Below are 72,089 nucleotides of genomic sequence, written 5' to 3' on the forward strand. Positions count from 1 at the left end.
TTGTGACATTTATAGCATTGTACCGTGCTTTTATCAAACTGAGACCTACCACGTCCTCGGCCCCTTCCTCGCGTGTATGTGTTCCTGCCTCTCCCTTGTCCACGCCCAGCATTAGGCGTGACATGCTCAACCTTTAGCACTTGTTCATCAGTCACACGCTTGAGAAGTTTCTGCTCATGAACAAGTAAAGAGCTTTGAAGCTCATCAACTGATAGAGTATCTAGATCCTTCGATTCTTCGATGGAGCACACCACATATATAAATTATCCGTGAGTGTCCTAAGAATTTTCTCCACAATTTTGACATCAGTCATGTCTTCCCCATGATTCCACATCTCAATTTCTGTTACCATAACCCTTATGTGACGACCCGGAAATTTCTGACCAAATTTAAACTTAATCTTTATATGTTTCCGACACGATAAGCAAAGTCTGTAATATTGATTCTCAAATTTTTTGAACTAATGTTATATATTCAGTTAACCTTTGACTATTGACCGACGATTCACGAACATCTATTTGTATATATATATATATATATATATATATATATATATATATATATATATATATATATATATATATATATATATATATATATATATATATATATATATATACAATAAGTTGGAATATTAATTATTAAAATTAATTATAAATAACTTGCAATGTGTAATTAAAAACTGATTTATGTATATTAAATAAAGATATATACATATATATAATTTCAAGTTATTTAATAAACGATAGTAACATTCGTTTATTGATCCGATTGATATTTAGATAAGTTAACTAAAACTTTTAAAATGAACAAGTAAAACACTAATTTGTTACAGTATTTTCGAATTGCTACAGTACCCGAAAAACTACAGTGTTTTTGAAAACTACTATTTGCTACATTAAAAATCATTTTGCTACAGTAAAACACTATTTTAAAATGAAAATGTATGTATATTTTACAAATGTTATAATATATTATAGTAATTTAGATATAAAACATTTTGATATTATTAATTATATTTTAATTGATAACGAGATGTTGATTTAAGGAAGTAAATGACCAAAACACTCAAATGATTAAGTTATACTTCGGGTAATATAGTTTATCATTGATTAAGTCTAATTATTGATAAATGTACACGTCGCGAAACATAAAGTACAAGTTTTCTAAGTATACGAAAGGACGTTCGAAAAACCGGAACCGGGACATAAGTCGAACGTAAACGTACAAGACATCGGAACCAAAATTACAAGTTAACTAGGCACGAGAATATAATATAATATATAATTAATTAATATAAATTATATATATTATATATTTATTTAATCATGCCGACAAGCAAAACGTTAAACGATTGTGAGCTGTCAAAGGAACCCATGCGATCGCATGGGATTTACCCTTTCAAGCCATGCGATCGCATGGCAGGGCTGGTGAGTTCAGGTCCTATAAATTGATCGATTCTTGTTGCAGTTGATACATACAAACTCCTTCGATCTCTCTCTATAATAATAATAATAATAATAATAATAATAATAATAATAATAATAATAATAATAATAATAATAATAATTATTATTATTATTATTATTATTATTATTATTATTATTATTATTATTATTATTATTATTATTATTATTAAGATTAATATTATTATTAATCTTATTATTATTAGTAGTATTATTAATATTGTACATAAAATACTACGACGAGGTCATGAGCGAATTATCTCAAAACGGGTTTTTCGAGCGGGATAGAGCTAAGGAAAATATGGGTTATAGCTATGGATGTTATGGGTATGGTTCGAGGGTATTGCTCGTGAGTCAAACTAGTGTTTATCATCTCCGTTGCATCTACGTACTTTCTTGCAATATTGAATCACAATATTGATACGTGAGCATTCATATCTTACCTTTTATATATTAATAGTGTATCCATGTCTAGTGCCCGAGTATATATGTTTATGCATGCTTGTATGCTTTAATTTTGTCGTTAGATAGTTTATGATGAATCACGAATTTGATACATATGCTACTGATATAAAGTATATGATATGCATGTTTTTGGAAAGCTGGCGAAAATTTATTAACTTTTCATTTAGAAATCGCGTGATTTCGATATATGGTCAACTGAATTATGTTTGACGTTAATTGAAATTGTGTTTGAAACTTTAAATTAATATTTAAACAACTTGTCTATGAGATTGATAAATTGGATTTTTAGATATTAATAATCGAGTAAATGAAGATTGATAAATTGGATTTTTAGATATTAATAATCGAGTAAATGAATTTCTATATAAGGCACGTCTCGTTTTGTTGAACAATTGTCAAAGTTGACTGTCATAACATGTTTTAAAGCTTTATAAACACTATAATCTGATTTTACAAGTGGAAAGCTATGTGAAATAATAAAATATTTTTGATTGCCATGATAATTCAAATATAATATAGCTCCTGAAATAAATAATATTTTGAGTTTGATAAACTATACATTCGTTCAATTATCAAGACTGATACTATGTTAATATGATAAACATGTATATATTTAAAGATCATATTGGGTCAGGTTGACTTTTGAGATGATTTTTGTTAACTTTTGCATGTCGGTCTCGAGCATTATGATTGTTATACACTATGACCTGACCTAGTTTGTTAGACATGTATTGACCAACATATGTTCTCTAGGTTGAGATCTATGGTTATTTTGCATTCCGAGTTTCGGTCACATTTCGGTAAATGACCTTATGTGCTGCTAAGGTGAGTTTATAGATACCTTTTTAATTGCTTTTGCAATCTATATTTTTGGGCTGAGAATACATGCACTTTATTTTAAACGCAATGGACACAAGTATATACTAAATTCTACACTGAGTTTGAACCGAAAATTCGTTAGCTTTGGTAACTAGTAACTGCTGGTTGTAAGAACTGGTGGGCGCGAGTAGTTGTATATGGATCCATAGGGCTTGACATCCCCGTATGTTCCAGCTATAGAAACCCTAGCCTGAACTATAAAACAGACGTATGCTATTTGAGTTTAGTACACGTTAGATTGCTTGTATTGTACATGTTGGTTGCATGTATGTTAAAACAAGGGTACTTATAATAACGTTAAAGTTTAGTTACCAGGGTGCTCAATTTTGTAGAATATTTTGATAAACGTTTCTGGATGAAACAACTGAAATCTTGTGATCCACCTTTATATACAGATTATGCGCAACATTAAAACTATGAACTCACCAACCTTTGTGTTGACACTTTAAAGCATGTTTATTCTCAGGTTCCTAGAAGTCTTCCGCTGTTTGCTTATACATTATACAAGCTATGTGCATGGAGTCTGATAATGCTAAAAACGAACATATATTTCATAGCATTATCCCTCAAGAAAGACAAGCTTTTAGTTGCAATTGTTCTATTTACAATTGATATTCGTTTAAATAATAAAAGGTGAAGACAAAAGACAGATTCGACGAATTGAAGACGCAAACGACCAAAAAGCTCAAAAGTACAAAGTACAATCAAAGTGGTTCAAATTATTGATGAGAAACGTCTCAAACGTGTATATATATATATATATATATATATATATATATATATATATATATATATATATATATATATATATATATATATATATATATATATTATAATTTTAATTTTAATTTTAATTTTAATAATAAGGGTATGTTAGCGAATGTTGTAAGGGTGTAAGTCGAAATTTTGTCCGTGTAACGCTATACTATTATTAATCATTGTAAGTTATGTTCAACCTTTTTAAATTAATGTCTCGTAGCTAAGTTATTATTATGCTTATTTAAGCCGAAGTAATCGTGATGTTGGGCTAAATATTAAAATTGGGTAATTGGGCTTTGTACCATAATTGGGGTTTGGACAAAAGAACGACACTTGTGGAAATTAGAATATGGGCTATTAATGGGCTTTATATTTGTTTAATTAAATGATAGTTTGTTAATTTAATATAAAGATTTACAATTGGACGTACCTATAAATAACCATATATACTCGATCGGACACGATGGGCGGGATATTTATAAGTACTAATAATCGTTCATTTAACCGGACACGGGAATAGATTAATAGTCAATGGACTCATTAAAACAGGGGTGAATTATGTACAAGGACACTTGGCGTAATTGTTAACAAAGTATTAAAACCTTGGGTTACACGCAGTCGATATCCTGGTGTAATTATTAAACAAAGTATTAAGACCTTGTTACAGTTTAAGTCCCCAATTAGTTGGAATATTTGACTTCGGATATAAGGATAATTTGACGAGGACACTCGCACTTTACATTTATGACTGATGGACTGTTATGGACAAAAACCAGACGGACATATTAAATAATCCAGGACAAAGGACAATTAACCCATGGTAATAAACTAAAAATCAACACGTCAAACATCATGATTACGGAAGTTTAAATAAGCATAATTCTTTTATTTCATATTTAATTGCACTTTTAATTATCGCACTTTAATTTATTGTCATTTTATTATCGTATTTTTTAATTATTGCAATTTTATTTATCGTCATTTTATCGCACTTTTATTTATCGCAATTTCATTATCGTTATTTACTTTACGCTTTAAATTAAGTTATATTTATTTTTAATATTTTACATTAGGTTTTAACTGCGACTAAAGTTTTAAAATCGACAAACCGGTCATTAAACGGTAAAATCCCCCTTTTATAATAATAATACTACTTATATATATATTTATATTTTTACAAATATAGTTTTAAAGATATAGCGTTAAACTTGGCGAGTTCCCTGTGGACGAATCGGACTTACTAAAAACTACACTACTGTACGATTAGGTACACTGCCTATAAGTATTGTAGCAAGGTTTAGGTATATCCACTCTATAAATAAATAAATAACTTGTGTAAAAATGTATCGTATTTAATAGTATTTCCTAGCAAAAATTAATACTATTTCATATACCCCTCGCATAACATCAGAGTCATACATGCTTTATTCTAGAAAACTTTGCATTCGCAAAATCATCATCATGTATCTTATTTGACTGTATTGTCAACGGATGTATTGTTAAAAACTATTATATACGGTGATTGTCTATACACAGAAATCATCAGATGTCGAAAACCTTGAATTTATATATTCATTTATGGTGTGCCTTTTCAAAAGAATGCAATGTTTACAAAACGTATCATATAGAGGTTAAAACCTTAATATGAAATCAATGAATGATGTATTCTTCCAAATGGATTTGGACGGGTCATCACACCTTCCAAAATATGTTGTAACTGTCTCACCCGACTTCATCTCCAAGATCTTGAAATCTCTTCGTAGACGCTGCAATTGGGGCCTTTTGACACGAGCATTCCCTTGATACTTTGTCTTCATAGCATCTAAGATTTGCTTAGTAGTATTCTTCTGCGTAATCGTCTTCAAAATATGTTTGTCGATCGATCGAAAGAGATAGTTTCTGGCTTTCAAATCATGTAGCTTTGAAGTGTCCAACTTCACTCTTTTAGGTTCTGCTAGCTTCGTTCTATCACTGGCTTCTGCATATCCTTCTTCAATCACGTGTTATTACTCATTCGAACGGAGAAGATTCTCCATTAACAGGCACCAATGATCATAATCACCGTCAAATTTAGGCACACACGTCGTATGAAATTTTCCATGTTCTTCTGCCATTTTCGTTCGCTCCTTTTAATCTGGATCGCTCACAAGTTTGCTCTTAATACCACTTGAAGGAACTACAAGATGATATCTCAATGAAAGCAAACACACTCTCAGTTTTATTCACTGAACAAACGGCTATATATAGCCTGAACACATAAGGTGCAGATACACCATAAACTCCACGTTCAACGTGATCCTAAAACAAAGGAAACAAACCACTAGAATTGTATGACCCGTTCTAGTTGCTGACTACCCTAATAAACTCAAATGGTACTCAAAGGCCATAACAAACTTGAGCACACTTATTTAAAACAAACAGAAAATATAAGCCCATTCATATAGAGGCCGAGCCCATCAGTAACCGCGCAATGATAAATATACCCACACGTAATTTACCCTGCCCAATTTTCAAGCTATCGTTAAAATGTGCTTGTTGAATCTTATGCAGGGTAAAAAAACAACTATTGGAATAAAGTGTTAAGTCATTTTGATATTCATACAGTTAACCAGTTTTAATATGAAACATCGCACTTGTCATGTGGGTTTACTCTACACAAAATAAAGAACATTACATAGTCAAACTTGTTGCGTTGCATAATCTATATTATTCGCTGTTAACATGTTACTATAAAAGAGACATTTTAAATATTAAATAATGGGAAAAAAGGCATACATTTCAAGCATTTGCATTTCAACTATTATTTCACCATGTATGCGTTACAAGTATAACCTATGTTATAAATATTTTGTCAACCACGAAAACCAAAATCTTTACAAAATATTGAATGCTCTCTAACTTATGTAATCAAGAATTTTTGTGGCAACCCTCAATGACATTGATGTATTACTAGTATTATGTTGGGCAATAATTTCTCACTAATATTAAGATATGTTTTGTTTGTAGGTACGAAAAGGGTGCTCAGATTTGTGGCTTAAAGTTTGTTGAGAAATTGCAGCTTCACTAATTCCACCACTCAAAATATGAACAATTCACAACACGAGATTTAACGTGGAAACTCTAAACAGAAGTAAAACCACGTGCATCTAAAGAGAGAAAATACACTATATCACAAATTTGTAAAATGACACAGACACAATAGTTAAATATATCACAAATTATTACAATGACATAGATCGTTAATTAACAGTTCTCTCTTAAACCCAATACACCTTTACAAAGACTCGCTAACTCTTAAAGTGTATTGTTTGTAATCGGCAAGTTGAGAATGAAAGCATGACCATCTTTTATAATCAACTCCAACTTGGTCACCAAGTCTAACTTGGTCTCCAAGCACAACTCGGTCTCCAAGGATGACTTAATCTTAATGGAAAAAACACAGTCTCCAAGATACAACTTTCTCCTCATGTCCAAAATAGGATCTTCAAGACAACTTGGTCCCAAAGTACACAATTTAGGAATATGATATAACGACCAACAAATCTTCCCTTAATTCAAATTGTTTAAATCGTAATCATCGATGTAGATGCTTCCTCGACTACAACTCTAAGATCCTCATCTCCATGCCGCTAACATTATCTCCCAAGAGATAAAACTTGCACCTGCATCGAACATTGTCAGACCCGACAATGATTGTCATCACAGACAATCATAATTCTTAACAGAATTATCATACTTCATCATAAAGAGTATCACACTTAGAATATCACATTCTAAGAATTTCACCTCGGCACATGTTGTATAACCATCTGAACTGTTATGGTGCAACTTCCGTTTGGATTTCCCTTGAAGTTTCATCAGCTACAACATCAATTTCCACCACACAACATGCGCAAACCGCTAAACCATTGCCCATGTGCAATTGTGGAACCTCGAACAAACATCTATTTCCATGGAGGCGCGGAAACCATGAGGATGACATGACTTTTGAGGAATTCGTCATTCTCCGTAACAACTGCTACAGAGACATCGTTGGTACTTTGGAGCAATTTTCCGGATTAGCTCAACTAGGAAAATTAATCCTTACATGCCCAAGCCTCCCATACCCCCAACATACCAGATTCTTCCTGAATTTTCTCTTCTGCCTATCTGAACACAACAATACCGTACTGTCCGATGATGAGACCCCGTTACTTTAGAGACTTTTCTCCTCAGACATTCAAACTTTAAAGTTTTCTTTCATACATCAGAATAGGCTTCATGTATTCATAGGACGATGACAAAGATAATATCAGCCTCAACGCTTTATCTTCATCATCTACCTTTACTCCAATAGCCTTCAGTTCCAAAACGATGCCATTATGAATGCTCAGATGATCTAAAATTTTGAACCTCCATTCATACACAGAGTACAGAATTGTTTCTTAAGACACAATCGATTTGAGAAGCCATTGCCTTGGTACAACAGCTCAAACTTATCCCAAAGCTCCTTAGCCATTGACAACCCATACACATTAGCAAGTACGTTCTTTGCAAGACATAAACGAATCACAGTTGCCGCCCTCAAATCCATATCATTACATTCTTCCACATCGAACTTACTGGTTCCATTAGAATTAATGCCGGGCAGAAAAGGTGGGTTTACCTTTCAACGCCTTGTGTAAACCGGACTGAATCAATACATCCTTGACCTGAACTTGTCACAAGCCAAAATTAGTTATACCATCACATTTTTCTACATCGGACTTCATTGGAATGAACTTCGGCATCGTGCCCGTATTTAAGACAAGATACCTTGTACGATCAATAGAAATTGTTTCAAACTATCAGAGGAAACTACTGTCGATGTACGACACAATCGTGGAGTTGATCACAAATTTCTACTGACTAACTACAATCGATTTATGTTACAACCGTGATGTCGACCGTAAACCCAGCATAACTCTTCTGCTAGTTCTTCTTAGAGTTAGAACAACTTCTATAACGAGACCTCCATCAAACCTGACGCTCCGATACCAGTTGTTGAGAAATTACGACCTTACTAATTTCCACCAACCAACCCAATGATAAACAGTAAAGAAATAAGAACAATCCACAACACAATATCTAATGTGGAAACTCCAAAACAGGAGAAAAACCATGAGCCTCCAAAGAGAGAAAATATACTACATTACAAATTTGTACAGTGACATAGACCCGATAGGTAACTATATCACAAATTATTATGACAATTGACATAGACCGCTATCTAAAAATTATGTCTTAAACCCAATACACTCTAATAAAGACTCTCACTAAATCTTAAAGTGTATTGTCTATAACTGGCGAGTTGAGAAAGAAAGCATGACCATATTTTATTATCAACTTCAACTTGGTCACCAAGTTTAACTTGGTCACCGAGCACAACTCGGTCTTCAAGGTTGACTTGGTCTTCATGGACAAAACACAGTCTCCAATATACAACTTGGTCATCATGTCCAAAACACGGTCTTCAAGACAACTTGGTTCCTAGTCCACAATTTTGGAATATGAATTAACAACTAACAAAGTTGATGAGGTGACTTTTTTAACAGTTAAAAATATATTATAAACAACACAAGCCCCTAGTAAGGCACTAGGGAGAGGGCCCGAAAATTACAAAGGCTTAATAAGCCAAGTGCTCCAACTCGGATTACATTTGCTTCTACTAACAATCCAATTAAAAGAAAAAATCTTAACGGAGTCGAATAAAATATCTTTCTTCAAACGAGTCGGACCAAAAAGCACACTATTCCGGAATCTCCAAATAATCCATAAAGTTGCGCCAACAATTGACTATAGACGGATCTTTACAGTATTCGATTAATGGACAGAGGAGTACCATGTTGAATATTGAATTTGGATGGTGGAAGATATAGCAGTCACTAGCCGTTTTCATATTGAAGATACACTATTCCATGGAAGACTTTCTTATTTTCATACTTCACCAACCACATTTGTACTACTATAAATATGGCAGCACTCATGCATATTTACTCGTACCATATTCTTTCTTTCTTCCTTGTATACTAATAATTAAATAGGGAGTTTGTGAGATTTATCTACTAATTACAAGAGATATAAAGTTTAGTGATTATCCTTGTAATTGGAGAGAAGTGTAATTCCTATTATTCTTATTAGTGAAATGTTTCTTTCCTTGCCCGTGGTTTTTACCCTATTGGGATTTTCCACGTTAAATCTTGGTGTCCCTTTATTGTCGCTATTTTCAATTATTACTAGCGGTTTGCTATAATTCGGTGTTGCTTTTCATAACAAGTGGTATAAGAGCTAAGTTCTAATATCTAGTGTGTATTAATCTACTTATCGTATGCTTTGTGGTTGCCACAGGAGTGGATTGTCCATGTCATAACCCGACCTTAACCATAAGGACGAATACAATAACATATGATTTCATCGCGAGGTATTGACCTCTATATGCGACATTTTTCAAAAACTGCATTCGTTTTTACAATATAAACCATAGCTTTTATTACAAATACAAGGTTTAAACAACTTAATAATGATTATCGTTTAGCGATAATCTTAGACTTACAAACTTTACATGTGATAATAACAATACGACTTCCAACATATTTTACATTACAAATCCTCCGATATGCAGTTTTATTTTTGACACAAATATGCATACTCAAGATCTTGCTTAAATTCAACATGTTGCAGCGGAAGCTTTTAGTTATCACCTGAGAATAAACATGCTTAAAACGTCAACATAAAGTTGGTGAGATATAGGTTTAATGCCGGCAGCGTTATAAATATAGACCACAAGATTTCATATATAAACGTTCTAATAAAAATATTCTAAGTTGTTGAGCACTTGATAACCATACTTAACATTTAATCAACGTCGCATATTCCCTTTATTATGAAATCTTACTACACCGTACCAAGTGTAGTCACCGAAACGAAGTACTGTGCAATCGTTGAATACTGGTCGTCCAGTCCGGTTAGGGTTGTCAGGCCCGATAGATCTATCAACAGGATTCGCGTTTACAATACCTCATGTAAATAGTAGTTACCAAGTTACAGGGAAGTATGCCAGTGGTACAACTCAACGTAGAATATATATTTTTAATCACTTGTGTCCATAACGTAAATCATAAAATGCATGTATTCTCATCTCGAAATATTTAGAGTTTAAAAGTGGGACTATATACTCACTTTTGTCTTGAAGGTATTTAACTCGACTTGGTCTCCGATAGATATCACGAACCTAACCATATATATAATATATTAACATATTTTCTTTTTAAGTAATCGTTATATATATATATATACTTTTAATATTTTCTTAGTCCGTAGTTAGCAGTCCGATGTTAGTGGTCCACAATTAGTTGCTTAAATAAAATAAATAAAGACCCCATCGTATTCGTATTGATCAGAATTAATCTCGACCCATGGTACCATGTTGTCAAGTGACGTGTTGCGTACATAAAGTACCGTGTTGTCAAATGACGTGTTGCGTACAATCATGAGGTCTTATGATTAATCTTCTCGTGTTGTTTACGGGTGGTCCTGAAATATATAAAATCAAATCATAAGTAAATATATATTAAATATTATGTTAATTAGCCAAGATATGATTAATCCAATTTTGTCATAATATGATATATTACAGGTCTTGAAGTGTTTTTAAAAATCAAATTAGAAGGATCTATTTAGTTTGCGAACAAGTTTGAAATCACTCAAACTATGTTCTTGTTGTTAAAATTTTACAACACAAAATAAGATAGCTATATAAATATGAATCGAATAAGCTTATGAATAAGGTTACTACCTCAAGTTACTTGGACAAAGCTACTGGAAAAGGTAAGAAAAATCTTGGAATCAAAAGAGTGGTGGAGTGGGATTGAAAGATTGGAAGTAATCTCCTTGAAATCGAATGACTATATTGATACGTTCTTGAGTAGGTAAATGAAGAGAGATTAGGGAGTGAATTAACTTGAAAGAAAATTGGAAATGAAATTGTATGTGTGTGTGTGCAAAATAGCATGATTATGGGATGGATATATAGGAGATTTAGTTTGTTTTCTTGCACAAAAGTCACACATGAGGTTAAATGGCTGGTTCCCACATGTAACATCATGTCTAGTGGCTGATCATTGAAGTTTATTATTGGTATATACCAATAGTAAATACGTATAGAAGCTGGGTATGATACGGTTACATATACCCTAGATATACTTGTAGAAGTTTTGAGGAATCGGAACGAGAATTCAAATATGGACGGGTTTATAACTGTAAAAGAGGCTCAAAACTGGGCTTTTATTTTTGGGTCAAACCGGGCCAAAATAAAATTTTAAGACATTTTTAATAAAGCAATGTTAGCCCAAAAAAAAAATTTCCAAGCTGACCTGGCAGCTCGACCCCAGCCAGGGGCTCTGCCCCTTGGACCCCGCCAGGGGTTGCCACCCCTTGGACCCCGCTTATCGGGGGCGCTGCCCCCGAACCCCCGTCATAATCAAGATAAGTTCAAACAAGTGTGCACTCCACACTTCCCCAAACTTGTTCGATATTTATCAAGATTACTTTGGTTACAAATTAATCCCATTACACTTAAATCATATTGGTGACATAGATCACCAACACATTATAGATTGTAAGTATATATGTCAAAGAACGTTACATATAGTTATCGTTTTGAAAACTTAAGTTAGTGGTCTCAAAGTATACTTATAACTCATTGTTGTTAGTTCACAATGAAATGTTAAACCATCCTTAAATCATGTTAAATATGTATAGATATGTACATATACATAATCGTATAATTATCGTGTGTTATATAGTTCGTGATATCATCGGTCAAATTGGACGGTCAAACGTTGTGTGAAACTCTTTTCAAAAACATAAGTCTCAACAGTTTGGATTGCTTATCATGTTGGTAAGGTTTATTTTATGTAAATATTAATCTCATAAGTATAAAACGATCGGAAAAATCCTGGTCGTTAAAGTCCACATCAGAAAATAAGTAAGATTATTTTCACTCGCTAAAGTCCCTGGGTGTTATTTCAAGAAAAATAGTATTGTCGAAAAGAAGATTGTAATTATAGCAATGTCTACGAAATTTGAAATTGAAAAGTTCAACGGGAGTAACTTCTTGTTATGGAAACTAAAGATGAAAGCTATCATGAGAAAGGATAAGTGTTTGGCGGCCATCAGTGAACGTTCCGCCGAAGTCACCGATGAAAAATGGGAAGAGATGGACGGCCAGGCTATCGCAAATCTTCATCTGGCACTAGCAGATGGCGTTTTGTCTAGCATAGAAGAAAAGAAGATGGCGAAAGAGATTTAGGATCACCTCGTAAAATTGTACGAGATCAAATCACTCCACAACAAGATATTCCTTAAGAGGAAACTTTATGCGCTACGCATGAATGAATCTACTTCAGTTAATGAGCACATTAATTCTTTGAATACTCTATTTTCTCAACTCGCTTCATTAAGTTGCAATATAGAGCCAAAAGAACGTGCTGAACTTTTACTTCAGAGTCTACCTGACTCGTACGATCAACTCATTATTAACTTAACCAATAATGTTCTCTCGGAGTATCTAGTCTATGATGAAGTTGCGGCTGCTATTCTAGACGAATAAAATTGGCGCAATAATAAGGAGGACAGACAGGCCGATTCACGACAAGTTGAGGCCTTGGTAGTTTCAGGAGGTAGATCAACGGAACGTGGCCTAAGTGGGAGTCACAATCATGGTAAACTGAAGTCTAGAAAAAAGAAGACTTACACATGCTACAATTGTAGCAAGAAAGGTCACCTGAAGAAGGATTGTCGGAGTTTAGATAACTCAAATCCTTAAGGAAATATTGCAAGCACTTCAGAAGATGGGACTGCTTTGATTAGTGAAGCAGTGGTAGCAAATGAAGGCAGAAAGACATTTGTTGATGTCTGGTTATTTGACTCAGGGGCTACTTTTCACATGACCCCTAGAAGAGAATGGTTCAAACAATATGAACGTATCTCAGGAGGATATGTATACAGTTGCAGTGATCACAAACTAAAGATCATTGGAATTGGAGATATCATTATGAAGATGCACGATGGTACAGTTCGTACTATTCAAGGAGTACGACATGTGGAGGGTTTGAAGAAGAACTTATTATCTTTAGAAAAATTAGATGATCTTGGTTGTAAGATGGAGATACAAGACAAGATCATGAATGAAAGGCGTAGTTGTACTTATGAAAGGAGAAAAGGTGGGTGCTAATATATACATTCTGAAAGGCGAGACGGTGCGGGAAGCAGAAGTATCCGTTGGTTCGAATAGTTCAAGTGATAAAGTTGCTATAATATGGCATCAAAAGCTTAGGTACATGTCTGAACAAGGTATGAAGATTCTTGTTAAAAGAAATCTTATTCCTGGTCTTACAAAGGTATCGCTACCTTTCTGTGAGCATTGTGTAATCAGCAAGCAGCATCGCCTGAAGTTTAATACATCAAATTCTAGAAGTAAATTGGTTCTAGAATTGGTCCACTCTAATGTGTGGCAAGTACCAGTTCAATTTCTAGGAGGAGCAAAGTATTTCGTATCATTTATTGATGATTACACTAGGAGATGTTGGGTATACCCAATCAAGAGGAAGGCAGATGTGTTTGAAGTTTTCAAAGTTTACAAAGCGCGGGTTGAACTTGAATCTGGTAAAAAGATCAAGTGTTTGAGGACAGATAATGGAGGAGAATACACTGGTGATGAATTTGATTAGTTCTGCAAACAAGAAGGTATCAAAAGGCAGTTCACGACGGCATACACTCCTCAACAAAATGGAATGGCAGAGCGGATGAACATAACCTTGTTAGATAGAACAAGAGCGATGCTGGCAACTACAAGCTTGGGGAAATCATTCTGGGCAGAAGCAGTCAGTACTGCTTGTTACATAATAAATCAGTCACCATCAACTGCAATTGAGTTGAAATCGCCGATGGAGATGTGGACTGGAAAACCAGTTGATTATTCCGACCTTCATGTATTTGGAAGTCCTGTGTACGCAATGTATAATTCTCAAGAAACGACAAAGTTTGATCCAAAGTCCAGAAAGTGTTTGTTCTTGGGGTATGCTGATGGAGTTAAGGGGTATCGCTTGTGGGACCCCACTGCCCACAAAGTAGTCATCAGCAGAGATGTTGTCTTTACGGAAGACAAAGATCTTGAAGATTTTAGCACTTCAAAAGAAACTACACCGGTACAGGTTGGAAATGAATTTCATAAACATTCTTCTGAAGCAATACCAGAGCACGAGGACAATCAAGTAGTTGTTAATGAAGCTCCAACGACTCGTACTTCTAATCGGGAATGGAAACGTCCAGGGTGGCACTCGGATTATATTATGGAAAGTAATGTTGCATATTGTCTTCTAACAGAGGAAGGAGAACCAACAACTCTTCGTGAGGCACTGAATCATTCAGATGCATCTCAGTGGATGACAGCTATGCAGGAAGAAATTGAAGCTCTTCATAAAAATCAAACATGGGAACTTGTGCCATTGCCGAAAGGTAGAAAACCTATTGAAAATAAATGGGTGTATAAGATCAAGTGAAATGGAGATGATCAAGTGGAGCGGTATCGTGCAAGACTGGTGGTTAAAGGATATGCTCAGAAAGAAGGTAAAGACTTTAATGAAATATTTTCTCTTGTGGTTCGACTTACAACAATTCGAGTAGTTCTAGTGATGTGTGCTACATTTGATTTGCATCTAGAGCAGCTAGATGTGAAAACTGCATTTCTTCATGGAAATCTTGAAGAAGAAATTTATATGCTTCAACCAGAAGGTTTTGAACTACAAGGAAAAAAGAACTTGGTTTGCAGGTTAAAGAATTCTCTGTATGGTCTCAAACAGGTGCCGAGATGTTGGTACAAGAGATTTGATTCTTTCATAATGAGCTTTGAATATAACAGTCTTTATGTAGACCCTTGTGCATATTTCAAGTGGTGTGGGAACAATGATTTTATCATTTTGCTGTTATATGTAGACGACATGTTGGTTGCAGGCCCCAACAAAGATCGTATTAATAAGCTGAAGGCTCAATTGGCTAGAGAGTTTGAAATGAAAGACTTGGGTGCCGCAAACAAGATTCTAGGGATGCAAATTCACCGAGACAGAGATAATAGGAAGATTTGGCTTTCTCAAAAGAATTATTTGAAGAAATTCTTGCAGCTTTTCAATATGCAAGATAGTATGCCAATCTCAACCCCACTTCCTACTAATCTCAAGTTATCCTCCGTTATGTGTCCTAGCAGTGAATACGAGAGGAAGGCGATGTCTCGCATACCGTATGCATCAGCAGTGGGTAGTTTAATGTTCGCAATGATATGTACAAGACCAGACATTGCACATGCAGTGGGAGTAGTTAGTCGGTACATGGCGAATCCTGGTAAAGAGCATTGGAATGCGGTAAAGAGGATCCTCAGATACATTAAGGGTACCTCGGATGTTTCATTATGTTATGGGGAACCGGAATTTATTGTCAAAGGGTATGTTGATTCAATTATGCAGGTGATATGGATAAAAGTAAATCCACCTCCGCATATGTTTTTACACTTTGTGGTGGAACAGTAAGCTGGGTTTCAAAACTGTAGTAAGTTGTAGCGACGTCAACTACGGAAGCAGAATATGTTGCAGCTACTCATGCTACTAAAGAAGCAGTATGGTTGAAGATGTTGTTGGAGGAAATCGGGCACAAACAAGAGAAGATCACTTTGTTTTGTGACAACCAGAGTGCCTTGCATCTTGTAAGAAATCCGGCATTTCATTCAAAGACAAAGCATATACGAGTCCAATATCACTTCGTTCGTGAGAAAGTGGAAGAAGGAACCGTGGATGTGCAAAAAATTCATACTGACAACAATGTGGCTGATTTTCTAACAAAGTCAATCAACCGTGACAAGTTTATTTGGTGCCATTCCTCATGCGGCCTAGCAGAGACGTAAACAACATCATTGGCAAGGAAGGATTATCGTGTGAAGATTTTCAATCAAATCTTCAAGTGGGAGATAATTAGGAGATTTATCATTTACTAACTCTCTATTAGACTACTAGAAACACAAGAATAAGAAAGAATGTGTTGGGATGCATTTTGAAGCTTGCAAGATCATGTATTTATAGCAAAATGTAATGGCATCATGGTAAATATGCATGAGTGCTGCCATATTTATAGTACTACAAATGTGGTTGGTGAAGTATGAAAACAAGAAAGTCTTCCATGGAATAATGTATCTTCAATATGAAAACGGCTAGTGACTGTTATATCTTCCACCATCCAAATTCAATATTCAACATTGTACAATACATATGTGGTATTTGACCACATATACCCAACGTCCAATTTTAATATTCAACATACCAGTGTAGCCATACTGCCCACGAGCTGCAATTCGGAATGTCTATATCAACCCATCTTCGTATCTTGCTCCATAAGTCCAACGCTAACGGGCATTCGAAGAAAATGTGGTCAATCGATTCGATATGACAATCATATATAATACAACCAATATCCTCTATCTCAATACCTCGCTTGAAAATATTAAGCCGGATAGGTATAATCAGTAGTATTCAGTGACATTAGTATTCATTGGTTGCAATGGCGGAGCTAGTAGGGGTTTTGGGGTACCCAGCCACCCCTAATTATTATTATTGGTGTTTATTTGGGGTCTATTATTTTTTATTAAAAGAAAAATATAATTGTAGATCTAAAATAAGAAGTGGAGTTGGGTTGCCGGGAATGTAGTGTGGAGAAGATAACTTTATGTCATATTTTTCATTTTGGTCCCTTAACTAATATTTTAGACGTCTTTTTAACCCCTCAAGTTAATAATATGTCAAGTATATCTAATTTATAAGTATATTAATTCATGAAAAAGTCAATATATGATTATAGTTTGAAAATAATGAGTGAATGAGCCTCAAATACTATACTAATTTATCATTCTACAAAGGATACATTTAAGGTTTGAAAAGTTTAGTGTTTAAGTGAGTATTAGATTTTATATGTGTACAACTTCGAAGATTGATGTAGTCAATAAATTTTTCATACATTCAAAATTAATTCTTAAAACTCTTCTCTCTTTTACATTCATGAAACATTTTACATTGTTTAGATATAATTTTTATGTGTTTGATTCCTAATAAATTTACGCCCTCCTCAATCATAATTTCTAGCTTCGCCCCTGATTGGTTGGTTCACTTTCTCTGAAGTATAATCAGTAGGGTCAGCATGTTTAAAGAGGCTTTTGAATGTTAGATAATAAGTAGACCCAAGCCCACATATTGGACTTGGGCCTACTTATTATCTAACTGTTAGATAATAAGTAGACCCAAGCCCAATATGTGGACTTGGGTCTACTTATTATCTAACAATCAAGTAATTATTGTTATATGAAAAGTTAGAATCAATAATGGAGTTGAAATAATAAAAAATTGTTTTTAGCCAAATTGACCCATTTTGACCCATTACTCAAAATATCTGATCGGCCCAGTTGGCATCACTTACTTATGCCATGGCACTACAGACCATCAGAGTTCCTTAATAAGGCATTAATTCAGAGTTACATATTGCTATTTGACCTGTGTATATTTAAATTTTATAATTCCTTGTGCATACATAAATGAATAATGCAATTCTCATGAAGGCTGTTTTTATCTGTTACATAAATATTTATTTTTTGATCATCTTTCTAAAATCCTAACTAACCTGATGACCATGACTAAATGAGGAAAGTTGGGCTGTCGGTGGGTTAGGTAATGGGTTAAAGCTTGTTCGGTTGGCCAAAACTTGATTACTTTACTTTGATATCAAGTATGTTATAGGTAGATGCAACCTGGGCCAACTTTACACAGTATTTTAACTTGGCAATGGGCCTGTTACTGTGAAATCATTGATCATTGAATTATGGAAATGAAGTCACAATGAACCATTTTGGTTTTATTTTGCTATAGAACATAAATCAGAATTTGCTCAAAGAGTAGGGCCAACCTCGTCAGACGTAACTATATAGAACACGACCAATATCCATCGTAAGAATGTAAAAGTACATCGGATAAAAACCTTGAGATTCTAAAATCATTATGTCGATGATCCCCACAAAGAAGTAGCAAAAGCTGAATACTCAAGTACCATCAGATAGTGATAGTTCAAGTACCAACTACCTTTAACGGAAACTTCACTTCTACAAAAATGGAAACAAAGTGCTTGACATGACCAATGAACGTGCACGTACGTACCATTCACTAGTTTACTTCAACCTTATTGATTCAAAAAAAGAAAAGAAAAAAAAACCTGAAGGTCTTTATTCAAGAATATCTATAGTAGAGGTATAAGTGTTTACATCTTACCTCATTTACAAAATTTTAATTAGTTAAGTGTATATATCTAAATGCAGTTAAGCTAGCTAGCTAGCTTTTTCAAGATGATCTAAAGTTTGATGTCAGCATATATTAAAAGCTATATATAGCTGATAATTAATCTATATAAAAATAAAATTTCCATAGCCTCTCAGATTCACACCAACATTAAGAAACTTCTACATGACTCGCACCAACATTAAGAAAATTCTACATGATATTATAACATATAACATACATATAGATAAGGCTTGTTATTATATATGTCAAAGAAACGATACTAGTTGCGCAGATACTTATCATCCAAATCAAGCTTTATCATTCGCTGGAAAACCCAACCCTTGATTCTGTTACAAATATAAGGAAGGAAAGATCAGTAACATTTCCAAATATATTCATCATTTTAAAAATTAAAGCCTAAAAAATTGGTACCTTTTCAAGGTTATTAGTTTGGTGGTGGTTGTTCTCCAGCATCAGCCCAAAGTTAATATGAGGGAAATGTGCCCACTTTATACATATCAAAATTATATATAATCATATGCCAAAAGATAAGATAGATTAATGATCAACTTGATAAAGTGTAATAAATTTCTAAAATGGGATCAGGATGACTTACATTTTTAGCAGCAGTGCTAAAAGCTTCCTTATGAGTGATATTTGGATTATTAGCTTTGATCCTCTGAATTTCCTCTCTACATTTATATTCATATATATTATTTATCTTCAACATCAATTAGTTCCTTTATTTGATCACAGACAGAAAATGCAACTGTTTTGGCTCTGAAAACTTTACAGTTTCATTGAAGTATATAATCATCATTTATTCTAAGATTATCATCTTTGTACTGTAATATGCTTATATTGTAATATTATGAATGAATGCATTAATTTTCTTAATTATCTACATAAGAAGCTTATATTAAATATTGTTGTCCAAATGAAAAATAGCATAGATCAAGGGGAATAGGTATTGATGTTTACTTTATGAACCGATTATACAAAGATGGAACTCGTTGCCTCTTCTCTGGAGCTGAAAACAATTAAACAATAACATTGAAAGATAATTGCAAATAATTAAAATATTTTTAAAATATATACATATTATTAAAAGAATGAAAAGCAAGAAATAAACTAACGACGATTGTTGATTTCTTGCGCATTGGTAACTGAAGGAGGGTGTGGTCTCATGGTCATCGGCCCGTTGCAGTCTGGTAAAATTCCCAGATCAAGCCTATATTGATTTGGGGCAATATGGTTCAGTCGTTGCTGAAATCACAAGAGCACAACCAGTGATTATTTAAATCATTTGGCTCAAGTACTAATCATCAATCGTAATATCATGTACCATTATAAAATGATCACAAAGTAAGTATATTGGAGTAAAGAAAACACTAAATCAAGATGTATGCATCTTGAAAATGATTATTAAGTTGATTTTATGTAATAATTATGAGGCCAAAGTTGTGATTATGATGTACCCGCCTTCGTGGCCGAGTGGTACACCCTATTACCTTGAGTATTAGGAGGGTTGAGGTCGAGAGTTCGATTCCCGTCTCTTAAAAAGTCTCAATGGGAGGTTTTACCGATCCACATTCAGGATTTTGGCCTGATCCACATGCCCATATGGATTGATGGATCTGGTCCTGATATGATGTTTGGGTTTCCGTCCGAAAGCGCGTGTGTGCGTGAAAAATGATCGGGTGGGTGGTTTCTATCCCCGTCAATGATTCCAAACCTAGCTTTTAAAAAAGAAAGTTATTACCTGATGATGAGAAGAAGATGCATTAACATCATGAAAGGAAGAAGTTGAACCACCACCAGCAGCAGCAGCAGCAGAAGAGAGTGATTGATGAAAAGCAGCAGCCATGCCTACATTCACAGGCCACATATTTGTGCAGTTTCCACATCTAACTGTCACTGTATCAAACAAGCTGTTGCATGGTACACTCACCTGCACACCACACTCAAAATTACATTACATATATCATCATGAGATCACATATATTATGATCAAATACAATACAATAGCCATCATATGTTGTAGTTGATACTTAATACGGAGTAGTACTTAATATTGATTAAAAGAGAAAATTAGGTTTTCAACTTAACATTAATATTAATCATACACCACCATTCTAAGATATAATATCAAGAAGCTATATTTACAAAAATTTAGGAATTCATATATAGTTGATAGTCTAGTATATGAAGATCTGATCATATAACTACTCTTAAATATGAAATCATATGTTAGAAGAGTTTAGTTCAAAATAAATTTCTTAGTATATAGGCACAAAACCCTAGTTTCTTGGTTCCGCTCGATCGATAATACTTCTACACTCATGTATTTACAAGATCAATTTGTGGGATTTGGAAGAACCCTTTGTTTATAGTACATATATTAAATATAAAATTGTGAGGGGTGGATGAATTTAAAAACTTGATCTCCATGAAATATTACAATTGGTTGTCTTTTTACTTATTCTTCTAGTACATGCAACAAGTCCTTATATATATACTTCTTCTGTCTGCAGGAGCAATATAAAGATACATGAAACGCCTTAAGCAATGTCGCCTAAGACCTATTGACTACATTCATAACGTACAAGTAAATTAAATATCACAAACAATATTGGATACTTCTTCTCGCTAATTAATTAGGTGCCATATTGTTAATTAATCCATAGGTGTTAAGAAACAAAAACAGGCATACAAGTATAGATAGAGGAGGGAAAAGAGATCAGCGCGTACAGCAAGAACAATATTGCAAAAGTTGCAGTGGATGTAACAAAGTTTCTCAGAATTAGCTGCAGCTGCTGCTACATCTATGCAGGCTTTGCTGCTGTTGTTTGACATCACTCTGATCTTCTAATTAAGAACCAGAATTTAGAAATTTATGTGTATGCTTAGTTTCAGATTATTAGGGAAAGTATGATTCTGGTGTCACTTCTATTCTCTTTCTATATATATATATATATATATATATATATATATATATATATATATATATATATATATATATATTGTTAAAAGTTAATGTATTTCTAGATAATTCTAGAATTAATTAGTGAGTAAGATATTTATTAGTAGATATTTAAGAAGATAATAGCTAGAAGTTTGTAGATGTTTAGATAGTCAAAAATATCAAGAAAATGCTAGAAGCCTCCATTGAAGCCTATAAATAGGCTTGATGTCTTTCAAATTAGATGTACAAAAAACACAACAAAATTTCAAGAAATAAAAACCATTCCTTTCTAAACACTAACACTAAGTCTTCATATTCTATAAAACATCCCCTCACTTACAACAACAATTCAACTAATCAATAAACAATCCTAACTAAAACTAATCAATCACATTCAACTAAATCAAAACACTACAACTAATTCTAACAAGTGGTATCAAGAGCCATTTTGGGCATTCGTTCGAATACACCATGACTACCGTCGGTGCGTACAATATTCCCGTCCCCATCTTTGATGGTGATAACTATGATTTTTGGAGTATCCGAATGAAGACATATTTCCAAGCACAAAGCTTGTGGGATATTGTCGAAGTCGGGTTTACAACTCCAAAAGACGTCAAAACTCTGTCCGCAGAAGAACAAGAAAAATACAACAAAAATGTTGTAAGAAATGCTGCTGCTCTAGGCTATATTCAACAAGCCTTGACACCGTCTATCTTTCCAAGAATCATGGGAGCTACGACAGCCAAAGAGGCGTGGAAAATCCTTCAAGAAGAATTTCAAGGAAATGCCAAGGTGAGATCTGTCAAATTACTAACTCTACGACGAGATTTTGAAAATTTATATATGAAAGAGACTGAGACCGTAAAAGATTACTATTCAAGAATTAAAGAAATAGTAAATCAAATGAGAGCTTATGGCGATTCTATAACTGATAAAAGGATTGTTGAAAAAATACTTATCAGTATGACAGAAAAATACGATCATGTCATCACCGCTATTGAAGAGTCAAAAGACATCGAGACTCTGTCAGTAACGGAATTAATTGGCTCTCTTGAAGCATATGAGGCTAGACTGAGTCGGCGTAGTGAAAACTCACTAGAAAGTGCCTTTCAGTCTAAACTCAAAATAAGGTCTCAGAAATCTAATAATGAGGGGAAAAGAAATCTCGAAGAAAAGTCGAGAGGAGGAGAAAAACCCAGAACCGGGTTTGATCAGAGAAGAAAAAACTACCCTCCATGTGGTATTTGCAAAAGGACAAACCACTTGGAGAAAGATTGTTTACACAAAGGGAAACCACAATGCAATAACTGCAAAAGATTTGGGCATATAGAAAAAGATTGCCGTTTAAAACAAAATCATCGAGCTAACTTCACGGAAGAAAGTGAAGATATTCCGGAGAACAAAAATCAGCTATTCTATGACTGTCATGTCGCAAATAAACAAAGGGACGATACTTGGTTGATCGACAGTGGGTGCAGCAACCACATGACAGGAGATGAAAAGTTATTTGATAGTATCAACACCTCCGTAAAGTCTCGCGTCAAACTAGGGAATGGAGCGCTTGTTGATACTAAAGGCAAAGGTACTATTACTGTTCAAACTAATAACGTCACTCGATCTATCAATGACGTTCTTCTAGTACCAAGCCTAGCAAGTAACTTGCTAAGTGTTGGACAAATGATGGAGCACGGATACTCTTTACTCTTCGAAGACAAATCATGCGTTATTCGTGACAAGAAAAATAACTATAAATTAATAGCCGAAGTGCCAATGGAGAACCGCAACTTTCCGCTTCGATGGCAGTATATCAGAGACACGGCCATGAAAGTTCAAGTTGAAGAATCATGGCTATGGCATCGAAGATTTGGCCACTTTAACTTTCACGCACTAAAAATCCTCCAACAAAAGAATATGATGAGAGACTTGCCTAACATAGAAGAAATCACTGACACGTGTGAAAGCTGTATGATGGGCAAGCAACATCGAAAACCTTTTCCTCGTGACAAAGCTTGGAGAGCGAAAGGTATACTGGAGCTGGTGCACACCGACATTTGTGGACCAATGAGGACCCCGTCTCTTAACCAAAACAGGTACTTTATTCTCTTTATCGATGACTATTCTAGAATGACGTGGGTGTACTTCATGCGTGAAAAATCTGAAGTATTTACTATATTCAAGAAGTTCAAGAATTACGTAGAAAAGACTAGTGGCCATTATATAAAAACACTAAGAAGTGATAGAGGAAAAGAATACACCTCTACACAATTTAATAAATTCTGTGAAGATGAAGGTGTTAAACGCCAACTCACTGTTGGTTACGCCCCTGAACAAAATGGCGTCTCTGAACGCAAAAACAGAACTGTAATGGAAATGGTCAAAACAATGATACACGAAAAAGGCCTTCCAAACAGTTTCTGGGCCGAAGCTGTATACACAGCTGTATATATACTAAATCGATGTCCCACGAAAGCCGTCGAAAACAAGACTCCTATTGAGGCATGGAGTGGAAGGAAACCGTCGGCAAAACATTTACGAGTATTTGGATCTATCTGCTACATTCATATTCCAAAGGAGAAACGTCACAAACTCCAAGAAAAATCAGAGAAGGGAATATTCTTGGGCTATAGTACACAATCAAAAGGTTACCGAGTCTACAACTTGAAGACTAATAACATCGTGATTAGCCGAGACGTGGAGCTTGACGAAGACACTTCTTGGAACTGGGAGAAAGATAAAGTTGAAAAGCAAACATATTTGCCGAGGATATCTATAGAAACTCCAGCTCAACAACCACTACAAACGGAGGATCCTAGTCATGAAATTACTGGAGAAACGAGCCCTACTACGCCAACTTCTCCGTCGGCAACATTACCATTAACGCAAGACGAATCAAGTCCAGAGTCAACACCTGAAAGAGTTAAAAAGTTAGCAGAGGTGTACGAGACTTGCAACTTCACAACTATAGAACCTGAAAGCTATGAAGTTGCATCGAAAGATGAAAAGTGGGTGGCTGCTATGAATGAAGAAATAAGAATGATTGAGAAAAACAACACATGGGAGTTAGTTGATCCTCCAGAAAATAAAGAAATCATTGGAGTTAAATGGGTTTACAAAACAAAGCTCAACCCTGACGGTTCTATACAAAAACACAAAGCAAGGCTAGTAGCTAAAGGCTACTCACAACAACAAGGAGTCGACTACAACAAAACTTTTGCACAAGTAGCTCGACTAGACACTATAAGATCACTTGTGGCATTAGCAGCTCAACGAAGGTGGAAGATTCACCAACTAGATGTAAAATCAGCCTTTCTAAATGGATTTCTCGAAGAAGAAATATACGTCGAGCAACCACAAGGGTTCATTCAGAAAGGAAAAGAAGACCAAGTCCTGAAGCTAAAGAAAGCTCTATATGGACTTAAACAAGCACCACGTGCTTGGTATAGCCGCATTGACAGCTACTTCACAAGTACAGGATTCAGGAGGAGTCAAAGTGAGCCCACACTCTATATCAAAACCCAAGGTAACTCTGACACTCTCATTATTTCCTTGTATGTTGATGATCTTATATATACGGGAAACAATGAGAGAATGATACAAGAGTTTAAGGAAGACATGATGAAAACGTTCGAGATGAGCGACCTTGGTTTGATGCGCTATTTTCTTGGCATCGAAATCAGTCAAGAAAAGGAAGGCATCTTCATATGCCAAAGGAAATACACAGAAAATCTCCTGAAAAAGTTTAAACTATACGGTTGTAAAACTGTCGCGACGCCACTAGTTGCCAATGAGAAGATGAGACAAGAAGATGGATCGGAGAAAACAGACGCTTCAAGATTCAGAAGTCTCATCGGAAGTCTACTTTATCTGACAGCAACAAGACCAGATATTATGTACGCAACGAGTCTATTATCCAGGTACATGAAAAACCCTACTCAAATACATTACGGAGTTTCTAAAAGAATTTTAAGATACTTGCAAGGTACCATGGACTATGGAATATGGTACAATCCCACTATAGACTCGAAGCTTCATGGATACACTGATAGTGATTGGGCCGGATCAGTAGATGACATGAGAAGTACTTCAGGATACACATTCACACTAGGATCTGGTGTATTCTCATGGACATCAAAGAAACAAGAAACGGTGGCACAATCATCAGCTGAAGCCGAGTATGTCGCAGCCGCAAACTCGGCTAATCAAGCTAAATGGCTAAGAAGAATACTTGAAGACATGGGCGAAAAACAAGACGAAGCTACTCAAATATTCTGCGACAACAAGTCTGCAATTGCAATAGCAAAGAATCCTATGTTTCATGGTAGAACAAAACACATTGATATCAAATATCACTTCTTACGAGAAGTCACCGCTAAGAAAGAGATTGAATTAAAATACTGCAAAACTGAAGAGCAAATTGCAGACATATTCACCAAAGCACTTCTAAGACCAAAGTTCGAGTTCCTACGCAACATGCTCGGAGTAACATCGAAATACATTAAGGAGGAGTGTTAAAAGTTAATGTATTTCTAGATAATTCTAGAATTAATTAGTGAGTAAGATATTTATTAGTAGATATTTAAGAAGATAATAGCTAGAAGTTTGTAGATGTTTAGATAGTCAAAAATATCAAGAAAATGCTAGAAGCCTCCATTGAAGCCTATAAATAGGCTTGATGTCTTTCAAATTAGATGTACAAAAAACACAACAAAATTTCAAGAAATAAAAACCATTCCTTTCTAAACACTAACACTAAGTCTTCATATTCTATAAAACATCCCCTCACTTACAACAACAATTCAACTAATCAATAAACAATCCTAACTAAAACTAATCAATCACATTCAACTAAATCAAAACACTACAACTAATTCTAACATATATATATATATATATATATATATATATATATATATATATATATATATATATATATGATAATGAAACATATATTCATACACATATAACCACCGAGGAATTGCCTGAGTGGTACAACTCCCTATGTTGATCCCGGGCCCACGTCCTTGAAATTATAGGCGAGGGTTCGAATCCTGAAAGGGGGTGGGGGTTCTCAAGGGTTCTGTTGTGGTGAAAAAGGTGTATGTCATAAGCCACTTGGTTTAATCTAAAGCACACCAGGTACCTAATGCGGCGATGGGATGTGAAGAGTTTCCTCCTAACGTGTGTGTGGGTGGCATATGATCGCGTAGGTGGCTAAGTCCCCTCTGAATGATGCCGATACTGCCGTTCAGAAAAAAATATTAATACACATATAATAAATATGAATATATCAATATTTATTAATGTACTCCTCTTATTCTTTTGTACACATAATGTAAACCATATATCTAAGTTTTAAAATCAGGAATGTATATCATTTTTCTAGGGCAATTCCGTCCATTCACATATTTTTCCACGCTCGTTCTCATCCCCACCATGAGCTACACCATAGGCACCCCTCTAGTGGCGGGCAAGTATTGGTGGTGATCACAATAATAGTTACTAGTTCCGAATAGAATGCCTGTAGGTAAGTTGTGACAGAGTGTTTTTAGGTGAAGTACTGTGGGCAACTGGTGATGATGCGACACTGATGTTATAATTAGGAGTGCTTGATAAAACAAACTCATTTTAAGCTCTACTTGAAAGTGCACACACATTGAATGTATATCACGAAACTAATGTTCAACTAGTGTACAATTCATTCAATTGTATGTTAAACTTTAATATTTATTCCACATGAAGACAGTAGAAAAAACAAAAAAAAAAAGGTTGATATGGGTCGATCTGTCCTCATCGATTTTATGTTAGTCTAACAGACCCGAATTCTTATTGACCAACTACATGTAATCCACACAAACTATTTGAATTTACCACATTATCATTGGTTTCTACTATCTGTCTTCTTTGTAGTACTGTAAGGCTAAAGATGAGATTGTAGTGTACCAACTAGTAAATCATTGAAATAATAAATTCGACCAAGTGGTTTGCCACAGAGCTTGAGCCCACCGGGCTAAATTATGGTTAAATATGGCCAACTGTTGACCCTTTTTTTCCTTCAAACTTGATTGAAGCCTGGAGGAGGTGTCATGATCATGGTACTTAGCGTCCAGTGGCCAAACTTATTTACACCAGTAAGTGTAAAACCCTACCACCACCAATGACAGCCGGTGGTTGATGACTATGATCTTTGTAGCCGGTTACAATAAAAAAAAATTCAATATACTTGAGAATAGAAAACTTATAGAAAACTTAGGTACTTCTAGATATGATTTGAGAAGAATATTATAGGTACTCAATGGTTAAGAGAATTTTTTAACTCTGAATGGTTCAACACAGAATACTGAACTATTTACCATCATATGTCATTCAGAGGTCAGTGCTGAATGTTGAATGGTTCAGCATTCACTAAGTCATTCAATTAAGATGTAAACAAACACACCCTAAGACATAATGGTTAAGGCCGGAATCATATATTATACATAAAACTTTTTTTTTTTTTTTAAAGAAATTATACATAAAACTTGTACATGTGTAATCCATCTCTAATCTCTAGTACTTGGGTTTACCCTTATCGATCTTAAAACCAGGTAGAGTAGTTGTATTTGTATACTTCGTATATTACTACACCATAATGTTTCTTAATACATTCAAAAATTTCATTTTCGAAATTTGGGCTAACCTTTAAAGAAGGCCCAACGATGGAGACTTGACAATGACTAATGTAGAAACTCATCCATGTGATGGCATTCGATCACTAAAAAACCGATTATCTAAATTTTACGTTAATATGCCCTTTGAACGCGATCATTAATGGTGGATATCTTCAAAAAGCTTAATTGAGTACCTGATAACAATGTATCGGTTCGAAAGGACCACCTCATCTGCTCAGCGCAGCGTGCTCAGGTATTATTCAGCACGTACACTAATGGTATTAGGCTGAAGACTTGTGGTACTCAAATAAGATACAATTATTATTATTATACAAACAATTTGTTAGATGACTAGTTACATGTACAATTTACAACTATATATGATAATTAATGTCAATACGTATAGTGTCTATTAAGTTTCTAAATAAATTATCAATACCTGATAACAAAATGGAAAAAACTTGTTCTTAATGACGAGCATATGCCAATGCAAAATGTTACATGAAGATTGAAACTAATCAATTCTTCAATTCTTCTGCAAAATAAGAGGTAATTTTATATGGTTTATTGGTTTGTGGCTTTATGCAAATCATCAAATTTCTAAACATCTTAATCCTTAATTAAGCTTCTTGATTGTTATCATATGATGATTTGCAAGTAATAAAACATAAAACATTACTAGTATAATCCAATAACTAAGATTATATATAAGATTATATATATATATATATATATATATATATATATATATATATATATATATATATATATATATATATATATATATATATATATATATTGGTAACGATATAATAGATTTGATAAATAAATGTTGTTTACTTCAAAAAGATACTCCGTATTCTATTTAAATAAAGATAAAGATATATATTGATGCTTAAAAGAATAATATGTTTATGATAGTCGCATTCTTGAAAATGGTTTGAATTATATGACAAAAATGTTCGTTCGAATGTATAATTTACAAAGGGTAAAGGTGTAACCATTTGATTTCCAAGATTAAAGAAAATTAGGGGGAATAAGGTTTTGTTAGTGGACTGACCCACCTTTAATGGGCCAATACCCTGATGGGCTTTGACGAAAAGCTTAAATCTATTCTACAAAATATGTTCATTTTATATCGGGATTCACTAAAATGAACATTTTTCCTCCACTTTTTAACTCAGAACCCATAGAAAAAAAAAAGTTGACAATTTGCCCGCTAGGTGCCTGTTTGCGACCTTGCTTTCCGGTGGATGCAAGGACGCAAGGTGCCTCTTGCGACCTTGCTTCCCGGGGACGCAAGGACGCAAGGTGCCTTTTGCAACCTTGCTTCCCGGGGACGTAAGGAAACAAGGTGCATCTTGCTCCTGCCTGATACCATGAACAATGTTTTCCTTCAGACATTTCATCAAACACCTTACGTGCATCTTACATGATACGGTTTTTTGCGACATAACTTGAAAGGTGATTGATTTGATAATCAGGCAGGAGCAAGATAAGTCGCAAAAAATAGATATATTGATATACTTTAACTTAATAGTCGCAAGTGAGTACATTTGTGCCAAGATTATTATATTTGGTTCAATAGTAATATTGTTTATATGCTTTTCCTTTTTAATTACTATATGTAATGTATGTAAATAAATGTACATGTACGTATTTCCAGGATTAAAGTCTTATACAGTAATTTTTATGGTTTGTATTACTCCGCATTAGATTTATGTATATCATGTTCAACCATATTTTGTTATAGCATATTAAGTAGTTGACTTCAAAAAGTTATGCATGTAAGGTGCCTGATAAAATGTCTGAAAGAAAACATGGATATGACATCAGGCGGGAGCAAGAGGCACCTTGCGTCCTTGCATCCACCGGGAATCAAGGTCGCAAAACAGGCACCTTGCGCGGACAAATTGTCAACTTTTTTCTTTTATGGGTTCCGAGTCAAAAAGGGCAGAAAAATTGGGCATTTTAGTGATAACCCCTTTTATATCCTAACAATTATCTTTTAATGGTGATCTCCTTTTAATGTTTGGCACGTCTTTAGGCTAGTTTTTATGCGTATGTGATCAACAGTTTAGTTAATATGTTGGTTAATGAGAAAATTAACTTGATATAATCGTGCCTCTTGTCCTACCTTTTATTTTAGTACCGGATTTAATCAAAATTTGGGTGTTTAATATGCTGATTTTGAAAAGGCCTAACTTGTATATAGTTGGGTCATATATACTCATATGTAACCAAGATTCGTTAACCATGACAGATTAAGACCAATAAGCTCTGACTAAGACAAGTGCTTTCCTACTCCTTTTTGTTTTCTTCGCTTCAAATAATCTAAAAAAACAATCATGATGATGTATATATTCGTGTTAGTATTATGTGAGTGTCAGTTTGGCTTTCAAAAAAAAAAAAAAAACTTTTTGTGACTTAAATTGTTGATTATGCATAAAAGAACAATCAAACAAATGGTATGTAATTTTATAACAGCTAGTCTTATATAATTTCTAATTTTATAAGCTCTTAGCTTATTTTCAAAACTATTTCAGCTTTTTCTCTAGAGCTTATTTTTAAATAAATAATCAGAATTAAAAGCTTATAGAAAAATAAGTTTATAGATAACCACTTAGAAACTAGTGTGCCAAACACTCCCAAAACAATATATTATTATAAATTTTTATTGTAATTCTTGAAAAACTGCCCAACTTAAAAACAATAATGACATTGTACCATTCTCCATCAAGTCATACTAATTTATTTAAGCTTTGAAGTAGCCTCCTTATCCAAGAACCATACAAGATGTCCTTCAGGTGCAATCTTTTGCACAGGCAAAGGGTAAACAACGTCAGCATGTGGGCCCAATACCACCTTCACAACATCGGCTGCATCTTCTCCGGTCACAACTATCGCGATCTCCGATGCTGAATTGATTAAAGGTAAGGTGAAAGTAATCCTCTGAGGTGGCGGTTTAGGTGAATTCGTTATATATGTTACCCACTTTGTCTTCTCAAACCGTTGAAAGTTCCAACAAAAGAGCGACGCAATGTGCCCTTCTGGACCGATTCCGACTAATATTAGATCAAACTTTGCAAACCCTGTTGTCGTTGATGTTATGAGTGTTTTGTTTGATACTAAATTTTTGAGACGTTGCTCGTATTCATCCGCTGCTTCCTCTGGCGATAGCCCTTCTTGGATGGCGTAGATGTTAGATTCGGGTATTGGCACCTAACACCATTTTTGAACTATAATCAAATTTTTGGTAACAAGATAAATGTAGCATATGACTAGTAGGCGTATACGGATGGGCCTCAATAAAGTAATGGCAAAAAAAAACTAAAATTACCTTACTGAAAAATCCGTCATACGAAAGTTTGTAATTTGAATCAGGATGATTATGAGGAACGACTCGTTCATCGATAAAGTAGATTGACCATTTCGACCATTCTATGGAGTTAACATACGGAGGCTCAGTTAACTTTCTGTCAAAAGAATCTCAAATTCATCAGACCAAACATGTAACATAACATTAATAAGTAATTAATATTTTTGATAGTTACCTAAGTGTGTCGATTAAGCTGCCACCGGATAACACAACAGAGAATGAACCTTTTTCGGATATGAATTTGGCAGAGAGATGAAATATGTAAATAGCGAGAGCGATGGCTACTTGTTCTTCAGATTCAAATTTTTGAATACTTGGTGGCGCCATTTTTATTTTCTTTCTAAGAACATTCAATGGAGTTATACAAATTGTGCATACTCTATGTGCCCTTATTTATATAGAGACTTACATACATACCTGAAAATACGTGTGATCTGTAACCATTACTTCTTTTCAATTTAATCTATACATAGCATTAAAGGACAAAAAGTGTTCCTAACGAACAATTGTACTAATTACCATTCTTCAGAGAATGTAGTTCTTTGAAATATATGAATGAACCAATATGCATTTACGTTAAGATCAAAATTAAGAATTTACATCTGTTTAAATTGTAAAAAGGAAGTATATTTGCGCATACATTTTTTAATAAGTTTGCATGTCACAAATGATTTTCAAAGTGCATTTTGAACGAACCATTACAAGATGACTTAGTAGTTCACTTTATGATATATCCTTAAAACATCTCGAGTTCAAACCTTTCATAGAAAGGATCATAAATGACTAGAAGATAACCCAGTTAGGACGCGCAGATAAAATCAATTGAATACAATGGTTCGTTAGTCAATATCCTATGACTTAAGAATTCACTACCAAAGCTTGGTTTGAGTGGTATCGGGTGAGATGGGGCTATTTACTTTTCACTTAATGATCTATTCCTATACAACTCTTTATTCACTAAGTAAAATTGATATTTCTTTGTCAATTAATTTGCAAATTGGTATGTTTCTAGGATACATGAAACAAACACCCATTCCTATTAAGAGTCAAATGAAAACATCACTTAATAAAAGGAAAAAAAATAACAGCCCAAACTTGGCCCATAAATACACAAAAGCTACAACCTCACGACAAGTTGTAAATATGCAAAATTTAAAACACTTAACAATCTAAATGTAGCAATCTCAAACACTACATACCCTACTTAGGTGATTGGAAGATGAGACTTTCACATCCTTAATGATTATAGTAAATTGTACTGTAGTTTTTGAGTGTGTTTCACTCTCAAATAGAGAGTGAAATCATCCCTCTCTCTATTCGATAGATGTGATATTGGGTTTTGTTGTTGTTGTACCGTAGTTTCTTAGAAGCTAAATACTCTATAAGTATCTTGTAGAGCAATATATATAGTTATATACCCATGAGGTATAAGTAACAAGGACCCATGAGGTATAAGTAACAAGGACGTGTCTGAAATCTGAATTGAAAACATAATTAAACTTCATAATAACTCTCCTTCAAGCTATAGTTTGAAAATAAATTGATAGTCTTTTTCTTAGAAACCTAACGGAAAATGAAAGGTTACATGCTGAAAAAAAAATATGCATAATATTATCATTACATAATTTACAATGATTAATTAGTTGCAACAATTTTTGTTCTGTTGAAGTGTGTGTCTTCTTCTTCACTAGAATCTACAGTTTTCAAGTTCGCATATTGAGGTTGAGCATGAATTCAATGGTTCTAGCGGGTCTGATGGAGTTCAATCTATTCCTAATGATTACGCAATGCCGCCCAAGTGAAGAGCTGGAGTTAGTTACTATCAAAAAAAATGATTGGGCGATAAACGTCCTAACAATTTCTAAAAACCTACCAAGAATTCGGTTTATTTCTGTCTTTGTAGTCTAAGTTAGGACCCTTGTATCTTAAAATATACCATCTTACGTTTTCATTTTTCTCTAAAGATTAGTAATTAGCTATGATTGATTACAGGTGATCAGTGGTAGCAGATTGAGAGGTTTGTAAGGGTTATTTTACTATTGAATTTGATTAATTCTTGGCAGGATTTTAACAAATTGTTTGGTCCATCAAGAAATGCAACCAAACACAACCCAAAGGCCACAGCTTGATAAATCACAGCCTAATAATTGATAGTGCCAAACTTGCAAGGAAACCAAATCATCTTATTAGAACCGAACAACGTTTACAAATCTTGAAACACTACATAAACTTAAGCATACAACAACAAAGTTTGATACCATACAACAAAAGAAGCTACATAACTTTCAGTTACCTAACTTAATATACTCCTAACTCTCCTCTCACAAAATCTTCAATACAAATTTAGCATACCCAAATGCGATTTGATAAGATGAGTTAGTTTTAAGAGAAAATTTTTAGTTTGTGTTGCCTAATAAATAAGCAAAGATAGCTTCGTGTACCTCTACAAGTTACTCTTGAGCAGTGAAGTAGCCCCATTGTCCAAAAACCATGTAAGATTTCCTTCGGGTGAAACCTTCTGCACAGGTAACGGGTACCCATAATCAGCATGTGGGCCCAACGCAACCTTCACTGCATCGGCTTTCTCTTCTCCGACCACAACCAAAGCGATCTCAGCCGCCGAATTGATCAAAGGGAATGTAAACGTGATTCTAGGAGGTGGCGGTTTAGGTGAATCTGTAATGAACGTCACCCATCTTTTCTTCTCAAAACGTTGAAAATGCCAGCAGAAGAGAGATGCAACATGTCCGTCGGGACCCATTCCGATTAACATCAGATCGAATTTAGCAAACCCTGTAACTGGTGATGTTTTTAGTGTATTGTTTGCTACCAATGCTTTTAGGCGCTGCTCGTATTCGTCTGCTGCTTCCTCGGCTGATAATCCTTCCTTGATGGGATAAATGTTCGATTTGGGAATCGGCACCTAACAAGATATTTGTAATATGAGGGATAACTTTGTGTACCAATGGTGTAAAGATAACTAATGTGGTGTTACGTGAAGTAATTTCAATTTGATGACTGAAATTTTAAATCATTAAGTAAAAATTTAATAAAACAGAACCACAAAAAAGGATCAAACTTTCACAAAAACTAAAGTAGTGTTAGGTGATGAGGGACAACCTGGTGTACCAATGGTGTAAAGATCACTTATTTCATAACTAAAGTAGTGTTAGGTGAAGTTATTACAATGAGACACTCAAAACAGATTACTTGCAGATCCAAACATCACTAATCAGCCACTGTTTTAATTTAGCAAAAATTAGCATATGATCATATAATTACCTTACTGAGAAATCCATCATAAGCAAGCTTGTAATTCGAATCAACATGATCCAATGGCACAACTCGTTCATCAAGGAAGAAAATCAACCATTTTGACCAGTCAACTGAGCTTACATACGGAGGCTCTACTAACTTTCTGTCATAAATCATAAACATATCATACACGATCAATATCAATTACATATGATCTAAGTTTTTAGATCAAGGTTGTTAGTAATACATAAGTTATTTGAGAATTAGGTTTAATTAGTAACCTGAGAGTATCGAATAAAGTACCGCCGGAGAGCACGACGGAGAATGAACCGTGATCGGCGATGGATTTAGCAGATAGAGATATAATGTAATGAGTTAAAGCATCTGCGGTGGCTTCTTCCGTTTCGAACTTCAGGATGTTAGCTGCCGGCATTATGGTCGGTGGAAACAGCGTTCAAACTTCAACGGGTGGGCAATACTGGTAGTGGTTTATGTTTTAACTAGGAAATGAAACATCTTAATAAGGCCATTTTTAACGCGGCGCAGAGGGGTTTCGTCAGGCTCGCTGACGCCCTATGACGTCTCTAACGCGGCGTCACCGCTAACGCTCTCGGGGCGTCAGTCGAAAATCTCACGGGAAAAAAGGCGTCAGTGTACGTGGCGGTTTGTGATTGGATGCATTTTGTAGCCGTTGTCTAACAGGTATTTTTTGATTTTTTGATTTTTTTTTTTTAAATCACGTATTTTTTTTTCTATATAAACTAATCAAACCCATCATTTTTAACACATCAAACTCTCTATTTTCTCTAATTTTAACACTTTTATTCAAATTTTATATAGAGTTAAATGACATCGTATTTACTTAATTCGTAATCCGATTCGGAAAACGAGCGTATTGTTGCACTAATTCAAGAATTAGAAGGTGAAGATGCCGAAGTCGAATCATCCGAGCGTGTTCCAAGATCCCGAATTTATATTCCTAGAGATCGAGAGAAAGCCACATAAAACTTATGGAATGATTATTTTAGTGAGGCGCCCGTGTTTCCGCAACATAAATTTAAAAGGCGTTTTCGTATGCGTATTCAGTTATTTCTCCGAAATTCTCGAGGTATTTTAGATTTCGATAGTCATTAAATTCCCGATTATTTTACCTATTTTAGGGAACGTTTTGATGCTATCGGTAGGCCGACTTTTACAATATTGCAAAAAATGACTTCGGCTCTACGCCAGTTGGCGTATGGAACCGTCGTCGATATGTTTGATGAATATTTAAAAATGAGTGAACAAACCTCAATAATTTGTTTAGACAACTTTTGTAAATGTACTATTCATTTATACAAAGAACGTTACATGAGATCTCCCAATGCATACGACGTTGAACGATTATATAGTAAACATGAGGAGAAACATGGTTTTAAGGATATGCTCGGGAGTACTGATTGTATGCATTGGGAGTGGAAGAATTGTCCAGTTGCTTTAAAGGGACAATACACTCGGGGTGATCACAAGAATCCCACCATTATGCTAGAAGCAGTTGCTTCATATGACTTGTTGATTTTGCATGCATTTTTTAGGATGGCGGGTTCCAACAATGATATAAATGTTTTGAATCAATCACCGGTTTTTGATAAACTAAAGAACGGAACAACTCCATCCGCAACATTTAAGGTAAATGGTAATCAATACACAAAAGGCTATTACCTCGTTAATGGTATATATCCTGACTGGGCTACCCTACTTAAAGGTTATGCGGCGCCGACAGATGACCCAAGGATTAAGTTTACCCGATTTCAAGCTAGTGCCCGAAAGGATGTTGTGAGGGCACTTGGGGTTCTTCAAGGTCGATTTCATATTTTAAGGTTAGCGGCATGCACTATGTCGTCGAACAAGATGCGAAGAGTGATGGATTGTTGTATCATATTACATAATATGGTTTTAGAAGATCAAGAATTTGCGTAAGTGATTGGGAGGAAGATTTCATTACCAAACCGATGGAGAATCGTCCAGAGCGTATAACGAATAGAGGACGAGATCAAGACGTTATCATCCGAGAGATTAGAGATAGGACAGGGCACGACCAACTAACCAATGATCTTGTTGAGCATATTTGGAACCTTCCACCCACATTTCGCATTACGAACTAGTTTATTTTATAATTTAATTTATGTAACTGTTAGATTTTAAGTATTGTTGAATTATATTAATTTATGTAATAGTTGAATTTTATGAAATATTATTTTTGTGATGTTTTTTATATTTTATATGCATTTTATTTATAAAATATACTTTGAATTCATATTTGATATATTATAAAAAAGAAAAAAGAAAACTACTAGGACTCACAGTTGGATGACACAGAAAAGGGGCGTCAGAGTTATTTTGTGTCAGAAACTGACATTTGCCACGTCACAACAGATTATACTTTTTGGCCAAAAAGTGTACAATCCGCTTGTGACGTCACATACATGGTTATTCATGGTTTGATATGTTTTAAGTATTGAGTAACAGTAAATGTTAAAGTTATTTAGTTTAATGACCCGTAGAACTAAGGATTTTGATTAAAAAATTCTCGTTGTTATTAAAAACATATTGATATATTTAACTTAATCAGAATAAATGAACTACAATTATTCTCTCACCACCCTCTTTCAGTTTTCGTCACAATTACTATTTTCCTTATCATAAAAGCTTATATTACAACATTTTATTGAAACATGTATTTGGCATACATATTTAATCTAATTAATCTCATAAAAAAATTCATATTGGAATAATAATAATATAATTATAATTATAATTATAAATATATAAATATAAATAATAATAATAAAGTTTACTTAAAAATTGAGTATTTATATTTTTAATAATAATTATTAGAAATAAAAAATGCCTCTTGAATTTTTTTTTAAAAATTAAAATACAATTATTAAATGAAGGTTGTACAATATATTTTAAAGTTTGTATATGTGTTCATGAATTCTTTTGTAATAGATTATACAGTTTGTTTTAAAGTTTCTTCGAGTGTTTTCCTGTCAAAATAACTCACAAGGTGTCTTTTTTAAATGTTCATATTTCATGTGATCTTATTGTAGAAAAAAAAGCAAAAAAAATTACTTCACTCCACTTCCTCCAAAAAAGTGTTTCCCTCTTGATTATATATATATATATATATATATATATATATATATATATATATATATATCTGTGTGTGTGTGTGTGTGTGGGGGGGGGGGGGGATCAACGGTGAAGTAACCAATCGGGGGGAAGTGGTGGGAAGCAAAAAAAAATAAAAATTATTTCGTTTTTTTGGAAAAAAATTTCAGGCATCAAGATCACATGCAAATATGAATATTAAAAAAAAAACACTTCGTGATGAATGTTATTATTTTGGCGGGAAAAAGATTGAAAAAAATAACATTCATGTAACACCCCGTTTTCCTCTTTCATAGATTAAGGTACGTATTTTTACCTTGTAAATGTTTAGTTTTAACCGCGAACGATTGTGTATAGTTTAAATGTTAGAAAATGTTGAAAATGGTTTGATCAGGCCTTCTGTCGCGTCGTCTGAAGGTGTTTTATCGCGTTTTGGTTTGTTGCGATACGCGACAAAGCTGGCTGGGACGCGACAACTTCTGGAACCCAGTTCTGTCTACCTTATCGCGTTTTGATTTGGTTTGTCGCGTTTGGGTGTCGCGAAACGCGACAAATGTCGCTGTTTTACATTTTGACCCAAATTAAATGGCATCTTTGAGGGTGTATTGGTCTTTTCACTCATGGACGGTTTTGGGGAGTTTAAAACTGATTCAATCTTATCCCATCCTCATTTATCACATCTTCATCTACCTAAATTAAATCTAGAGAGAGAGTTGAGGTTTTTAGTGAGAGAGAGCTCACTTGGAGAAGAAGGAGACCAAATCTCACCCGAGTCCAAGTTTTAAAGTTGTTCCCTACGTCACTAGCTATGTTGATGTAGTGTTGGTAAGTCTTAACTCCGTGTTTTGAGTTTTAATTGTTTTATGGCTAGGGTTTTGTTTACTTGAGACTTGTAAGACCCATTTGGGGTTGAATGGGTGAATTTGAGTTATATTGATGTAAGGAAACCTTAATAGCTATAATCTAGGGTTTGGTCATGTAAATCGAGATTGTAAGTGTTAAATTGTGTTGTTAGTCACTAATACACTTGTAAATGGATGAAAGATTTGTTAATGGGTCCGAGTTTGACCAATTTGCGAGTCTAAGTGTTAAAATGGGTCAAAAGAGTAATTATTGACTTAGTTGGACAAGATGAGTATGAAAATACACTAAAAGGTGTTAGTTATTGTTATTGGACTATAATCACTAGCTTTTAGTGATTTATGGTGAGTCTTGGCCATTAATGGGCGGTTTTGGAGTAAATGGGTCATTTAATGCAAATGGGTCGTTAAATGCTTAAGTGGTAGATGTTGGTGTTAAGTCCAACTAGTTTGGTGTTTTGAAATTGCACTTATTGTGTTAGGTACTTCACTTTGAAGCTTGCGGAGTTGTTAATTCATCGCCTAGTCTATAAGGTGATTGGAACAATTATATATGTATGTAGATGATTTATTTACTTGTGGGGTATGGGTTAAAGTTCGATGTTGACGATACCATATCCTAGAGTATATTGTTTGTTGGATGAGGGTTTAAAGTTCGATGTTGACGATACCTCATGTATGGAGTTAAAGTTCGATGTTGACGATGCCATACCACTATTGTAGTGAATCGATGAGGGGTTAAAGTTCGGTGTTGACGATACCTCATATGTGGGTTTAAAGTTCGATGTTGACGATACCACATTATTTGGGACGGATGGGGTTTAAGTTCGATGTTGACAATACCAATCGTAGGACTAGCCTTGGGATTTGAATACTAATTGATGTTGTAAACATCAATGGTTGTGTATTGTGTTGAAGCATATTGTATTGTTTGCGTTATATGCTATTGTTATACTAGTCTACATTATCGAGGATTTAGCGCTATACATTATAAAGGTATGCTAATTATATTGCTAGTATGTATGCGGATTTGGTATAAGTGTTTGCAGGTAAGTAAGTTATATATGTATGTGTGTAATTATTGCATTCACTAAGCGCTTTGCTTACCCTCTCGTTGTTTACCTTTTTAGGCTCCGGCTTGGATAATGGCAAGGGTATTCGATTGGATTAGTGGCCTCCCGCTTTATTTTGATAGGGGATGCTTTTGGATGAAGCTTTTGGAAGTCGACCTAGTGTTTTGGGTAGTTTAGCCCCAAACCATGCTCGGGTGTAGTTTGGATTAAAACTATCATATAATGGGTCGAACTTGTATTACATTTGATTAATGGCTTTCGTGCCTTTTTGTAAACATTAAACTCGTTGTAAGTTTAAATGGGATGTATGGAATGGTTTACCTTTTTCGATTCATTAAATGGCGCGATAATGGTTTATATTATTTTAAAAAAAATTATCCGGTTGGATACGGCTTGGGTTGTTTCAAGTGTTTCAAATGGTATCAGAGCATGGTCTAAGGGATTTAGGCGACTTGAGATAGGTGCCTAGACTTGGACTTTATTGTTATGCGCTTAATGCGGGACTTGTAGGAGACGGGTCGGACCGGGAATTGGTTAGTGCCTAGGTTTAGGTGAGCTAACTATGCGCTAATTGTTTGTGTTGTGTTTTGCAATCATCAAGCGAGATAGACTTTGTACTAGCGAGTTAATGCGACGTGCTCGCGTAAAAATGATTAGCTACCATTGTTACGCGTTCAAATCGTGTCAAACAAGCGAGTACAACGATTGTTGAGCAAGATGGGGTGGTGAGGTGTAATTGTATATACATGATGTCCTTTCGTTTTCGTTGTTTAACCTATTTCCGTTTTATAGTATGAAGACGAGAAACGGACCCGAAAACAATGACGGAGGTACGAGTGAGGACCTCGAATTCACGGCCAAAGTTGAGGCCATCTTTAAAAAGCAAAAAGCGGACTTTCTTGAGGACGTCCGAAGGGTCTTCCAAGATTCGGTCGATGGGCAAGTAACCGATTTAATTAATGAACGAATGAAGGCCACGATCGAAGAGGCGCTTGACTCTAGAAATGTTTATCCTCGTGGTGAAGGTGGTGAGGGTAACGGTGGACATGGAAGGCGGGACTTCCATTACAAAAATTTCAAGGATGCCCAAGTACGTGTTGGATCTCCGATATCGAGGGGCTTTCTGTACCGCGGAATGTCCTCCCGAGAAGAAAGCGAGGTACGGTTCTAGCATGTTGCATGAAGAGGCGAAGATGTGGTGGGATGATAAAATTCAATTATATGAGGAAGAGCAATGCATGAGTTTGACGTGGGAAGAGTTTAAAAAGGAATTTTTCAAAGAATACCGAACTCCTTCCGACCTTGATAAAATCCGGGATGAATTGCACAATTTGCGACAAGGTTCAATGGACTTGGTTACTCTCAAGTCTACCTTCTTGGCAAAGACTCGTTTTTGTCCGGGGTAGGTTGGTGATGATCGCAAGTTGATGCAAGATTTCTACCGTACCATGAACGATGAGTTGAAGGGTAAGATTAGTCGGGAAATGGCTAAGTCTTTTGACGAGTTATTTGAATTGGCTCGGGGTTTTGAGCCGAGGTTCCAAAAAAGAGTGACTTCTCTTTCTCAAAGAGAAAATTTGAAAGTTCGAACCATTCGAACTTTTCCAACAAGAAAAACAAGAGAGGTTCCGAAAGTGTGAATAGCGTAAAGAAGGGTGGTTTCAGGAATTTTATCCCTACTTGCTACAATTGCAGAGTTCGGGGACATTTGTCTCGAGATTGTACAAAGCCTTCTATGACGAACAAACTCACTTGTTTTAATTGTAACAAAGAAGGACACCGAAGGTCGGAGTGTCCCGACTTGAACACCGATCATGTTAAGAAGTTAGAGAAGGCGGCGGGTACGGCTAGGGGTCGCAATTATTTGATGACGAATGATGAGGTCAAGCAATCCAACGAAGTTGTCTCCGGTACTTTTATGGTTAACTCTAATCCGGCAAGGATATTATTTGATAGCGGTGCTAATTTATCGTTTGTATCTCCGCGTTTTGTGTCTAAGCTTGATAAACTGCTAGCTAAGTTAAGTCATCCGGTAGAAGTTGAAATAGCGGATGGTAAGACGGTGCTAGGGGTTGACGTTTGTAATAATTGTGATATTTTATTTGGTACCGAAACGTTTAACATTGATCTTATCCCGATGACGTTGGGTGAATTTGATATTGGCGTTGGTATGGATTGGCTCGATCGTTATAGAGCCGATATTGCATGCCATGAAAAGTCTATTCGCGTAAAGACCCCAAGTGGGGGAGAATTAATTATTCATGGCGAGAAGCGAAGAAGAGTAGTGCCTTTATGCACTATTGCACGGGCACGTCGATTTCTTAATAGTGGTGGTATGGCTTTTCTCGCTCATGTAGTCGATACTCGTGAAGAGCCACCATCCATTCATGAAATTCCGGTGGTAAATGAATTCAAAGACGTTTTTCCGGATGAATTGCCGGGTGTTCCGGCGGAAAGACAAGTTGAATTTCGCATTGAGTTGGTTCCGGGTGCTACTCCCATTGCTAAAACTCCTTTTCATTTAGCGCCGACCGAAATGCAAGAATTGTTAAATCAAACCTAAGAGTTGCTCGAGAAGGGTTTTATTCGACCGAGTGCTTCGCCATGGGGCGCTCCGGTTTTATTCGTGAAGAAGAAGGATGGTAGTATGCGGATGTGCATCGATTATCGGGAGTTGAACAAGGTGACGATCAAGAATCATTATCCATTGCCTCGGATTGACGATTTGTTTGACCAACTCCAAGGTGCAACGTATTTCTCTAAGATTGACCTACGGTCCGGCTATCACCAAATGCGGGTCCGTGAGGAAGACATTGAGAAAACGGCTTTCCGAACGCGTTACGGGCATTTTGAGTTTGTAGTTATGCCTTTTGGCCTTACGAATGCACCGGCGGCATTCATGGATCTTATGAACCGAGTGTGCCAACCTATGTTGGACAAGTCGGTAATTGTGTTCATTGACGACATACTTGTCTATTCGAAGAGTATGAAGGAACATGAACATCATTTGCGTGGTGTGTTGAAGACATTGCGAAAGGAGAAGTTGTATGCTAAGCTCTCCAAATGTGAATTTTGGCTAAGGGAGGTTCAATTCCTTGATCATATTGTGAATAAGGATAGTATTCAAGTAGATCCGGGGAAGATAGAGACGGTAAAGAGTTGGGGACAACCGACTACGCCTACCAAAATCCGAAGTTTTCTCGGATTGGACGGTTATTATCGTCGGTTTATCTAAGATTTTTCTAAGATTGCTTCTCTATTGACGAAATTGACGAGGAAAAACGCTAGATTTAATTGGGAAAATGAGCAAGAGATCGCTTTCCAATTGTTAAAAGAGAAGTTGTGTCAAGCTCCAGTGTTAGTGTTGCCGGAAGGGGTGGAAGATATGACGGTTTATTGTGATGCTTCATTAAATGGGCTCGGGTGTGTTCTAATGCAAAGAGGTAAAGTCATCGCTTACGCCTCTCGACAATTAAAGGAACACGAAACGAGATACCCGACTCATGATCTTGAGTTGGCGGCGGTTGTGCATGCGTTGAAAATTTAGCGCCATTACTTGTATGGTGTTAAGTGTACGATTTATTCGGATCATAAGAGTTTGAAACATCTTTTTGATCAACGAGATTTGAATTATCATCAACGTAGATGGATGTATATGGTAAAGGACTATGATTGTAAAATACTTTACCATCCGGGTAAGGCGAATGTGGTCGCGGATGCGTTGAGTCGAAAGAGTCAACATCCGAAAATACCAGTAGGATCGTTACGCATGATTATTACTAACGATTTTCTTGTAAAGCTTGGTGAGATTCAAATTGAAGCTTTTGTTAACAACAAGCATGAGGAACGAATCGTAGGGCAAACGGAGTCTATTACCTTAGGCCCGCATGGTTTGTTGTCCTTTCAAGGAAGAGTGTGGGACTGTGGGTGTGACAACCCGGAAATTTCCAACCAAATTTAAACTTTAATCTTTATATGTTTCCGACACGATAAGCAATATTTGTTAAGTTAAATTTCAAGAATTTTAAACTATGTTCATACATTCATTCAACCTCAACCAAGTTCCAACGATTCACGAACCATTAAACGAATATGATTATATATGTATATGTGTATATATATTATAACTTGAAACGTAAACAAAATATTAGATTAAATACTTTATATGATTGTATCTGTTTCAAAATGTTTATCAATGTAATTAGAAGATAAGATCAAATGATTGAATTATCAGATATATTGAATTATGATTACAAGTCTCTGTTGAAAGGCCCACGTTGATTTGAGAAATCTTTCCATTTTAACAATATTCGGAAATTGGTAAAGTGATTTATAAATAAGAACAAATTGTCAATCATTGAGAACTAGACAAAGGATAGTGGAAGATTGAATCTCATAAAGACTCGATTGATCTATTTAGTTTCAAACGTAAAAAAAAAAACGTTTTCAGTTTAAAAAGAACTTTATTATTAAAACGTATATAACTTTTAAAAATATCTAGAACCACTTTTGACAACTCATTACTTAACTAGTATGATAAAGATAACGATATTTATATTTTATTTTATTAAATATATATAACGATTTAAATTAATATTATATATATTTATACGCTTATTATACGTACATAGTTTTATACTTTTACTATACTTAAACTTTACCTTTACTTTATTTTTACTTTACTTTAACTTTAATAATTCACTTTAATAATTCATACTTTAATAATTCATACTTTAATAATTCATACTTTAATAATTCACTTTAATAATTCATACTTTAATAATTCACTTTAATAATTCATACTTTAATAATTCACTTTAATAATTCAAAAATCTATTATAAATAAAATTCAATAGGTTTCATTATTTCATAGAAACTTGAAAATATTTTTCTCTAAACTCTCTCAATCGATTTACACACATATATATATATATATATATATATATATATATATATATATATATATATATATATATATATATATATATATATATATATATATATATATATATATATATATATATATATATATATATATATATATATATATATATATTTACTCCGTATTATTTCAAGATATTATTAGTATACATAAAATATTACGACTGAGTGCTGTCCGAGTGATTTCGAAATTGTTTTTCGAGTAGGATAGGATTAAGGAAATTATGGGTTATAGCTATGGAGGTGATTGAGTATGGTTCATGGGTATGCTCGTGAGGTCAATATAGTGTTTATCATTTCCGTTGCGTCTACGTACCTTTCCTGCAATATTGAATCTCAATATTGATACGTGAGTACTCATAATTTAACTTTTACATACTAATAGTGTATCCCTGACTAGTGCTCGAGTATTTAGGATTATGCATGCTTGTACTTTTGATATTGCCCTTAGACAGGTTAGGTTGAATCTTGAATTAGTTACACTTGCGGCTGAGATAAGGTATAAGATATGCATGTCCTTGGAAAGCTAGCGAAAAATTAAGAACTTTTCCTTTAGATATCGAATGGTTTTGATGAAAGGATTAGAAGTTATAATCAATTGAATTTTCGATATTTTTATTAAAAATGATTATTATTATCGTCGTTTTTATCGTCGTTCTAGTTTTATCTTATTATTATCATTATTATTATCTTTATCAATAAAAGGGATTTATCATTAAAAATTGTTATTTTTTTTTATTATTACTATCGTTATTATCGTTAAAGTTATAATTAGTATTATTATTATTATTATCCAATTATTATTATTATTATTATTATTATTATTAGTATTATTATTATTATTATCATTATTAATATATATATCATTATTTAAAAATGGTTATTGTTATTGTTATTATTATTATTACTATATTATCATTAAGATAATTATTAGTATTATCGTTAATAATGTTATAGTAACTATCATTATTAATATTAGTGTAATTAAAACTAATATTTGTAACACCTAATTATTTTGATTACTATTATTATCATTATTATGAACACGATATAAAAGACAATTAAAAGCTATTAAACGAAACGATTAGGAAATAATGAGTAAGAGTATCATGATGAAATTAAAATATTATAAGATATTGATTTAGATAAAATTATCGTTCTTTTTATTTTTATCATTACTATTATTATTAAAAGTATCGTTAGTATTAAAAATATCATTTTAATAAAAAATATCATCTTAATAGAAATGTCATTGTTACTATAAAATATCATTATTATTATTATTTTAAATAGAATTATTACTTTAAATATAATATTAAAAATTATCGTAAATATTAAAGTTATCATAATTAGAATTATCGTTTTATCATAATGTCATCTTAGTAATTATAAATATTGATATTTTTATAATAATAATTATTATTACAAAATAATACAACTTTTACTTACTATCATTATAGATATTATTTTATCAAATAAATATGTGATACAAACATATTTTACTACGTGTAATAACTTATTTTAATAATACCTATCATATTATCTTTATGATATTAAATGAACCATATAAATTTTATTACTTAATATATATAAAAGTATATTTTATTATATAAATTTAATATAAAATTTTATTTATTAATAAATAAATTATATTATTTACTCTAATAAATCTTTTAAAAATATTTAAAAATATAAAATGACGATATTTAAACTATATATTAATCATGTATAGATTTTTGAAAATTATTTTGAGTCAAATTTACTTTTATTGACTTTTGCATATTAGTCTCGAGCATTAGGATTGTGGTACACTATGACTTGACCTAATTTGTTAGACAAATATTGACCAACACATAAATATATATAATTAATTTAGGTTCGTGAATCCGAGGCCAACCTTGCACTTGTTCAATGATGTTATATGTATTTTTACTACGAAATACAGTATGGTGAGTTTCATTTACCTTTTTACCCTTTACATTTTTGGGCTGAGAATACATGCGCTGCTTTTATAACTGTTTTACGAAATAGAAACAAGTAATCGAAACTACATTCTATGGTTGGATTATTAAACCGAATATGCCCCTTATTTAGTCTGGTAATCTAAGAATTAGGGAACAGACACCCTAATTGACGCGAATCCTAAAGATAGATCTATCGGGCCCAACAAGCCCCATCCAAAGTACCGGATGCTTTAGTACTTCAAAATTTATATCATGTCCGAAGGAGGATCCCAGAATGATGGGGATATTCTTATATGCATATTGTGAATGTCGGTTACCAGGTGTTCAATCCATATGAATGATTATTTTTGTCTCTATGCATGGGACTTATATTTATGAGAACTGGAAATGAAATTCTTGTGGTCTATTAAAATGATGGAAATAAATGATTATGATAAACTAATGAACTCACCAACCTTTTGGTTGACACTTTAAAGCATTTTTATTCTCAGGTGTTAAAGAAATCTTCCGCTGTGCATTTGCTCATTTTAAAGATATTACTTGGAGTCTTTCATAGCATATTTCGAAGAACGTTGCATTCGAGTCATTGAGTTCATCAAAGATTATTATTAAATCAATTTATAGTTGGATAGTGAATATTATGAAATGGTATGCATGCCTGTCAATTTTCGATGTAAAGAAAGTTTGTCTTTTAAAAACGAATGCAATGTTTGTAAAATGTATCATATAGAGGTCAAATACCTCGCAATGTAATCAACTATTGTGAATCGTTTATAATGTATATGAACGGGTCCTTTCAGTTGGTATCAGAGCGGTGGTCTTAGCGAACCAGGTCTGCATTAGTGTGTCTAACTGATAAATCGATAGGATGCATTAGTGAGTCTGGACTTTGACCGTGTCTGCATGTCAAAAGTTTTGCTTATCATTTTGTGTCAAAAATTAACTACTTATCATCCTCAGGAAATTACCTGCTTATCATTTTTAGTCTAAGACACGTCTTGCTGCATTGATTGCATGAATAATGTATAGACAAAAATTCATATCTTAGCATATCTGCTAAATCATATCTTATCATATCTGTTACTTTAAACTTTGCCTGACATATCCCGCAAAGTCCTCCGTAATCTACGAAATCTTTTGATATATACATATATACACACACACACACACACACACACACATATATATATATATATATATATATATATATATATATATATATATATATATATATATATATATATATAGAATACCATCAGTTAGCCAAAATCATTTCATATAAAAAAAAAAAATCCTTTATCCAATCGTACGAAATGGAATTCGTCATCAGTTCAAGTCACTCAGATTCTGAAATAGAATCCCATTCAAGCTCTGAAAGCAGTGTGACCGGAATAGATCAACCAATCAGTCATCACCTATTCTGGATGAATTGGGGATGGGTTCGTAGCCTCCTCAATCATTGGAGACAAGAAGAAGGTGATCCCTTCCATCCACCACATTGCCCTCTTGACGAAGAACCTGAAGCACTTACCGGTGAACCTGTCTGAAACACCATTTTCTCGCTCATTTCCAGAGTATCCTGTCACGATTATATATTACATCAAATTTTAGATTTTATTTATCTGCTCGTCCGAACCGACAATCACCCCGGTGTAATAGAAGAAGTCAACGAGCTTCGCGCTCGGGTAGTGGCTTTGGAGAATATGGTGCAGAGATTACAAACACCAGCAGCATCAGCAGCATAACCAGTACCACCATCATCAACGCCAACAGTACCATTACCACCTCCAACCACAACCGCGTCGTAAACCTCAACTTCACAATCTGTCCCACGAGCATCAACGTCATACGCACCATAGATACCAAGGAGTACCAACAACAATAACTGACGAAGTATTAATTCATAACTTCATTGAAGAAACATTCCGCGACGATTATGTAATCTCTAAAGTCTTAGAGATTATCTAATCTAGCCCTAACCATAAATTAGTTAAGCGAACCAAAATGATAGAAGGAAGAGTAGAAACCCTGACAAAAATGGTGTGTGATTAACAAGCTAAACTTGCTTTACCAACAGCATCAACAGTACCGTCAGTGTTACCAGCATCGTCAGTACAGTCAACATCCGAATCAACAACACCGATAACATCACAAACTCCGTCAGTTCAAGAATCACTGTGGACATCATTACGAATCAATAACGTGTATATTGTATCAACGAGTTATGAAGAATTAACTCATTCCCTCTGAAGAAATTATATGTATATTATATATATATATATATATATATATATATATATATATGTATATATATATATATATTATGAAATAAATCTTTCCGTGCTAAGCTATTGTGTGTGAATCTTAACTACTCGGTTAATTCATATTACAAATATGCAATAATGTACGTCCTTCGGCCGCAACTTAACCAGCGTTAACTACAATCTCTGTCGCAATTCAACAAATTCCAATTCATAATAAATCAAGTATATATTTGATTTTACACTTTCATCATCGATGTACCTGAAAATTTTCAGATAACATCATTCGTACTTTGCGAAATTCACAAGAATTCCATGAACCGAACATCATACATCAACAAATAACGAAGTATTGATTCATAATTTCAATGTCATTAAAGAAATACTGCGTAAAAGTTATGTACTTTTTTAAAGCCTTTAGGGATTATTCAATTCTAGTTTCAACCGTAAATTAAATGAGTTTAATTTAACATTAACTCATTAAATCTATGTTACATCTGAAGAAAATATACATATATATATATATTTTCATAAAGACTATAATAAAATTCTTTTGTACAAAATATTAATTGTGAAATTTTTTTTAACGGGTAGGTAATACCCGAGAGATATATAAATTCACAATTAATATGTTACATTCTTCGAATCTGATTCAGCAAATCATCCATTATACTCCCTACTTTCACAACAATATACATTCTTTTATAGAAATCAAAACAACCATACTCATTCAAAATTTAATTACATATTCTGATTTTGAAATCTCAAAATTCAACTTGAGATATGACCAAAATCATCACTCTTAGATCCTTACATCTTTCACAAGCTATATTTTGACTTCAAAACTGTGTTAGAACATCAAATGTATGTTAACGATTACAATCTGTGTTCAAACCCTTCGAAAATTTCTGAAGACACTTCGAATGATGACCAATCGAGATGATGATCCAACCACATGTTACCCACAGTTATGTACCCGAAAAACTTTTGAAACCAAAGTAAAAGTTTAAACAACGTATCCGCGTCAGATTCTTTGGCATTTATTAGCAAAAATAACTTTGCGACTCCTATTCAAAGTAGCCAGTTTTGTCACAGCTCCAGCAAGTCAACTTCAACTTTTCAGTCAGACTAACCTTATTATAACCTTGAGATATACACCATCGTTACCAGGGAACCTTTTACATTCCACCGCATTATTAGCAGATGTACCAACAACTTCATTACCCTTTGACTTTAGTCTCTCCAAAAAGTCATTATAATTATTCATTGAAACCCCATCATTTACTCATTCGCATCTTGTAATGAGAATTGCCATACGAATCATTGGGAATTAGCAATCAGTATTTTGAAATCTCGCAGCATGTCTACGCCAACAGTTATATGTGTATATATAACGTCTATCTTCTAGACTTAATTTGAATGTGAAGTTTCTGAAAAATACTCCGAACTACGAATTGGTTCTTCGAAAATGAAAAAAAAAATGCTGATGAAGCAGCAAAAACTATAAACGACTTTAAATGGTAAAAGCTGGATGATAATGATGAAGTGTGCTGGCAAAGCGCAGAAAAAGAGAAGTTTTGGAACTGGAAAACGGATTGAGCAAAGTAGGAAGGAGGCTGTGGACAAATTACAAAGACTGAACCTGACTTCAAAGGATCCAAATGATTCAATACCTGCTGAAGTCATTAACGAATACCTTGCTCCTGACTCTAAACCTTTGCGGACAATATTCTTCATCATCCTCTGATATTAGAAATTCTAAAATATTATCATATCTTTCATTATAAATATCCTCCATATTTCTGAAGATATTTTCTTAATTTTTCTTATTTGAAATCATTTACCTCTTCGCGCTATCTGTATTACATCATAAAAGAAACTATTTTAGTTTCTAAATTCTGAAACATTCAAGTTTAAAATAGGAATATTTTGAAGTAGTGTTGGGAACTGAAGCATGAATTAGTATAATATAATGACACTTGATCAATGTGATTATATTACAGTAAGTCATGCTGAGTTTCTAAATGGAACGTGATGATTCACATATCATAACATCATCATGTGCCATGTTATACGACTCTTGTATTCTATTTAACCTCTAAAATATCAAGAAAATATTTCTTGATGATTCGGCCTTTTCCAAGGTATTCTAGTAATTTGACAAGTCAAGATCGTGCCATCACAATTTCCTTCCTAGAACATTAACAATGTTCATTCCGAAATTCATATATGTGAATTCTGGACCATTACAAGCGATGCTTAATCGCAAGAAGAAGAAAAGAAAGGACAAAACTCCGAAATAGAAATTGGGGTATAAATTGCAGCAAATAAAAGAGAGCATTAACTGTGAATGATAATGATTATAGAAGACGGAAGCAGAGACTTTGAAATATAAGGGAACATATAAAGCCCAACGACAAACCAGAAATTATAAACCATATATATCGATGCATATAGCAATATAAAGACACGGGAGAACTAGAAACACTATAAACCCAAGAGTATAGTAGAAGTAAATAGATTCTTCCGGCGGTAGATGAAAAAGAAGAATGACCGATATGAAAGTTAGAAGTATATCGAGAATCAGAACTGGATGGAGCATATTGATGAATACTTTAAAATATGAGTTGAGGGGGAAAGAATAGAAGGTGATGAAACATGACTAGGAACTTAGAAATCAACAGATTTAACTCACACAATGGCGGAATAAGTGAATCAAACCCTCTAGTAAATAGGTTAAGTTTTTTTTGATTAATTTAGTCAAACCACAACTAAATCAAGTGTGATTAGATCAACACCTAGAGCTATTATTCACCACCTGGGTGATTTGGACTGAGAGAGAATCGGAGGAGCTCATTAGATCTGAGTGTGTGTAACAAATGAGAGTCTTAACCTAAAATGAAGAACATAAGACTTTATATACCCCTGCTGTTGACTCACCCATACAATTCATTCATCACACGTACGAGTTGGCTTCATCAGCCGTACGGGTGATCACTCACTCGTGTCTTCTCATTTAGGTTGTAATTGTGACTTAGCTCAGCATCAACCGTGCGTATGAGCCTGTCAGCCGTACTAGTGAGGCTTCACTCGTACGTCTGACTAAGTCTAACATAGTCAAACATCTAAATCTCGTTCCTGCAGTTCCTCTAACCACATACAAACACGGATAGGATAATAACGAGCAATCATGGTGGCCTGTAAAATGTTGTACCTGTAATGGACGTGGGTAGATGTCTAGGGACTTGCATAAAATGCATCAACAGAAGGTGTGAGTTGTAAGGAAACGAAGGAGGTGAATTTATAAGAAAATCTCCGACAGAACAATTAAAATGGACGATCGCATTTAAAGCGGATCCTAATTCCCTTGATTACCAGAGAGTCAAATCTTATTAAGAAGATTTTCTTCAAATCCCTTGAAATCTGGGAATCAATCATATCTACGTCAAATGATAAGATGAATCTACACTTACTCATTTCACTCTTCTATGTTAGCTTCATTCGTACTCTTCATATAAATGGATTATTTATCCAAATTATTCGTTGATGATAAAACTCTAATTTTCAGCCCGTATGCATCATGAATACATACTTATTATCATTCACGACCTTTCCACTCAAATTTCGGGACGAAATTTCTTTAACGGGTAGGTACTGTGAAAACCCGGAAATTTCCAACCAAATTTAAACTTTAATCTTTATATGTTTCCGACACGATAAGCAATATTTGTTAAGTTAAATTTCAAGAATTTTAAACTATGTTCATACATTCATTCAACCTCGACCAAGTTCCAACGATTCACGAACCATTAAACGAATATGATTATATATGTATAAGTGTATATATATTATAACTTGAAACGTAAACAAAATATTAGATTAAATACTTTATATGATTGTATCTGTTTCAAAATGTTTATCAATGGAATTAGAAGATAAGATCAAATGATTGAATTATCAGATATATTGAATTATGATTACAAGTCTCTGTTGAAAGGCCCACGTTGATTTGAGAAATCTTTCCATTTTAACAATATTCGGAAATTGGTAAATGATTTATAAATAAGAACAAATTGTCAATCATTGAGAACTAGACAAAGGATAGTGGAAGATTGAATCTCATAAAGACTCGATTGATCTATTTAGTTTCAAACGTACAAAAAAAAAAACGTTTTCAGTTTAAAAAGAACTTTATTATTAAAACGTATATAACTTTTAAAAATATCTAGAACCACTTTTGACAACTCATTACTTAACTAGTATGATAAAGATAACGATATTTATATTTTATTTTATTAAATATATATAATGATTTAAATTAATATTATATATATTTATACGCGTATTATACGTACATAGTTTTATACTTTTACTATACTTAAACTTTACCTTTACTTTATTTTTACTTTACTTTAACTTTAATAATTCACTTTAATAATTCATACTTTAATAATTCATTTTAATAATTCATACTTTAATAATTCAACTTTAATAATTCATACTTTAATAATTCACTTTAATAATTCAAAAATCTATTATAAATAGAATTCAATAGGTTTCATTATTTCATAGAAACTTGAAAATATTTTTCTCTAAACTCTCTCAATCGATTTACATATATATATTTACTCCGTATTATTTCAAGATATTATTAGTATACATAAAATATTACGACGGAGTGCTGTCCGAGTGATTTCGAAATTGTTTTTTGAGTAGGATAGGATTAAGGAAATTATGGGTTATAGCTATGGAGGTGATTGAGTATGGTTCATGGGTATGCTCGTGAGGTCAATATAGTGTTTCTCATTTCCGTTGCGTCTACGTACCTTTCCTGCAATATTGAATCTCAATATTGATACGTGCGTACTCATAATTTAACTTTTACATACTAATAGTGTATCCCTGACTAGTGCTCGAGTATGTAGGATTATGCATGCTTGTACTTTTGATATTGCCCTTAGACAGGTTAGGTTGAATCTTGAATTAGTTACACTTGCGGTTGAGATAAGGTATAAGATATGCATGTCCTTGGAAAGCTAGCGAAAAATTAAGAACTTTTCCTTTAGATATCGAATGGTTTTGATGAAAGGATTAGAAGTTATAATCAATTGAATTTTCGATATTTTTATTAAAAATGATTATTATTATCGTCGTTTTTATCGTCGTTCTAGTTTTATCTTATTATTATCATTATTATTATCTTTATCAATAAAAGGGATTTATCATTAAAAATTGTTATTTTTTATTATTATTACTATCATTATTATCGTTAAAGTTATAATTAGTATTATTATTATTATCCAATTATTATTATTATTATTATTATTATTATTATTATTAGTATTATTATTATTATTATCATTATTAATATATATATCATTATTTAAAAATGGTTATTGTTATTGTTATTATTATTATTACTATATTGTCATTGAGATAATTATTAGTATTATCTTTAATAATGTTATAGTAACTATCATTATTAATATTAGTGTAATTAAAACAAATATTTGTAACACCTAATTATTTTGATTACTATTATTATCATTATTATGAACACGATATAAAAGACGATTAAAAGCTATTAAACGAAACGATTAGGAAATAATGAGTAAGAGTATCATGATGAAATTAAAATATTATAAGATATTGATTTAGATAAAATTATCGTTCTTATTATTTTTATCATTACTATTATTATTAAAAGTATCGTTAGTATTAAAACTATCATTTTAACAAAAAATATCGTTTTAATAGAAATGTCATTGTTACTATAAAATATCATTATTATTATTATTTTAAATAGAATTATTATTTTAAATATAATATTAAAAATTATCGTAAATATTAAAGTTATCATAATTAGAATTATCGTTTTATCATAATGTTATTTTAGTAATTATAAATATTGATATTTTTATAATAATTATTATTATTACAAAATAATACAACTTTTACTTACTATCATTATAGATATTATTTTATCAAATAAATATGTGATACAAACATATTTTACTACGTGTAATAACTTACTTTAATAATACCTATCATATTATCTTTATGATATTAAATGAACCATATAAAATTTATTACTTAATATATATAAAAGTATATTTTATTATATAAATTTAATATAAAATTTTATTTATTAATAAATAAATTATATTATTTACTCTAATAAATCTTTTAAAAATATAAAATGACGATATTTAAACTATATATTAATCATGTATAGATTTTTGGAAATTATTTTGAGTCAAATTTACTTTTGTTGACTTTTGCATATTAGTCTCGAGCATTAGGATTGTGGTACACTATGACTTGACCTAATTTGTTAGACAAATATTGACCAACAGATAAATATATATAATTAATTTAGATTCGTGAATCCGAGGCCAACCTTGCACTTGTTCAATGATGTTATATGTATTTTTACTACGAAATACAGTATGGTGAGTTTCATTTACCTTTTTACCCTTTACATTTTTGGGCTGAGAATACATGCGCTGCTTTTATAACTGTTTTACGAAATAGACACAAGTAATCGAAACTACATTCTATGGTTGGATTATTAAACCGAATATGCCCCTTATTTAGTCTGGTAATCTAAGAATTAGGGAACAGACACCCTAATTGACGCGAATCCTAAAGATAGATCTATCGGGCCCAACAAGCCCCATCCAAAGTACCGGATGCTTTAGTACTTCGAAATTTATATCATGTCCGAAGGAGGATCCCGGAATGATGGGGATATTCTTATATGCATATTGTGAATGTCGGTTACCAGGTGTTCAATCCATATGAATGATTATTTTTGTCTCTATGCATGGGACTTATATTTATGAGAACTGGAAATGAAATTCTTGTGGTCTATTAAAATGATGGAAATAAATGATTATGATAAACTAATGAACTCACCAACCTTTTGGTTGACACTTTAAAGCATGTTTATTCTCAGGTGTTAAAGAAATCTTCCGCTATGTATTTGCTCATTTTAAAGATATTACTTGGAGTCTTTCATAGCATATTTCGAAGAACGTTGCATTCGAGTCATTGAGTTCATCAAAGATTATTATTAAATCAATTTATAGTTGGATAGTGAATATTATGAAATGGTATGCATGCCTGTCAATTTTCGATGTAAAGAAAGTTTGTCTTTTAAAAACGAATGCAATGTTTGTAAAATGTATCATATAGAGGTCAAATACTTCGCAATGTAATCAACTATTGTGAATCGTTTATAATGTATATGAACGGGTCCTTTCAGTGGGTGCCCAAGATGGGGGGTAATCGACGAGTGCTACTTGATGAAACACATAAGTTAAAGTATTCCATTCATCCGGGCGCGACGAAAATGTATCTTGACTTAAGGAAGGGGTATTGGCGGCCGGGCATGAAACGTGATGTTGTTAAGTATGTTGAACAATGTGTCACATGTTTGCAAGTTAAAGCCGAACACCAAAATCCGTATGGTAAATTACAACCGTTAGAAATCCCGAAATGGAAATGGGAGCACATTACCATGGATTTCATTACAAAATTACCAAAGATGGCGAGGACCCAATTTGATTCGATTTGGGTGATAATTGACCAATTGAAGAAAAGTGCTTTGTTTCTTCCTATTCGGGAAGCAATATCGTCAGAGACTTTGGCTAAGTTGTTTATCAAGGAAGTGATATCAAGGCATAGGGTTCCTATATCTATTATTTCGGATCAAGATACCCGTTTCACATCTCGGTTTTGGGAAAAGTTTCATGAAGATATGGGTACACAATTAAAATTGAGCACGGCGTACCATCCTCAAACGGACAGTCAAACCGAACGTACGAATCAAACATTGGAGGATATGTTACGGGCGTGTATTATTGATTTCGGCTGTAGTTGGGATGAGCACTTACCCTTGGTGGAATTCTCGTACAATAATAGCTATTATGCTAGTATTGGAATGCCACCGTATGAGATTCTTTATGGGCGTAGGTGTCGCACCCCGATTTGTTGGGGTGAAGTGGGTCAAAGAGAAATCGGGAGTACCGATTTGGTTCTAGAGACGAATAGCAAGATCGATATGATTCGGGCTCATTTGAAAAAGGCTCAAGATAGACAAAAGTCGTATGCTGATAAACGAAGGCGACCGATTGAGTTTCTAGAAGGCGACATGGTGATGCTCAAAGTTTCGCCATGGAAGGGTGTTATTCGGTTTTGAAAACGAGGAAAGTTAGCTCCTCGGTTTATTGGTCCTTTTAAGATTTTAGCTCGTGTTGGTGAAGTTGCGTATCGTTTGGAATTACCCGAAGAGCTTGCGGGGATCCATAATACATTTCATGTTTCCCATCTCCGTAAGTGTCTTGCGGATGATTCTTCATGGGTACCATTAGACGAGATTGAACTAAACAACAAGTTAGAGTATGTTGAGAAGCCGATTGCTATACTCGATAAAAAGGTAAAGCGGTTAAGAAATAAAGAAGTGAGAACTTTTAAAATTCAATGGAGTCTTAGTAAAGGTTCCGAGTTTACATGGGAACCCGAAGAGTTTGTATTGGTGTATCTTCCAGCTTGTCATGCGGCTTAGATCGCGAGGACGCGCTCCGATTTAAGTGGGGGAGAGTTGTAACACCCCGTTTTCCTCTTTCGTAGATTAAGGTACGTATTTTTACCTTGTAAACGTTTAGTTTTAACCGCGAACGATTGTGTATAGTTTAAATGTTAGAAAATGTTGAAAATGGTTTAATCAGGCCTTCTGTCGCGTCTAAAGGTGTTTTATCGCGTTTTGGTTTGTCGCGATACGCGACAAAGCTGGCTGGGATGCGACAACTTCTGGAACCCAGTTCTGTCTACCTTATCGTGTTTTGATTTGGTTTGTCGAGTTTGGGTGTCGCAAAACGCGACCTGGTGTCGCGAAACGCGACACATGTCGCTGTTTTACATTTTGACCCAAATTAAATGGAATCTTTGAGGGTGTATTGGTCTTTTCACTCATGGACGGTTTTGGGGAGTCTAAAACTGATTCAATCTTATCCTATACTCATTTATCACATCTTCGTCTACCTAAATTAAATCTAGAGAGAGAGTTGAGGTTTTTAGTGAGAGAGAGCTCACTTGGAGAAGAAGGAGACCAAATCTCACCCGAGTCCAAGTTTTAAAGTTGTTCCCTACATCACTAGCTACGTTGAGGTAGTGTTGGTAAGTCTTAACTCTGTATTTTGAGTTTTAATTGATTTATGGCTAGGGTTTTGTTTACTTGAGACTTGTAAGACCCATTTGGGGGTTGAATGGGTGAATTTGGGTTATATTGATGTAAAGAAACCCTAATAGCTATAATCTAGGGTTTGGTTATGTGAATCGAGATTGTAAGAGTTAAATTGTGTTGTTAGTCACTAATACACTTGTAAATGGATGAAAGATTTGTTATTGGGTCCGAGTTTGACCAATTTGCGAGTCTAAGTGTTAAAATGGGTCAAAAGAGTAATTGTTGACTTAGTTGGACAAGATGAGTATGAAAATACCCTAAAAGGTGTTAGTTATTGTTATTGGACTATAATCACTAGCTTTTAGTGATTTATGGTGAGTCTTGGCTATTAATGGGCGGTTTTTGAGTAAATGGGTCATTTAATGCAAATGGGTCGTTAAATGCTTAAGTGGTAGATGTTGGTGTTAAGTCCAACTAGTTTGGTGTTTTGAAATTGTACTTATTGTGTTAGGTACTTCACTTTGAAGCTTGCGGAGTTGTTAATTCATCGCCTAGTCTATAAGGTGATTGGAACAATTATATATGTATGTATATGATTTATTTACTTGTGGGGTATGGGTTAAAGTTCGATGTTGACGATACCATATCCTAGAGTATATTGTTTGTTGGACGAGGGTTTAAAGTTCGATGTTGACGATACCTCATGTATGGAGTTAAAGTTCGATGTTGACGATGCCATACCACTATTGTAGTGAATCAATGAGGGGTTAAAGTTCGGTGTTGACGATACCTCTGAAGGTTTTTCGTATGCCCGAGAGGCATATTAATTTAATGTGGCTAATATGTTATGATCCAAGTCGGGTCATACCCAATAACAAGCTTACCGACACCCTAAACGTATTCAAGCTTAACGATTAAATCATTAAGTAAATACGCGACACTTGGATTTTAGAAAAATCGGTTTTCTAAAATGTTATCACTTGAGATAAATTATTTGGATAATTTATATATAATTGTTTATAAGTTTTAAATGATTATATTGTGTTATATTTTATAAAAGGTTTATAAAATATGAAAGTAACATAAAAATATACATGTTTTATATACATATATATCAAGTTAATATATATGTAAAGACATTATTATATAATATATATGGTGGCAGATTTTGGGTCTCCAAGACTCATAGGCATGCCATGGTATTGTTACTTTTAAGAACATAAAAAGTCCATATAAGCATGGGGAACTCTTGGACCAAAGCTAGACTAACTCTCTCAAGTGTAACTAGTGTTTCAAAGCTTAAAAAAAAAAAACTGATTTTCAGCTTCCTGCTGCTGTCCAAAACCGTGAGGTTTTACACATCAAAGGAGGTTCCAAGTTTGATTTTCAAGCTCACATTAAGTGTCTAATTAAATCCTAACTAAAGGCTAGGGTGTTGGTCATAAGTTTGGGGTATAATCTCTTGAGGTTTCATTGCTTTGAAGCTCCATTTTCGCATCATCTTCATCCACATTCTGCTGTCCATTTTCAGCCCTCAATTTATATTGAGGAGGTAAATTCTTATTCCCTCTTTTAGTTTGTAAGTATATTTTCAAGACTTGATAACACATAATGGAATTCACTTAAAAGGGTTTAACATATACACTTGTTTATAAATAACATAATGCTTCCGCTTGTCTTAATATTCATGAAATCGGTTTTGTGAACATATACACATATGAATTTGTTGTTATGTTGAATTCCATCAATGGTATCTAGAGCCGAAGTCTTGAAATATGCTTCGAGATGGTTTTTTGAACTCACCATAACTTTGCATTTTATGTACATGCATGAAAATAGAATGCAAATATTATTGGTTTTGGGTGGGTTAATCTATGTGCCGAATTGTTTGGGGCTCCAAATATGGTTTTAGTTTGCCATTTGGTTCATATTTTGTTCATATGTTGTTGTTCACAATCATAGCCAAGACCTTGTGATTGAATGCATGTGTGTTTGAATGATTTGTATTATTCATTTGGTATGTAATAATTAATTCATTCATTTGGTTGTAATATTCATTCATTTGGTTATGTAATTTATTTTATATTTGGTATGTAAAATAGATTAGGTTGTAATTTCATTTTTAGACAAAATGTATTAGGATATATTTTTTGTAAAAATGAAGATACAAGATGAAGAATTGGAAGATGCATTTGGATGCAAGATTAAGTGGGAGATTTTGAAATCTCCTACTTAGTATTATAACCCTTAACCGGTGACATTTGTTTTCGGCTAAACAAATGTCTACCAAATCGGCTTGATTGTGAACACATTTGTTTGCATGCGTGGTTGTTTTATTTCTTGTATGATTGTGGATTGTGTATGTTACTATAAAATGTTATCACACAAGTTAACAACAAGCACAACTACAATTTAATTGGTTGAAATTATTAACGACATGCAAAACGTCAATTTAAATGGTTAAATTAAAAACGGTTATTAAGAACATGATAAGGATCATATATATAAAATGGTTTATATCAAGTAATTGGCTAAAATTACTAGACTTGAAAATGGATTTCAAATAAACCATACACTAAATGCATGTTGGTGTATGGCATATATGTTTTCTTAAACTAGAATAAAGAAAGCCGAAAATCCCTTTAAAACTAAAACAAGGCAAACAAGTTTAACGCCATCCTTTTGTGGAACACTTAAACATAGTAGGGAACTCATAACGGGATAAAGGTCACCTAACCGTTATGAGCTAACTAATATAGTTAAGGTAAAATTTGCATGCTTGTGGGATAAAGGTCACCTAACCACTTGTATGTTAATTTTACATGTTTACACAAGTAGGACGACTTGATTTGGGAATCATGAACTTAGGGTCACCGAAGCATGAGGAACAAATAGGCGTTGATGGGATAAATATGCCATGCAAAAGGATTGCATGATCCCACAATTTAGAAGTTGCAAAAGGATTGCAATTGTCATATAAATGACTACCTAGCTAAATCAAATAACGGGATAAAGGTCACATAACCGAAATTTGATTTACCGTTGGATTCTAATATTTAATAAGTCAATTAAAATTTAAAAGGGTATTGTTTATTAAATTTAAAATCGATACTTAAATGAACTTTGTTAAATTTTGTAGATGGCCGCCAACAACAACAACATGCAAAACGCACCTATTAACTTGAACAACCTATCGTTAAGGTCTCTCCTCGAGAAAGACAAACTCAACCATACGAACTTTATGGATTGGTTCCGCAATCTTAGGATTGTCCTCAAACTTGAGGATAAGGCGTATGTGTTGGAAGACCCCATTCCCGATCAACCCGACGAGGATGATACGGAAGGCATGGCTTATTGGGATAAGTATTGCGCCGATTCGGTGCAAGTCGCTTGCCTAATGCTTGGGACTATGATACCCGAACTCCAAAAGGATTTCGAACATCATAGTGCATATGACATGATTACGCAATTGAAGGAGATGTTCCTTCAACAAGCACGTGTCGAGCGCTTCGAAACGGTTCGAGCGTTACATGCATGTCGTATGGATGACACCCAATCCGTATCCTCTTATGTCCTCAAAATGAAAAGCCTCATTGATCGCGCTAACCGTCTCAATCTCAACATATCCAATGAGCTAGCCACCGATCTTATCCTAAACTCCTTGTCAAAGAGGTTTGACCAATTTGTAATTAATTACAATATGAATGGGATGGATAAGACCATTGGTGAACTTCATGGCATGTTAAGGACGGCCGAAACTAGCATAGGTAAAAGGGCTTCACCCGTGCTAATGATCAATGATGGTGGGTCTAAAGGTAACAACACCTCTAAGCCTAAGGCGGCTAAGAGGAAAGGACCCGCTCATCAAGGCAAGGGAAAGGGAAAGATGGCTACCCCAACCAAAAACAAGAATAAGAAACAAAAGGTTGCCGGACAAGCAAACCCCAAGGAAGACCCATGTTTCAGTTGCGGTGAAATGGGTCACTGGAAACGAAACTGCCCGGTCTACCTTAAGGAGTTGAAGGAAAAGAGGGATGCGGGGCAATCCTCAGGTAATATATATATGGTATATATAGAGCTTAGTATTACTTCTTCTAATACATGGGTATTGGACACTGGATGTGGAACTCACATTTGCAATTCATTGCAGGGGTTCAAAAGAAGTAGCAAGCAAGCGGGAACATCAAGTCTCTTTATGGGTAATGGAGCCAAAGTGCAAGTGAAGGCTCAAGGATACTTTGTGTTAAAACTTCCAAGTGGTTTGGAACTTATTTTGAATGATGTTTTGTATGCACTTGATTTATGTCGAAACATTATTTCCGTTTCCCGTTTGAAACAATGTGGTTTTAATCTTAATTTTGTTAACGATGATATCCACGTTTATTTAGATAACGTATTCTATTTTAAGGCTACGCCTTCAAATGGAATTTATGAATTGGTTCATGATGATGCATCATCTAGTAGCTCAATATACCATACTAGCACCAAGAAACTCAAAAGGGATTTGAGTGATTCCTACATATGGCATTGTCGCCTTGGTCATATAAACAAGAACCGAATGCATACACTTCAAAAGAATGGACTTTTGAAATCAAATGAAATGGATTCGTTTGATGTATGTGAATCTTGTTTACAAGGCAAGATGACTAAAGCACCTTTCAAAGGGACCTATGAAAGGGCTAAAGACTTATTGGGATTAATACATTCGGATGTATGTGGACCCTTTAAGCCCATGACTAGGAATGGTGAAAGATACTTTGTTACTTTCATTGATGACTTTAGTCGTTTCGGATATGTCTACTTATTAAGACACAAGGACGAAACTTTTGAAGCATTCAAAGAATATCAAAACGAAGTACAAAATCAACTCAATAAGACAATTAAGGTACTTCGTACCGATAGAGGAGGTGAATACCTAAGCGATGCTTTCCAAGATCATCTTAGGAGTTGTGGGATTATCTCACAACTTACTCCACCTGGAACACCCCAACTTAATGGAGTTTCCGAAAGGAGGAACCGAACCCTAATGGATATGGTTCGATCTATGATGGCTAGAAGCACGTTACCTCTATCATTTTGGGGTTATTGTCTATGCTCCGTGGCTCGTATTTTAAATATGGCCCCAACCAAGAAAGTGGAACGAACTCCTCATGAGATGTGGTTTGGAAAACCTCCATCTCTATCATACTTAAAGGTATGGGGATGTGAAGCTTATCCTAAGCGTTATGTCCCTAATAAGTTGAATGCTCGATCCACGAAGTGTATCTTCATAGGATATCCCAAGGATGATATGGGATACTATTTCTATGATGCAACCGAGCAAAATGTATTTGTTGCTCGAAAGGCTGAATTCCTTGAAACTAAATTCCTATTGGAAGGAAATAGTGAAAGGAAGATAGATCTTGAAGAGGTTCAAGATCAAGTAGATGATACACAATTGGTTAACACTAGCACTCAACATGAAAATGTTGAGAATGATCAAATGGATGATCAAAGTATACAAGACATTCGCAGATCTGGTAGGATTAGTAATCCTCCTGAGAGATATGGGTTTCTCATGGATGGTTGCTATGTGGTTGATTTGGACGAACCAACAAACTACCAAGATGCTTTATCAAGGATTGATAAAGATAAATGGCAGGAAGCCATGAACGCTGAAATACAATCCATGTATGACAACCAAGTTTGGGAACTAGTTGTACAACCTGCTAACTCCAAGTTAGTTGATTGTAAATGGATTTTCAAGATGAAAACCGACATGCATGGAAACTTAAATACATATAAAGCTAGACTTGTAGCAAAAGGTTTCACTCAAACTCAAGGGGTTGACTATGATGAAACCTTTTCGCCTGTGGCAATGCTAAAGTCTATTAGGATATTATTTGCCATTGCTGCTCATTATGATTATGAAATATGGCAAATGGATGTCAAGACCGCTTTCCTAAATGGATATCTTGAGGAAGATGTCTATATGGTTCAGCCTGAAGGTTTTGTCGATCCGAAACATCCTAACAAAGTATGTAAGTTAAAGAAGTCAATCTACGGATTGAAACAAGCATCTAGAATGTGGAATCATCGTTTTAATGAGGAAGCCAAGAAGTTTGGCTTCATTAAAAATGGTGATGAAGCTTGTGTATACAAGAAAGCTAGTGGGAGCACTATCATATTCCTTGTATTATATGTGGATGATATATTGTTATTTGGAAACGATATTCCGACAATGCAAGGTGTTAAAACTTGGCTAAAAAGCTGCTTCTCCATTAAGGATCTTGAAGAAGCACAATACATTTTGGGGATTAAGATCTACAGGGATAGATCCAAGAAATTGATAGGTTTGAATCAAAGTGCATACATTGAAAAGATCTTGAAAAGGTTCAAGATGGAAAACTCTAAGAAAGGTTTGGTACCTATTCAAAGAGGAACGCTCCTTAGTTCATCTCAGTGCCCCACCACGAAAGATGAACAAGAGAAAATGAAGAAAGTCCCATATGCGTCTGCCATTGGGTCAATCATGTATGCAATGATATGCACTAGACCGGATGTGTCATGCGCTCTTAGCCTGACAAGCAGATACCAGAATAACCCAGGAAACAGTCATTGGATTGCTGTTAAAAGTATATTGAAATACCTTAGGAGGACTAAGGATATGTTTCTAATATATGGGTCTGGTGAGGAGGAACTCGCTGTAAGAGGTTACGTGGACGCGAGTTTCCAAACTGATCGTGATGATTTTCGATCACAATCCGGTTATGTCTTTACATTAAATGGAGGTGCAGTCTCTTGGAAGAGTTCAAAACAGGATGTTGTTGCATTATCCACTACAGAGTCGGAGTACATTGCCGCCTCATTGGCAGCTCAGGAAGCTGCATGGATGAAGAAATTCATCGACGACTTAGGAGTAGTCCCTTCCATTCAGGACCCTCTTGAGATCTTTTGTGACAACGAGGGTGCGATTGCTCAAATCAAGGAACCTCGTGCTCACCAAAAGACCCGTCACATTGAGCGGAGATTCAACTACATAAGGGATGAAGTTGAAAAGGGAAAGATATGTATTCGCAAAGTTCACACAGATCTTAATATAGCGGATCCACTCACGAAGCTCTTACATGGTGCGAAACATCAAGGGCATGTTAGCACATTAGGGCTTCGATATTATAGTGATTGGTTATGATCTGTTTTAAGTATTGTAACGGAACGAAATTGTTCAAACTCATCAATATAATTATGGTATTAATTTATTTTGAGTCAAGTTCCTATTTTGCATATTTTATCCATGAATAAGTAATTATTCTAAATTTCGTAGTCGATCACATTTGTGGGAATAAGTGTGAGGTTTAGACTATTATGAACTTGGATTGGTATACATTCACGGGATGAATGTAGGGCAAGGTTGCAACCAAGGTTCATAGATATTTGTGGGATACAAATATTGAAAGACCCGCCCTCAAGATTTACTAAATGGAGCCTTTGTGGTTGATCACATGTAATCTTGAGTAAAGGCGAATATCATTGTATCCTCTGACCTGAGATACATATTGGGTTCGGATATTTACCAAGTATCGTGCCTTGATTCTTTCCTTCGCTATTCTAAAATATGGTAGTTCACAAGGAAGAGCTCAGGCATAATGCAAGGTATATATTTAGGACGTATGTGGTCAAGATGGAATTTGTCCCTCTTATTCGTTGAGAGTCAGATGTCTAAGGCCTGATAAAGTTAAATCTAAAAGAGAGTGATCATTCTGTGTCTCTTGGGTTTAACATGACATCTAGGATGAAAGGACATAATGAAAAGATTCACCTATTCATATTCGAGATGGGAACTCGAAAAGGATGATGTTATTGAATGGCACAAAGTCATAACATATTGGGGGTGATGGACGGTCGTTAGGTGGTATCCATCACTTGCATTAATTTCTTATGTCTCTCGTGCAAGTGGGAGATTGAAGGTTTTTCGTATGCCCGAGAGGCATATTAATTTAATGTGGCTAATATGTTATGATCCAAGTCGGGTCATACCCAATAACAAGCTTACCGACACCCTAAACGTATTCAAGCTTAACGATTAAATCATTAAGTAAATACGCGACACTTGGATTTTAGAAAAATCGGTTTTCTAAAATGTTATCACTTGAGATAAATTATTTGGATAATTTATATATAATTGTTTATAAGTTTTAAATGATTATATTGTGTTATATTTTATAAAAGGTTTATAAAATATGAAAGTAACATAAAAATATACATGTTTTATATATATATATATATATATATATATATATATATATATATATATCAAGTTAATATATATGTAAAGACATTATTATATAATATATATGGTGGCAGATTTTGGGTCTCCAAGACTCATAGGCATGCCATGGTATTGTTACTTTTAAGAACATAAAAAGTCCATATAAGCATGGGGAACTCTTGGACCAAAGCTAGACTAACTCTCTCAAGTGTAACTAGTGTTTCAAAGCTTAAAAAAAAAAAACTGATTTTCAGCTTCCTGCTGCTGTCCAAAACCGTGAGGTTTTACACATCAAAGGAGGTTCCAAGTTTGATTTTCAAGCTCACATTAAGTGTCTAATTAAATCCTAACTAAAGGCTAGGGTGTTGGTCATAAGTTTGGGGTATAATCTCTTGAGGTTTCATTGCTTTGAAGCTCCATTTTCGCATCATCTTCATCCACATTCTGCTGTCCATTTTCAGCCCTCAATCTATATTGAGGAGGTAAATTCTTATTCCCTCTTTTAGTTTGTAAGTATATTTTCAAGACTTGATAACACATAATGGAATTCAATTAAAAGGGTTTAACATATACACTTGTTTATAAATAACATAATGCTTCCGCTTGTCTTAATATTCATGAAATCGGTTTTGTGAACATATACACATATGAATTTGTTGTTATGTTGAATTCCATCAACCTCATATGTGGGTTTAAAGTTCGATGTTGACGATGAAAGGACCCGTTCATATACATTATAAACGATTCATAATAGTTGACCACATCGCGAGGTATTTGACCTCTATATGATACATTTTACAAACATTGCATTCGTTTTTAAAAGACAAACTTTCTTTACAATGAAAGTTGACGGCATGCACACCATTTCATAATACATCCAACTATAATTTGGCTTAATAATAATCTTGATGAACTCAACGACTCGAATGCAACGTCTTTCAAAGTATGTCATGAATGACTCCAGGTAATATCCTTAAAATGAGCTAATGCACAGCGGAAGATTTCTTTAATACCTGAGAATAAACATGCTTTAAAGTGTCAACCAAAAGGTTGGTGAGTTCATTAGTTTATCATAATCAATCATTTCTGTAATAGTAATAGACCACAAGATTTCAGTTTCCATAAATATCCGTACACTCGCAAGTGTTTAAAAGTATTCTATAAGTTGTAGGCACCCGGTAACAAGCCTTAACATTCATGTTTTACCCTCTGAAGTACACCAGATCAGGTGTGTTTAAAATAACCTCGAAGTACTAAAGCATCCCATAGTCAGGATGGGGTTTGTCAGGCCCAATAGATCTATCTTTAGGATTCGCGCCTACCGTACATAGACAAGTAGTTTAATGTTACCAAGCTAAGGGTATATTTCTGGTTTAAACCCACATAGAATTAGTTTTAGTACTTGTGCCTACTTCGTAAAACATTTATAAAACAGCGCATGTATTCTCAGCCCAAAAATATATATTGCAAAAACAATTAAAAAGGGAGCAAATGAAACTCACAATACTGTATTTTGTAGCAATTATGTATATGACGGCACTGAAAATGATAAACGTTAGGTTGACCTCACGAGCAATACCCTCGATCAATACCCATAACCTCCATAGCTATAACCCATAATTTCCTTAGCTCTATCCCGTTTGAAAACTTATTTTGAAATCGTCCGAGTATAACTCCTTCGTAGTAATTTATGTATACTAATAATATCTTGAAATAATACAAAAAAATATATATATATATATGTAATTCGATTGAGAGAGTTTAGAGAAATATATTTTCAAGTTTCTATGAAATAATGAAACCTATTGAATTCTATTTATAATAGATTTTTGAATTATTAAAGTGAATTATTAAAGTATGAATTATTAAAGTGAATTATTAAAGTATGAATTATTAAAGTGAATTATTAAAGTACGAATTATTAAAGTGAATTATTAAAGTGAATTATTAAAGTATGAATTATTAAAGTGAATTATTAAAGTACGAATTATTAAAGTGAATTATTAAAGTTAAAGTAAAGTAAAAGTAAAGTAAAGGTAAAGTTAAAGTATAGTAAAAGTATAAAACTATATACGTATAATACGCGTATAAATATATATAATATTAATTTAAATCGTTATATATATTTAATAAAATAAAATATAAATATCGTTATCTTTATCATACTGGTTAAGTAATGAGTTGTCAAAAGTGGTTCTAGATATTTATAAAAGATATATACGTTTTAATAATAAAGTTCTTTTTAAACTGAAAACGTTTTTTGTACTTTTGAAACTAAATCAAATAAATATGATAATTTTGTTTTCCAAAACTAAATATATTTAAGAATCATTTTGTTAAAAGGTTAAAATAATGGAAATCGTTATACCACAAAACATTTTAGAAAAGTAGAATTATATATATTCATAATAGGTTTCAAGTTTTTAAATTACAGTCTGTTGGTGAAGCATGGGATAAAGTCCAAAGGTTAAATAAACTTATGAAATCATCTTAATGAAAAATGTCGAGTTACTTAACTTGTCGATATCCAACATCTAAGTTATTTACACTCCACGTTCTTATTTTCATATTAAATAAAATAAAAGTTAACATAGTTATCTTATCAAGGTCACGAGGAAAATATTATAAAACATGCCTTGGAAATTAAACAGGAATTTCCACTAACCCTTGTCTAGTTCCCGTTAATTGACACATTTGTTCTTATTTATAAATCACTTTACCATTTTCCGAATGTTGTCAAAAAGAATAGATTTCTTAAATCACAGTGGACCTCATAACATAGGCCCGTAATCATATCATAATGTATCTGATAATTCAATCATTTGATATTATCTCTTAATTCTGTCAATAAATATATCGAAATAAATACGTTCATGTAAAGTATCATATATCTAATACTTTGTTAATGTTTTCAGTTAATATTATATATTATATATACATATCTATATACTCATAATTGTTCGTGAATCGTCGAACACGGTCAAAGGGTAATTGATTACATGAATGTAGTTCCAAACTTTTTGAGATTCAACATTACAAATTCTGCTTATCGTATCGGAAACATATAAAGGTTAAGTTTAAATATGGTTGGAAATTTTCGGGTCGTCACAGTACCTACCCGTTAAAGAAATTTCGTCCCGAAATTTGATCAAGGTCGTCATGGCTAACAATAAGAATGTTATTATGATGAATATAAGTTAATTCATAGGGTTTTATCATGATTGAGAAATATGGATAAAATAATTCGATTACTCGAAACGTATGAGTGAAGCTATCGTAAAAGAGTGAAATGAGAAAATAGGGATTCGTCTTATCTTTTGACGTCATCACGGTTGATCTCCGGATTAAAGAAAATCTTTGTAATCTATATAGGATTTGATTCTTCGATGATTAAGGAAATTATGATCCTCTTCGATTTAATGCGATGATTCATCTCGATTTTTCTGTCAGATATTTCACTATAAATCCACCTCCTTCGTTTCCTTTTAATTCACACCTTCTATTCTTTCTCCCTCATATCTTACTTTAAAATTATTCGTCAATATGCTTCATCCAGTGCTGATTCTCGATATACTCCTCACTTTCATATCTGTCGTTCTTCTTTTTCATCTACCTCCGGAAGAATCTATTTACTTCTACTATACTCTTGGTTTTATAGTGTTTTTTGTTCTCCCGTGTCTTTATATTGCTATATACATCGATATATACGGTTTATAATTTCTGGGTTGTTGTTGGGTTTTATATCTTCCCTTATATTTCGATGTCCCTGCTTCTGTCTTCTATAATCATTGTCATCCCCAATTAATGCTCTCTTTTATTTGCTGTGATTTATACCCCAATTTCTATTTCAGAGTTTTGTCCTTTCGTTTCTTCTTCTAGCGATTAAGCACCGCTTGTAATGGTCCAGAATTCGCATATATGAATTTCGAAATGAACATTGTTAATGTTCTAAGAAGGAAATTGTAATGGCACGATCTTGACTTGTCAAATTACTAGAATACCTCGGATAAGGACGAATCATCAAGAAATATTTTCTTGATATTTTAGAGGTTAAAGAGAATACAAGAGTCGTGTAACATAGAACATGATGACGTTATAATCTGTGAATCATCGCGTTCCATTTAGAAACTCAGCATGACTTACTGTAATATAATCACGTTGATCAAGTGTCATTATATTATACTAGTTCATGCTTCAGTTCCCAACACTACTTCAAAAATATTCCTATTTTAAATTCGAAAGTTTCAGAATTTAGAAACTAAAATAGTTTCTTTTATTATGTAATACAGACAGTACGAAGAGGTAAATGATTTCAGATAAGAATAATTATGGAAATATCTTCAGAAATATGGAGGATATTTATAATGAAAGATACGATGATATCTTAAAATTTCTAATATCAGATGATGATGAAGAATATTGTCCGTAAGGGTTTAGAGTCAGGAGCAAGGTATTCGATAATGACTTCAGCAGACATGGAATCATTTGGATTCTTTGAAGGTAGATTTCGTCCTTGTGATTTATCCACAGCCTTCTTCATGGTTTGCTCAATCCATATTTTTCAGTACCAAATCTTCTCTTTTTCCGAGCTTTGCTAACACACTACTCTTTATCATCAAACTTTTTACTATTAAGGTCGTTTATAGTTTTTGCTGCTTCATCAGTATTTCGAGAACTAGTTCGCAGTTTAGGGTGTTTTTCAGAAACTTCACATTCAAAGTATATAACTCCAGAAGATAGACACATATAATTGTTGGTGTAGACATGCTGCGAGATTTCAAAATACTGATTGCTAATTTCTGATGATTCGTATGGCAATTCTCGTTACAAGATGCAGATGAGTAAATGATGGGGTTTTGATAAATATAAAGATTTTTCAGAAAATCAAAGATCAATTAAGTTGTTAATAAGTTTACTGCAAATGTGGCGAGATATGAAAGGTTTCTCGGTAATAATGATGAAGGGGTAATCATTATAATAAGGCTTATTCGATTGAACAATTGAAGTTGGTTTGCTGGAGCTGTGACAAAACCGTCTATTTTTAGAAGGGATTGAAAAGTTATTTTAGCTAGTAAATGTCAAATGGTCTGACATGGATACATGTTAAATTATGACTTTAGTTTCAAGAGTTTTTTAGGTACGTAACTGTGGATAACATGTGGTTGGATCATCATCTCGATTATTCATTATTTGAAGTATCTTCA

General features: G+C 33.8%; 4 protein-coding genes across 4 annotated transcripts; 1 reads left to right on the top strand and 3 right to left on the bottom strand.

The window, feature by feature from the left end:
- Nucleotides 1–19,257: 19,257 nt before the first annotated feature.
- Nucleotides 19,258–21,805, bottom strand: LOC139887591 (axial regulator YABBY 5-like). Its single transcript, XM_071870666.1, has 7 exons — nucleotides 21,701–21,805; nucleotides 20,775–20,900; nucleotides 20,086–20,215; nucleotides 19,931–19,979; nucleotides 19,566–19,641; nucleotides 19,382–19,456; nucleotides 19,258–19,296 (listed from the first exon to the last, which is right to left on the bottom strand). The coding sequence occupies exons 1-7, from the start codon at nucleotides 21,803–21,805 to the stop codon at nucleotides 19,258–19,260; spliced, it is 600 nt and encodes a 199-aa protein (XP_071726767.1).
- A 9,450-nt stretch (nucleotides 21,806–31,255) lies between these two features.
- On the bottom strand, nucleotides 31,256–32,270 carry LOC139890552 (probable 6-phosphogluconolactonase 4, chloroplastic). The gene is made up of 3 exons (XM_071873426.1): nucleotides 32,119–32,270; nucleotides 31,905–32,040; nucleotides 31,256–31,786 (listed from the first exon to the last, which is right to left on the bottom strand). Exons 1-3 carry the CDS (start codon nucleotides 32,268–32,270, stop codon nucleotides 31,316–31,318), a joined length of 759 nt encoding a protein of 252 aa, XP_071729527.1. The 3' UTR covers nucleotides 31,256–31,315.
- Nucleotides 32,271–34,122: 1,852 nt separating this feature from the next.
- Nucleotides 34,123–35,674, bottom strand: LOC139890553 (probable 6-phosphogluconolactonase 4, chloroplastic). Its single transcript, XM_071873427.1, has 3 exons — nucleotides 35,480–35,674; nucleotides 35,226–35,361; nucleotides 34,123–34,866 (listed from the first exon to the last, which is right to left on the bottom strand). The coding sequence occupies exons 1-3, from the start codon at nucleotides 35,629–35,631 to the stop codon at nucleotides 34,387–34,389; spliced, it is 768 nt and encodes a 255-aa protein (XP_071729528.1). The 5' UTR covers nucleotides 35,632–35,674; the 3' UTR covers nucleotides 34,123–34,386.
- A 733-nt stretch (nucleotides 35,675–36,407) lies between these two features.
- LOC139887592 (protein ALP1-like) lies at nucleotides 36,408–37,157 on the top strand. The gene has a single exon (XM_071870667.1). It carries the CDS (start codon nucleotides 36,408–36,410, stop codon nucleotides 37,155–37,157), a length of 750 nt encoding a protein of 249 aa, XP_071726768.1.
- Nucleotides 37,158–72,089: the final 34,932 nt, after the last annotated feature.

Source organism: Rutidosis leptorrhynchoides, chromosome 2, assembly GCF_046630445.1.
Source record: "Rutidosis leptorrhynchoides isolate AG116_Rl617_1_P2 chromosome 2, CSIRO_AGI_Rlap_v1, whole genome shotgun sequence".
Lineage (NCBI taxonomy): Eukaryota > Viridiplantae > Streptophyta > Magnoliopsida > Asterales > Asteraceae > Rutidosis > Rutidosis leptorrhynchoides.

Coding starts and splice junctions, on each gene's coding strand:
- LOC139887591 (XM_071870666.1), bottom strand. CDS start 21,805: ATGTCAAACAACAGCAGCAAAGCCTGCATAGATGTAGCAGCAGCTGCA. Junction 20,901..21,700: donor TTTGCAATATTGTTCTTGCT/GTACGCGCTGAT, acceptor TGTGGTGTGCAG/GTGAGTGTACCATGCAACAG. Junction 19,297..19,381: donor AAACTAATAACCTTGAAAAG/GTACCAATTTTT, acceptor TATTTGTAACAG/AATCAAGGGTTGGGTTTTCC.
- LOC139890552 (XM_071873426.1), bottom strand. CDS start 32,270: ATGGCGCCACCAAGTATTCAAAAATTTGAATCTGAAGAACAAGTAGCC. Junction 32,041..32,118: donor AGCTTAATCGACACACTTAG/GTAACTATCAAA, acceptor TTCTTTTGACAG/AAAGTTAACTGAGCCTCCGT. Junction 31,787..31,904: donor ATGACGGATTTTTCAGTAAG/GTAATTTTAGTT, acceptor AAATGGTGTTAG/GTGCCAATACCCGAATCTAA.
- LOC139890553 (XM_071873427.1), bottom strand. CDS start 35,631: ATGCCGGCAGCTAACATCCTGAAGTTCGAAACGGAAGAAGCCACCGCA. Junction 35,362..35,479: donor ACTTTATTCGATACTCTCAG/GTTACTAATTAA, acceptor GATTTATGACAG/AAAGTTAGTAGAGCCTCCGT. Junction 34,867..35,225: donor ATGATGGATTTCTCAGTAAG/GTAATTATATGA, acceptor ATATCTTGTTAG/GTGCCGATTCCCAAATCGAA.
- LOC139887592 (XM_071870667.1), top strand. CDS start 36,408: ATGACTTCGGCTCTACGCCAGTTGGCGTATGGAACCGTCGTCGATATG.